The sequence below is a fragment of the Oncorhynchus clarkii genome, chromosome 23 (genome assembly GCF_045791955.1).
Source record: "Oncorhynchus clarkii lewisi isolate Uvic-CL-2024 chromosome 23, UVic_Ocla_1.0, whole genome shotgun sequence".
Lineage (NCBI taxonomy): Eukaryota > Metazoa > Chordata > Actinopteri > Salmoniformes > Salmonidae > Oncorhynchus > Oncorhynchus clarkii.
Window position 1 is genome coordinate 12,246,497 of NC_092169.1, and position 72,089 is coordinate 12,318,585.

The 72,089-nt window shown below is 44.0% G+C and overlaps 1 protein-coding gene and 1 long non-coding RNA gene across 2 annotated transcripts in view; one reads left to right on the forward strand and one right to left on the reverse strand.

Annotated features, from left to right (window-relative positions):
• The first annotated feature begins 28,577 nt into the window (after positions 1–28,577).
• Positions 28,578–38,110, forward strand: LOC139381869 (uncharacterized). The gene is made up of 4 exons (XR_011628588.1): positions 28,578–28,697; positions 33,223–33,334; positions 33,667–33,726; positions 37,061–38,110. It is a non-coding gene; the product is annotated as an uncharacterized lncRNA (long non-coding RNA).
• A 23,006-nt stretch (positions 38,111–61,116) lies between these two features.
• The window catches only part of LOC139381664 (B-cell lymphoma/leukemia 11A-like), a 55,448-nt gene continuing 44,475 nt past the window's right edge, over positions 61,117–72,089 (reverse strand). The window contains exon 3 of the mRNA XM_071125349.1: positions 61,117–66,648. Within this exon, the coding sequence (XP_070981450.1) occupies positions 64,430–66,648 (2,219 nt within the window). The 3' untranslated portion in view covers positions 61,117–64,429. The remainder of the gene's footprint in view (positions 66,649–72,089) is intronic.

Below are 72,089 nucleotides of genomic sequence, written 5' to 3' on the forward strand. Positions count from 1 at the left end.
AATATGAAATTCTCTGGCAACAGCTCTGGTGGAAATTCCTGCAGTCAGCATGCACATTTTAGAGTGGCCTTTATTGTCCCCAGCACAAGGTGAACCTGTGTAATGGTCATGCTGTTTAATCAGCTTCTTGATGTGCCACACCTGTCAGGTGGATGACTTGTCTTGACAAAGGGTGAAATGCTCACCAACAGGGATGTAAACACATTTGTGCAAACCAATTTAGAGACGTTAGCTTTTTGTGTGTACGGAACATTTCTGGGATCTGTTATTTCAGCTCATGAAACAACACTTTACATGTTGTGTTTATATTTTTGTATAAATTGTCCGCAACAGTGAAATGCTCTACTTCTATGTGAATTAATGAGGAGGCGGAACACACCTCAATTCAAACCGTCATTAGAAAGTAAAACAATAATCATTTGAAATTGACAAGTTGAAACATAACCTATAGATAATTAGAGGTCTTGGTTTGAGGGCAGCGCGGGTTAACTGTCCTGTTGCACAGCAAACATGTTTTGGAACAGTGAGTGAATTCTGACATTGTAATGAATACTCAGGGAGAAAAAGGTGTAGATTCAGAGAGCAGAGCGCGGCAGGTGTTATTTTGCCGTCGCAGAAGGCAAGAATCGTGGTCACAGGTAGGCAAACAGGCAGGTGAAACAAAACTAGGACTGAAGGCTATAACTGGTGCTCACAAATAAGCTAGGAAAAGGTTTAGTAGAGTCAAAACAAACAATAGGCACAAACGGAATGAACTGAACAAAAGAAGGAGCTGATGAGACCAGATGAGTAACTAACAGGTGAAATCAATGAACAAAAATGAAAGCCTGGGCTACGTTCAAGAACACAAAGAAACAGGGCTACGTTCCAGAACACAAAGAAACAGGGCTACGTTCAAGAACACAACGAAACAGAACACAAGGTTGACTAAAAAAATAATTACAGAACCTCACAGACATCACAAAAAAATGAAGAAAAATCACACTGGGGTGACCGTTAGAGATATGTGGAACTCGTGGTCAAACATAAATAATTAAAATATGAAGCACTACTACCATCGGGTATCATCAGTATTCTTATTATTCTCGCGGCTTTTAAGAGCATTGTGAACTGCTGGGTAGTCGTTTTTGTTGTTGGGAGCAAGGAGGAAGGAATATATTGACGTTCTCAATACCTTTTGAAACATCTGAAATGGAAGTCTATTTCTAGTGATCAGGCTGACCATAGCAACATACAGTATTAAGTGTTGAGATATTACAGTTGTGTGCTAACGCACGAACTTGGTAACACAGTGACTTGTCAAGCTAACCTATTTGATGCCGAGCACATGCCAATAATATTTTTTACAACAAACACCATGTATCGCTACACTACGTATCGCTACACTATGTATCGCTACACTATGTATCTGTACGACACAACGGTTCTTCACCATTTTATCTTTTACGTTTTCTTTTTTTCAAAACTCATACCAATATTATTGGACCTTAAAATTAACAGTCGAGGAGAAATTCCAATCATGAAGGTGAAATATGCTGACGCTACCAAACATATCTCGCGTAAGGGGAATGTAAGCGTTCCTGAGCACACCCAGGGCCATGCTGGTGCCTGTTTGGGCATTAAACAGAAGACATGAAATGCTTTGAGAGCCTCGTCCCTCCTGTAGCAGGACCCTAAGCGCGGTAACCTTATATCAAAGCCTGAGTGTCGAACAGCGAGGGGAACCACATTAATTATTGAAGCATGTTGGATAACAAGCTGTGAGCCACGGTGGATGCGTATTGTAAGGACGACTACCTCCCGTGGCCGTTTATCTACTTTTAACCTTTTGTCTTTGAGCTCTGTGAGCACATTAGCCATGAGAGAGAGAAGGAGAAAGATATCCCACACACAGTTAGAATGCTTTGAGGGCTATCTATCAGCTCAATAGACTAAATAATGTCTCCACCAAGTGGGAATTTGTTAGACAATGTATCTGTTTGAAATGTTGTTTGCTCGAAATGTTGCCATGGAAAGACACCTTGTATCGAAATATGAGACCAAAATGGTGAGTTTGATCTCACAATTGTAAAGTAGTATTTCGAACATCACAGCCATTCACAGATCACCATACTCACAGTCACAACACCATGGCTGGGTTGAATTTCTCAGTATCAAAAAGACTTGCCCTTCCCTTTGTCATCCATGACTAAGAGCCACAGTCAAAACAGTTGAGCACTGAGATATGAGCTCTATATATTCCAAAACTCGGGATCAAATACCTTAGTCCAACCACAAGGTCAATCTTGTGTTTTGACTACAGGAACAGAGAAATGAAATGCAGCATAAAACATAAATCATACTATTAGCTCTTAGGATACATGTATGTGTGGATTTACTAGCCGATGTATTTTAATTTCCGGAAAACAATGTAATTGTACAAATGTCCAGCCACAAAGCGAATTATTTTAGTTATGTCAACTGACAGGCTGGCAAAATGCAGGCTATTTTGGAATAAATTATATTTCAGACCAAAGGCAGTCTGTGGAGTATCTCATCTTTGACTGTCTTTCTGTAAACCCACACAGCCCTTCAACTGGCCCTGACCTATTGTGTGGGTTGAGGTGTCACAACCTCCAGCACTTTAACACACACACACACACGACACAACAACACTCACTCTACTCAGGGAGACTTGTTAACCTGAATGGACTCCCCTTTCCACTGACCAGCAGTGACCAGCCTTTCATAGACATGCGTTGTGTTTACTCAGGGCCATGACCTTTGAACCCTAGCAGAGTGGGTTGTCGTAGAAAGGCACAGCATGGTCACACTTTAATTGGATTGTCCGTATTTTCCATCTGTAGATGCTCTACAGATGGTCATACTATCAACAAACTATCTGTTGATAAGCAACTGCTTGCTAAGGTTAGTAATTTTTATTTACAATGACGGCCTACCCCGGCCAAACCCTCCCCTAACCAGGATGATGCTGGGACAATTGTACCTCGCCCTATGGGACTCCCGATCGCGGCCGTTTGTGATACAGCCCGGGATCGAACCAGGGTCTGTAGTGAGGCCTCTAAACCGCTGTGCCACTCGGGAGGGTAAGGGTTAAGGTGAGAGTTAGGGCTAGGGCTAGGTTTAAGTTTAGGGTTAGGATAAGGGTTAAGGTGAGAGTTAGGGCTACGGTTAAGTTTAGGGTTAGGATATGGGTTAAGGTGAGAGTTATGGCTAGGGTTAAGTTTAGGGTTAGGATAAGGGTTAAGGTGAGAGTTAGGGCTAGGGTTACGTTTAGGGTTAGGATAAGGGTTAAGGTTAGGGTTAGGATAAAGGTTAAGGTTAGGGTTAGGATAAAGGTTAAGGTTAGGGTTAGGATAAAGGTTAAGGTTAGGGTTAGGATAAGGGTTAAGGTTAGGGTTAGGATAAAGGTTAAGGTTAGGGTTAGGATAAAGGTTAAGGTTAGGGTTAGGATAAAGGTTAAGGTTAGGGTTAGGATAAGGGTTACGGTTAGGGTTAGGATAAAGGTTAAGGTTAGGGTTAGGATAAAGGTTAAGGTTAGGGTTAGGATAAAGGTTAAGGTTAGGGTTAGGATAAGGGTTAAGGTTAGGGTTAGGATAAGGGTTAAGGTTAGGGTTACAGTTAGGTTTAGGTTTAGGGTTAGTAGATAGTTAGCCCAAAGGTTACTAATAGTATGTACTGTAGATAGTCTGTAATTAGTCTGTAGACCATCTACATATGGACTATCCAAATAAAGTGTTACCCAGAGCACTCCCACACCTGTCAATGTTAATTTAGTACCCTCTTGAAGGCCATTTAATGGTAGTGTGTCTGTGTGTGTAAGAGAAAGAGACATTTGTGGTCTTGGTGTATCGATTGCATCACTAACATTAGTTCCATGAGTGTTTCTTTGGGAGAGGAAATGGCACTCTGTGTCTGGCAACCTCTTCCTGCATTTATCTGTTTATTTATATTTACGAACATTTCCCATAACAAAAACACTTTCAAATGTATCTGAATAATGTCAATGCCAATCGATGCACTTGGATTCCCTTCCTGCTTTAGTAGTTTAGTAGTGTGGATTTGTCTAATTTAGAATCAAATATTGCCTCTGACAAAGTAATGTTTGGATGTCGTGATGAGCAACCACAGCAGGCCGACAACCCGTCCTCACACTTCATTTCTAACAAGCCTCATCTCTCTAACTCACTTTCTTTCCATAGCATGAGACACTTTGCATATTTCCTCTGCTGTTTTATTTTTAATAACACTTTAAGAGGGACTTCATTAATTACAGAAGATAAACTGGTTGTGAGAGCAGCATTTGATCTGATTTCTGGTGAAAAAAATCATACCCACACAAATAAATCCCATTGTTGTTTCGCCAAAACAAAAAAGAAAGAGAAGGCAACAACAACATTGAGTAAAAGTGTCCCTGCTCAGTATGCAATGGGGCTGCTATCCTTTCAAGTACAGTCGCAACAATTATCATCAAAGCCGAGTGGAGCAGGAACCTTTGTTTTCTCCCAATCCGCATGGCGTGAACCTGACCCTCTTTCTTCAAGCGGGTGGAGGATTACATGCTCCTTTAGTACAGTTTGATAGCTAGAGCACTTTTTTCCCATTTATTATTAATTTTTCGTTTTAATTTATTATTCATTTGATCTAAAATTTCATTAATTTTCTAAAATGTTCCAATTGGCGTGTGGGTTTCTTTGTCCCCTTGCTTTTGTAGTTGGCTATTATTCTTTTATGTGGCAGTGTTGTAGAGGTTATCGTCTTCTGAGGGCAAACAGCACTCGCTGAACAGTTTTAAAAAGCTTTTAATGAGAAGGGTCAGCAGTGGACTGGCGACAAGGAGGAGAAGAGGAGAAGAGCTTTCGCTTTGCAGTCTGTGCTGATCGTCCCATTCCTCCTCTTCCACTATTAGTATCGGCAACGATCTCTCTCTCTCTCTCACTCTCTCTTCTCTCTCTCTCTCTCTCTCTCTCTCTCTCTCTCTCTCTCTCTCTCTCTCTCTCTCTAATCATTACTGTGAACTCCACCCTAAAGTCCTCCTTAAAGTCCTGTAGGCTTAGCATTGGATGTAGCATTGAACTCAGCAGGAATTTCAAGGTGTCAGGTATCTATCAAAAATATTTGGGAAATGGCATTTCTAGGAAGAATAGCATCACTGAAAATAAAATTCCCTCTGATATTCTTCGACATGGTGAAAAGCTATTCTTGTCTTTTTCTCCAGACGTTTATCATCCCGTACATTTTTTGCGATTTGCTCAAATCATGAGATATCCCTCTTTACCTTTTCCAATCTAACTGGCTCTTTCTTTCTTTTAATCTGACATTGTAGCTCTTTCTCTGACTTTAGCCTTGACTCTAATCTTCTTCTACAGGCCACTCTAATCCATTCCATTTTTAGCATTTTTACAGCCAAGGCAAGCTTCTTCTAATACAGACCGCACTTAAGGCCACTTGGATAAGATAAACTCTCACAACTTGGAGATCTACTCAGAGTTGCCTAGAGTGAATATAGGCCAGTGATAAGGTGATTCATTCTATTTTGAAAGGGTGGATCAAGGAAAAACTGAAATTGCAGTCCGCGAAATTCAAACTACAGAATTATAAATATTTAACTTTCATAAAATTACAAGTGTAATATATCAGAATAAAGCTTAACTTCTTGTTAATCCAGCCACTGTGTCAGATTTCAAAAAGGCTTTATGGCGAAAGCACACCATGCGATTATCTGAGGACAGCGCCCTGCATACAAAAGCATGAAAAACATATTTCAACAAGGCAGGTGCACCACGAAAGTCAGAAATAACAATATAATAAATGCCTTACCTTTGATGATCTTTTTCTGTTGGCACTCCAAAAGGTCCCAGATACATCACAAATGGTCCTTTGTTCGATAATGTCCTTCTTTACATCCATAAAAATTCAGTTTAGCTGGCGCGTTTCAGTCATTAATCCACCCAGTTTCCCTCCATCAAAATGCATACAAAATGAATCTCAAACGTTACTAATAACCTTTTCCAAACAAGTCAAACAACGTTTATAATCAAACCTAAGGTACCCTAATACGTAAATAAACAATCCAATTTAAGACGGATAATCGTTATTGTCTTTACCGGAGAAATATACCAAAGAACGCGCTCTCTTCCAAGCACTTGGAAACACTACAGACATAATGGGAGCCACCTAAAAAAACTACAATTTCTGGCTTATTTTTCCAAAAACCAGCATGAAACTCTTTCTAAAGACTTTTGACATCTAGTTGTAGTCCTAGGAACTGCAATCTGGCAGGATTTTGCCTTATAATAAAAGTGACAGCCATTGAAAATTGTGGTTGGCTGAAAGAAAATATGTTTGGGATGGTTTGTCCTCAGGGTTTTGCCTGCCATATCAGTTCTGTTATACTCACAGACATATTTTAGAAACTTTAGAGTGTGTTCTATAAAAAATCTACCAATTATATGTACATCCTAGCTTCTGGGCCTGAGTAACAGGGGCACGCTTTTCATCTGGACGTGAAAATACTGCCCCCTACCCAAGAGAGGTTAAGTATGGTCCACCCTACTCTGCCTATGGTAGGGAAGGGATTAAGTATGGTCCAACCTTCTCTCCCTATGGTAGAGCAAGGGCTTAAGTTTTGTCCACCCTTCTAAAGCTAGGGTGGGAGAATACTTGGTCAATTTTCTAACAGGAAGCAACAAGCTGAACAATAGCGTTCTAGTCAGCTCTCACCAAGAGGTCCGTTCTCTTTATCTACCTCTGAAGGGGATTACTGCTTCCTCTGCTTTTATTGTACAGAATAAACTCTCTTGTCTTTTACTCCAAAGGTTGTGTGTGTGTGTGTGTGTGTGTGTGTGTGTGTGTGTGTGTGTGTGTGTGTGTGTGTGTGTGTGTGTGTGTGTGTGTGTGTGTGTGTGTGTGTGCGTTTATGTTTGCGTACATGTGCATCATGTGTGGGTACATGGACGTTCATGTCTCTTTCATCTCCATTATCTCCTTCCCCGCATGCTGAAATGTCAGTACATCTCTCTTGCAAATGTCTGTGTGTGTGTGTGTGTGTGTGCGTGTGTGTGCGTGTGTGTGTGTGTGTGTGTGTGTGTGTGTGTGTGTGTGTGTGTGTGTGTGTGTGTGTGTGTGTGTGCGAGTGTGTGTGTGTGTGTGTGTCTATGTGTGTGTGTGTGTGTGTGTGTGTGTGTGCGTGCGTGCGTGCGTGTGTGTGTGTGTGCGCGTGTGTGTGTGTGTGTGTGTGTGTGTGTGTGTGTGTGTGTGTGCGAGTGTGTGTGTGTGCGTGCGTGTGTGTGTGCGTGTGTGCGCGCGCATGTGTGTGTGTGTGTGTGCGTGTGCGTGCGCGAGTTTGTGACCCGTTTGTATGGGGCTAGCCTTGGTCGCCTCCCAACGGTGCAGCGCCTGAGCTCGAAGGCCTAGCGCTTAGCCCGCGCATCGATAAGCAGCCCTTCAAAGCACAGGGTGGAAAAACGGCTCTGCCCTGTCAAAGCCGGACAAATTCCCTTCTACCGCTCTGAGCCTCACTGCACCACAGTACAAAGAAAAAGCAGGATGAAAAAGCAAAATAAACGATTGGCTGGTCTTTTGGGCAAAGCCCAGGTGGACACAGCAGCAGATAGTGCACCAATGGATGGAAGGGGTGCTATTACCCCTGAAAAGCACTCATACCCTGCTCCCTCTGTCGCCCGATCCTAAAATCACCCCTATACCCTGTCCTGTACACCCTGGTGGAGATCTGAGAGGATTTGATGGATGTTAGCATAGTGAAAAAGAGTGCGTGATAGAGGTGTTAAAATTGAAATTGAATCTTCTCAGTTCTCCACAAATGCACAGGTGATAGGGGCTAGGGGTTGATTTGGGTTCAAGAATGTGGGTTCCCTACTACAATACAAGATACTCCAGAAAGGGTGGGGGTAACTCCAGTATATTCAGGACAGCTGGGCTTGCATGTGTGTATATACTGTATATTACAAGAAGAGAACGCAACCCAGCGCAGTCAACCTACTGCACTGTAGCACCACACAGGGCCAGGCTCACTCCCTACGGTACCAGGATGTAAGCATGTATCCAGGGTGCCTTCAGGAGACAATTTCAAATAAAATAGTATTTACTCTAAAACACACTAAAATGACCAACAAACCTCTCCTTTGATACAAAGAAACATGTTAGATGAAAGCAGAGAAAACATGGCCTCAGCAAGTCCTTTTATCACTGGCATTAATTTGTTCTCTAGAACAACAAATGATTATTTGCCGCTCTAGTGAGGATTTTGTGTTCTTTCATCTGCCTCTCAGATATGAATTATATATTTATATATAGAATATGCAACAACAGAAAAAGATTCAGAATGTTGGGGAGGCAAACGGATTAAATGTTAAACTATGTCAAAAATCACTCTGTTACCTAAAGGGATGCTACAGTAAAAAAAAATATAGATATATTTCCTTCCTTCTTTTTTTATTTTCTTTCTGTGGAGAGATTCTCTTTAAAGCTGTGTGCTTTGCAGGCTTCCCCGACACACGGACGCTGGCGGAGTGTGTGTGTGTGTGTGTGCGCGTGTGTGTTTCTCAGTGTGTTTGTGTTGTGGGCTGTTTGTTATGGCGCGGGCTGTTTGCTGGGTCACTCCAGATAAACTAATGTGTCACAGCGGCAAAGCAGCGCTGCTGACCAGAGCGCCTGCAATATGCAACGAGTTTGAATCATTTCTCTTCCCCCCCCCGGCTCTCCCACTGAGAACCATGCAAAAAGTACAGAGGGAAATAGGAGAGAGAAACAGAGAACAGGGGGGGGGGGGGGGGGGGGGGTGGACACTCTGTACCATTGACTGGTACTGCAGAGGTCCTGGGAGAGAACATTAGGGAAGCTTTGAAGGGAGGAAGAAGGCCTGAGCACCAGAACAACCACTTACTGTACATTGCTCCGGTCACAAGGTCACCAGCCATTCTGACCCTCTAGTGTGTTTGTGTGCGTGTGTGTGTGTGTGTGTGCACGTGTGTGTGCATGTGTTTGCGTGTGTGGTAGGCTACACTGCTGTAAGGACAACACAGAGCAATCAGACCTTTGGAGGCACAGGATGTACCTGTGAAACATCCAGGGAATTCAGCTACAATCTCTAAACATCACAAACGACTTAGTGAATGGATGACAAGCCAACTGCATTAATTTCACTTCACTTACACATTTACAGCATTTTTGTAATACTTACTGTTGTTAGCCAATAGATCATAGCCTCTCCACTGTGTCTCACTAGGTTCTATGTGGTATATGTCAGGACAAGGGCTGCTATTACAGTCTGTGCTGGTTCTGCAAACTGAGATTGTAGGTAGGGTGAAAACATTTAAAATAATCACATTTGGGACAATAGGATGATTTTGCGGGACATTCGCAGGACAGTGTAGCATACATGCATTTAAAAAAATGTCAGCGTAGCCTACTCTTTTGCCTCATGCTGTAACTTGGTGATGCAGAAACGAGAGACCAAGTATGGCTGTTGATGAAAATCTGGGAATATTTGGCCAGGGAAACATTTCTGGTTGGTCTCAGGGAATGTGAACTAATGAGCATGGAGAGCTTCACAGGTTTAACGAAATCACCTTGTATCTTTCAGTCTAATATGGATATTTACTTACTTTTGTAGCTCTTCATCAGAAGCACGGTTATAGTAAGTAGTTAGGCCTAACTGTCCGCTCCAAGTTTGGCTGGTATTTAGGCCTGAAAGGATTTGAGAAATATGATTGGTTGACAATGGGCCTCTATGACATTGGTCTACGTCTCGTCTTGCTGCGCATAATATCTCGTCTCAACAACGATTGGAGAAGTGTTTAACATCACCAGTAGGCTTACACTACCACATTCTTATGATATTTATTTTCATAAGCGCAACATGACTGCAAGAGACAGGTTGTAATGTCTGACTGGAATACGAGACAAATCTACCTTTTTTTCAAAATTGGTGGTGTTTGAATTTGTTGATAAAATACGGGACATGACAGTTTGGCTGCGAGATGCGGGACAAAGGGCCAAAATGCTGGACTGTGGTCACCCTAATTGTATGGCAAAATGACAACAAGAAAATGACGTATTAAAATGCATCAGTTCAAATGTGAATAAACAACTCAGAGGGAAAATAAGTGGTGATACTACTAATGCCTCCCCATTCCTCCCCATGCCTCCAAATGCCTCCCCATGCCTCCCCATTCCTCCCCATGCCTCCCCATTCCTCCCCATTCCTCCCCCATGCCTCCCCATTCCTCCCCATGCCTCCCCATTCCACCCCATGCCTCCCCATTCCTCCCCATTCCTCCCCATGCCTCCCCATTCCTCCCCATGCCTCCCCATTCCTCCCCATGCCTCCAAATGCCTCCCCATGCCTCCCCATTCCTCCCCATGCCTCCCCATTCCTCCCCATTCCTCCCCCATGCCTCCCCATTCCTCCCCATGCCTCCCCATTCCTCCCGCATGCCTCCCCATTCCTCCACATTCCTCCCCCATGACCCCCCATTCCTCCCCCATGCCTCCCCATTCCTCCCCATGCCTCCCCATTCCTCCCCCATGCCTCCCTATTCCTCCCCCATGCCTCCCCATTCCTCCCCATGTCTCCCCATTCCTCCCCATGCCACCCCATTCCTCCCCCATTCCTCCCCATTCTCCCCCCATGCCTCCCCATGCCTCCCCATTCCACCCCATTTCTCCCCATTCCTCCCCATTCCTCCCCCATGCCTCCCCATGCCTCCCCATTCCTCCCCCATGCCTCCCCATTCCTCCCCATTCCTCCCCATGCCTCCCCATTCCTCCCCATGCCTCCCCATTCCTCCCCATGCCTCCCCATTCCTCCCCATGCCTCCCCATGCCTCCCCATGCCTCCCCATGTCTCCCCATTCCTCCCCATGTCTCCCCATTCCTCCCCATGCCTCCCCATTCCTCCCCATGCCTCCCCATTCCTCCCCATTCCTCCCCCATGCCTCCCCATTCCTCCCCATGCCTCCACATTCCTCCCCATGCCTCCCCATTCCTCCCCATGCCCCACTATGCCTCCCCATTCATCCCCATGTCACCCAATTCCTCCCCCATGCCTCACCCTTCCCCCCCATGCCTCCCCATTCCGCCCCATGCCTCCCCATTCCTCCCTCATGCCTACCCATTCCTCCCCATTCCTCCCCCATGCCTTCCCATTCCTCCCCCATGCCTCCCCATTCCTCCCCATGCCTCCCCATTCCTCCCCCATGCCTCCCCATTCCTCCCCCATGCCTCCCCATTCCTCCCCATGTCTCCCCATTCCTCCCCATGCCTCCCCATTCCTCCGCATGCCTCCCCATGCCTCCCCATGCCTCTCCATTCCTCCCCATTCCTCCCCATGCCTCCCCATTCCTCCCCATGCCCCACTATGCCTCCCCATTCATCCCCATGCCTCCCAATTTTCTCCCCCATGCCTCCCCATTCCGCCCCCATGCCTCACCCTTCCCCCCCATGCCTCCCCATTCCTCCCCCTTCCCCCCCATGCCTCCCCATTCCTCCCCCATGCCTCCCCATTCCTCCCCATGCCTCCCCATTCCTCCCCCATGCCTCCCCATTCCTCCCCCATGCCTCCCCCATGCCTCCCCATTCCCCCCATGCCTCACCATTCCCCCTCCATGCCTCCCCATTCCTCCCCCATGCCTCCCCATTCCTCCCCCATGCCTCACCATCCCCCCCATGCCTCCCCCATGCCTCCCCATTCATCCCCCATGCCTCACTATTCCTCCCCCATGCCTCCCCATTCCTCCCCCATGCCTCACCATTCCCCCCCATGCCTCAACATTCCCCCCCATGCCTCCCCATTCCTCCCCCATGCCTCCCCATTCCTCCCCCATGCCTCCCCATGCCTCCCCATTCCTCCCCCATGCCTCCCCCATGCTCCCCATTCCACATATACACAGCAGGGCTTTGAGTCTCACTGTTTGGCCCTCTAAGAATAAACAGTGATAAGCATTAAACCGTCCTGCTTCTACGCAGATTCTGTCTCAAACACAAACACACAGGCGCGCACACATTCCCATGCTGCTTGCATCGTACCATTCACACACCTGCACTGCCTGTCTTGTACAACAGTAGGAGCCCAAGTCCTCTCTAAAAGATGCCAAGTGATCTCTGCTGTGTCCGCTGTCTTAACTCTTTGTCTTCTCTCCCACGTTTCACTCTCACCCCTCTATTACTCTTCCCTCCTTCACCCAAGACATCCTTTCCCACTGGTACATTTGTTTTTCATGTGTATCTTCCTTCCCTGCATTGTTCCTTCTTAAGCATCATTTGGTTTCTCGTCTTTGGGTCCATGAGCGTATTTTTTGGGCTGCTGTACTAAAGAGAGTGTGTTTGTTAGCATAACTAGCACACGTGTCAAATATCAACACGGCGGTAACACTGCCACCGTTTGTTGCCTTGTTGTTTTACTTTGTTGTTTTACTTTGCCTGTCTTTTGTAGAAACAGACTGCGACCTGGTGTGTTCCACATAACGTTCACATAAAGTACAGCCGACTACAGCACTGACGACAAGGTAAAGACTTGTTGATCGAGGACTCTGGGTGACTCTAACTGCCTGTCTGTGCTTGGAGCACTGAGGGCCTGGAGCTTGATTACAGCTCACGCAAATGCACACACACACACGCGCGCACACACTCATGCACGCACACAAAGCCATAAGCTTCCTGTGCTGGATCCGGTGCCTGCAAAGTGGTTGCATCAGCACAGCTTTCCATGTCCATACAATATGTGTATGTGCCTTCATGTGTTTGATGTAGATGTACACTGTATGTGTGTGTGTGTCTGTGTGGTGTGTATGTTCTTGTGTCTGTATTTGGGTTGCCCCTGTCTGTGGCTGCACAGGAAGGAAGGACCCCCATGGTGCTGTTTGTGTGTTGTTGACCAGGTGACCGCCGTGACAGAGGACTTATCAGAGCTGATCCACATACCACCCAGGGAGAGAGGGAGCGGTAGCCGGAGAGGGAAGGGTAAGAGAGGAGGGGCTGGGTTGAGGAAGAAAGAGAGAAAATGGGGAAAGCAGAGGGAGAAGGAATGACTGAAAAGGAGAGAAAAAAATAAAGATTGAGAGGTGAAATTAGAAGGTGGAGGATGAAAGGAAGGAAGAGTGAAAGGGAGTGTGTAGAGAAGAAAAGAGAGAAGGAGCGAGTGTAAGAGACTGTGGTGGGTGGGTGCTGTGTGTGTTGGTCGGCTGACAGGTCTGATTGCAGTACTCTACATCAGTATTGACTTTAGCAGCCCAGACAGCTGGCTGCAGTGGTCTGACCACCCTGCACTGAACAGGTCTGAAACACACTTCAACACTGACGGGCACTCTCTTGAGTCAAGTGGGCAACGAGTGTGTTTATTTGTGTGGTAGAGGTGCGTGTGTGTGCGTTTGTGCGTGTGTGTGCATTAAATCCATGACTTATGAGGAAACTTATGAACCTGCATGACCTTGAAATAAAGTATTCAAACATGCAAATTGGTGTGTCCGTGTGTCCGTGTGTGTGAGCGTGTCTCTGTGCCATTGTGTCTTATCAAGGTGTGTGTAATAGAATGAACTAGAACAATGGCGAGCAAGCGTCAGGCGTATGTATGAAAGATGTTTCCTGTCATTGGGGATAAACAACCTCACACCTCACTGCCCTCTGAGAGAAACAAGTTGGGCTCGGTATGATTATGCAAATACAGTCAGAGTTTGTTTGGAGATGTTCGTGACTTTTGTTTTGAGCAATTACAGGCGCAAACAATTCCTTCTCCAACTCTCCTCTGTCTCTATGAATATGGTTAGCAGAGGTACTAATACCGATGTTGGATCTTAATTTGACCTGTTTTGTTGCAGGAGGAAAGAAATCCAATAGAAGAAGGATTTGGATGTCTGAATAAATGTTTAGAATCGCCGCCAGGGGGCAGCTGGAAGGGGTGTTTGTATACAATGCAGTGCCTTACCTACATTTTACCTTAGACTGCAGGTCCACTGGGCGCCAGTTCAAGTAGCCTAGGTAGGTTATGTGCAGGCTACATGTGTGCAGGAGTGTCTCGTGTGAATTCTTATGTGGATTGTAACAAATTGACATGTTTGTAGGGGTTAGATGTACAGTATTTTTTAGTAAGGAAAACCTGTTGTTTTATTATACTGTATGTTCAAGGCAAGCAATACACATAATACATTGTTGGTGGCCTCACACATGACATATGCCAGAATCGGCACGGGTTCAAATCCGTCCCACTGCCCTTTGACGCCAGCTTCCCTGTCTTTCCAACATATCTTCAATGAAAACCCCCCAGAATACGAAAGGAGTGGGACTGAACCACTCCTTAACAAATACCTTTAAGAAAGAATAAATCGTTGGACAAATAATTAGATTGTGAGTGCGCGTCCAACAAAAAACATGATTAAAAAAATACCAGGTATGCTAAACTGATTCATAAATCATGCACAGATCTAGCAAGCGACAACAAATGCTATTCTAACTGATTCCACCATCGAAAGAGAAAGCAAACAAAAAAAATGTAAATAAACTCTAAATGCGTAGATTCAGGTCAGAGATTTTGAGGTAGAAATGTAAAACCTCAAAGGAATTTAAAGCCATTGAATACATTTCAGGTTTGCCCTTTCACTTTTGATTCATGAACTGAATAAGTGGAGGTGTTAATCATTTTTTAAAATTGACAACCTATGGCCTACATTGGGGTCCACAAGTTAACTGCATTTATTTCAATGTTTTCAAGAAGTAAAACGAATAGTCTGATAATTTACACACCAAAGGAAAGTGTCTCAACTCCATCAAATTGTCTTTGGAGAAGCTCAACATAAACATCTTGACAGTTTTGCGGAAATAAATATGAAAGCCACACCATACAGGTTTTCAATTCACAACAAGGATGACTTCAAATACCGGCATCAAACCGAAAGTACAGTAGGCCAATGCTACAGTAGTAGGCGCATAAAAGCTTAGCAATGGAAATCTCACCTACTTGTAAAGGCCATCCACACCAAGATCATAACTATACTGAAAAATGCAAAATGGCCTAACTATAAAACGTGGGTGAGCATCCACACTGGAGGAAAGTTTATCGTTCTACAGTCAACCTACATCTGAAAATCAACTCATGGCCCAAATCAGCTCATCAACTCAGCCAGGGAAGCAAAAACAGTAGCCAATTATTGGTTTTCACACCTTCCTCAATTGCAACCATTATTGGTCATCTCATTACCGCTCCCTAGAAGATGATGTTGGTGTTACCTTTGTCCTGCTTGCAACCAAAGTCTTTCAAGATGTGTTCACCCTCTGGTTGGTGTTATCATCAGAACAAACGTAGTCCTTTTTGATCAGACTAAGGGCAATGTATCTATTTTACAAGCAATCCGTACAATCGAAATAAAGTATTTCCTTGTTCACCACAGTAAAGCTACTGTGGCAATTTAAATATGTGGACATCTATAAGTACCTAGGTGTCTGGCTAGACTCTAAACTCTCCTTCCAGACCCATATCAAACATCTCCAATCGAAAATCAAATCAAGAGTCGGCTTTCTATTCCGCAACAAAGCCTCCTTCACTCACGCCGCCAAACTTACCCTAGTAAAACTGACTATCCTACCGATCCTCGACTTCGGCGACGTCATCTACAAAATTGCTTCCAACACTCTACTCAGCAAACTGGATGCAGTTTATCACAGTGCCATCCGTTTTGTCACTAAAGCACCTTATACCACCCACCACTGCGACTTGTATGCTCTAGTCGGCTGGCCCTCGCTACATATTCGTCGCCAGACCCACTGGCTCCAGGTCATCTACAAGTCCATGCTAGGTAAAGCTCCGCCTTATCTCAGTTCACTTATGGGCAACACCCATCCGTAGCACGCGCTCCAGCAGGTGTATCTCACTGATCATCCCTAAAGCCAACACCTCATTTGGCCGCCTTTCGTTCCAGTTCTCTGCTGCCTGTGACTGGAACGAATTGCAAAAATCGCTGAAGTTGGAGACTTTTATCTCCCTCACCAACTTCAAACATCTGCTATCTGAGCAGCTAACCGATCGCTGCAGCTGTACATAGTCTATTGGTAAATAGCCCACCCATTTTCACCTACCTCATCCCCATACTGTTTTTATTTATTTATTTTTCTGCTCTTTTGCACACCAATATCTTTACCTGTACATAACCATCTGATCATTTATCACTCCAGTGTTAATCTGCATAATTGTAATTATTTGCCTACCTTCTCATGCCTTTTGCACACAATGTATATATAGACTCCCCTTTTTTCTACTGTGTTATTGACTTGTTAATTGTTTACTCCATGTGTAACTCTGTGTTGTCTGTTCACACTGCTATGCCTTATCTTGGCCAGGTCGCAGTTGCAAATGAGAACTTGTTCTCAACTAGCCTACCTGGTTAAATAAAGGTGAAATAAAATAAATAAAAAAAGAACTACACTATTTAGTTATTCATAACAGTAGGGGCAGAATCAAACACCCACGCGGACAAGGTAGGCCTATACGTGCGTGCTGAAGAGCACTCCAGGCCACGGTTGAACTCAATTTTGACAGTTGATTCGTAACCACTGGTTCGCTGGAAACCTTCACATGTCCTCGTTTACTATAATACCGTATGAAGCCTATGTAGGTCAAAACAAATCATGGGCTGCGTTTTTTACATTTTTTTTTTTGCTTTTAAGATCAGAGTCATTCTCTGGCATGCGCCATTGCACTCCATTCCGTAGGCTACCTCACTATTCTCAATGATATCTTGTCTTTACATTTGTCAATATAGGCCTATGTGTGCAATACAGTAGGCTATAGTTTCAGTGCAGCCTACTGTACAACTGCATTTTATTAAAAAATTTTAATTTTACCTTTATTTAACTAGGCAAGTCAGTTAAGAACAAATTCTTATTTTCAATGACGGCCTAGGAACGGTGGGTTAACTGCCAGTTCAGGGGCAGAACGACAGATTTGTACCTTGTCAGTTCGGGGTTGCAGCCTTCCGGTTACTAGTCCAACGCTCTAACCACTAGGCTACCCTGCCGCCCCAATTACGGATACACTTGACACTTGTATGCCGTAGTGGAGACCAATATCTATCTTGTATTATTAATCTGAATAAAATAATGGTTGTTGATGTGTACCGATGCATTTCAGATACATCTTTAGTACATTTTAATGTTGCAGTAAAAAGACCTATAGGCTTATAGTAGCCGTAGGACATTTATTAGTATTCTGTCTGGTGCTTTAGCGTTTGAGCGAGTGGGAGAGGGAGGATGATTTTGATAGCTGCCACTGGTCCGAATGACTCTGCTGCCCCCGCATGGAGAGAAAGAGAACTGCGGGTTTTCAGTAAACATATCGAAATCACGAGGCTAATTTTAATTTCCTAACGCGCAGGACGTTTGTCCGCGACAAAAGAGTGATCATACGAAAAGCTGACATCTGTATAGCTCCCACAACTCCCCAGATGCACCAAAATTAGGAATGGAAATGGGATGCGTTGGTGAATTAAGAGCGAGTAAAACGAAGACACTGTCAGCTTTTCATCAATGCACACGGTCAGCTTTTTCTCTTTTCTATCTAGCTTTAGGCTGTAAATGATTATCAGCATGCAAAGGTTTAGGCCTTTTCTGATTGCATTTTGGCTTCTCTAGCTAGGTTTATGACATAACTGACTAGACACTGTTTTCTATCTGTGTTCGGTCAGGGACATTCAATCACTGACCTGCTCTATTACATTTGATGAGTGGTTTTGTGCTGAGAGGGGGGTCAACCCTTCGCTGGCTACACCAAAAATATAAAAAATGGTAATGAGCAAAGAGATGACCAGGGCTGCCGGGCCTCCACACAGACCTCCCCTGCATCACCATATCAGAATCACACACACACACACACACACGCGCGCGCGTGCGGATAAACAGGCCCGGCCAGACACACATGGTCAATGCAAATTGGACTCCTTTAGGGGAGAGCAGGCTTCTCCCACAGGACACCGTGCCCACTCTCTCCACCTCACACTCATGACCCTTGTCACAGAAAATCAGCCACTCAGCCCAATACTCACACACACACAAACAATGTGCAATCACCCCTGACCCCCCTCCTCATTAGCAATGGGCTGCCTCTGTTTTGTTTGGCTTTTAAGGGTATTTTAAATGCAGAATCTTCACAACAAACCGTCCAGAGGGGAAAGAGTGATGAATTTGCGTTGGGTACATTATCCTGCTCTGTCTCAGCGACGTGTCTTAGCTTTCCCCGTATCATGAAATGTTTTCCTACAATAGTAGAGCATTTATTTTTGTATTACTCTGAAGACGTTATTATCAATATTGAGTCGCAGGCTAGGCCACATTTTGACAATGACTGAAGTTTAGTGTTACATATTGCTGGCAGTCTTGATGAGGCTATTCACCACCATACAATGTTAAAAGCTTTGACATATGGTGAGAAAAAAAAACATAGAAATGCAATCAGTACTATCAATGTACACTGCATGTGTGTATGTCCATCGTAGTCCTTCATAGAGCTACTGTTGTCTCCAGTATCTCTCCAGCCCCATTGAGTTATCTCTCTCCATACTTGGGCGTAATCTTATTGAAATGAAAGCGACTTTGGCAAGAAGGCTGGCCACACTGTCAGCCTATGCTCAGGGCTGGAGATTATTATAATGCCCAGCTCTATATTTGTATGTTTCGTGTGTGTGTGTGTGTGTGCGTGTGTGTGCGTGTGTGTGTGTGTGTGTGCATCCGTGTGCGTACGCGTGAATACGTAACAGACGTGTGGTGTGTATGAGCAGGGCGCTCCAGGGAGCCAGCCAGATCACCCGTGATACAAGTCAGTATTAGACGTCCTCCATGTCTGAGGATGTTGGAGATGACGTCTGTGAGCAGTGTTACCTTGAAGGAGGTTTCAGTTTCATTAGGGTTTTGTGAATTGGGATGGTAGATGGATAGAAGCATCTGTCTCTCATTTCATAGGTTGCAAGTTCAAATCTAGCAATATAATGTATTTTTTAAATGTTGTTTTAAGCTTCTCCCAAACCTTGACCCTTACTTTAACCACTAGGAGTTGCCTAAATGAATGCCTAAATGTTACCCTAACATTAAAAATGTTGACTTAAAGCTTAAACTTAACCTTGTGTCATTATTGTGTTGTTGTCATGTTGTGTTGCTACTATGCTGTGTTATCATGTATTGTTGCCATGTTGTATTGTTGTCTTAGGTCTCTCTTTATGTAGTGCTGTGTTGTGGTGTCTGTCTTGTAGCGATGTGTGTTTTGTCCTACCTTTTTATTTTTAATCGCTGCCCCCTTCCCCGCAGGAGGCCTTTTGCCTTTTGGTAGGCCGTCAATGTAAATATGAATATGTTCTTAGCTGACTTGCCTGACTAAATAAAGGTTAAATAATTCAAATAAATAAATGTTTGAAATGTGATGTTTTAAACAACTTTGATGTTTGAGGAACATGGATGAACGTCTAATTCTGACATGAGACTGTGAGAGCTTGTTGTAGCGAGCAGTGGTGGAAGAGGGGGGCCAGAGAGAGGCAGCTAGCCCAGCGGGAGGCTCCAGATGTGGGGCTACTGAGCTGACAGCACCGGGCCCCACTGGGCATGTGTTTGCCAACCACAGCCTTCCACCACAGCAGCATGTTTGTGTGTGTGTGTGTGTGTCTGTGTGTGTGTGTGTGTGTGTTTCTGTGTGTGTGTGTGTGTGTGTGTGTGTGTGTGTGTTTGTGTGTTTCTGTGTGTGTGTGTGTGTGTGTGTGTGTGTGTGTTAATACGTAACAGGCGTGTGGTGTGTATGAGCTGGGCACTCCAGGGAGCCAGCCAGGTCACCCATGATACAAGTCAGTATTAGACGCCCTCCATGTCTGAGGATGTTAGTAAGAGATGACATCTGTGAGCAGTGTTACCTTGAAGGAGGTTTCAGTTTTGCTAGGGTCTGATGGATTGGGATGATAGATGGGTGGAAGCATCTGCCTCTCATTCCATAAGTTGCAAGATCAAATCCAGTGATAATAAAGTTTTTTAAACATTTTGTTTTAAGCTTCTCCCAAACCTTGACCCTTACTTTAACCACTAGGAGTTAATGACAAACCTTGAGATTTCGTAGTTAATGTCAGAGTCGTGTGTATAGGTGGCAGGGAAGTCAGGCGCAGGAGAGTCAAACGGAGTGTAAAATGAGATGAATGGATGAACGTCTAATTCTGACGTGAGACTGTGAGAGCTTGTTGTAGCGAGCAGTGGTGGAAGAGGGGGGCCAGAGAGAGGCAGCTAGCCCAGCGGGACGCTCCAGATGTGGGGCTACTGAGCTTACAGCACTGGGCCCCACTGAGCATGTGTGTGCCAACCACAGCAGCATGTTTGTGTGTGTGTGTGTGTGTGTGTGTGTGTGTGTGTGTGTGTGTGTCTTAATTGGTCTATGTGTATCCTTTCAAGAGTGGCTGCAAAAGAGAATGAATGCCAGAAAGAGCAATAAGATCTCTCGGTTTTACCAAATTGACTTTAGATTCTGATGTTTATACACGTTTCTCCAAACCTCACTTTTTTAAGTTGCTCAAAATGTCATAATTTGATGCGTTTTTAAACCCTGGGTTGACTCCTGCTCAGAATTAAAACATTTTATTAAGGCATTCTAAGTGGTTCAACTTTTCACAAGTGAGTTTCAAATATCTCTAATGCTCCTCCCCAGCATGAGTTGCTTTTACGCGTGTGATCTAAGAATGCAGACACTGTTCCCAAATGTTATTGTTATGCAACAGGATAGTTAACCCATGATGCCGTCAAACCACGGCACGCTGCGTCCTAATTATCTATGGGCTGTTTCAACTTGTCAATTAAAAAAACTAACATTTTAAGTTGTATTTTATTTTCTAAACATCAATTTTTAATTGACCTGTGTTCCGCCTCACATTAACTGATATAGAAGTAGCCCATTTCACTGTGGCAGAAAATGTACATTTGAGGAATTAGAATGAGACGGACAAACTTCTCCACTTTGATGAGAGCCCAAACACTTCCTCAGTGTTTCCCCAGATCAAGTATGCAGACATTTGTGCATCTCCAGTCAGAACAGAAAATAAACATTTTCCCCCTGGTTTCACGATCGTCGTATGAAGCGGACCAAAATGCAGCGTGGAATGTGTTCATGATGATTTTTTAATTAAAGCAAGCACTGAACACTGAATACAAACTATACAAAACAATAAACGAATAACGACCGCGAAGCAATAATGAGAACTGTGCTGACACAAGCAACTGACATAGACAATCAACCACAACCCACAATGACAGGCTACCTAAATATGGCTCCCAATCAGAGACAATGACTAAAACCTGCCTCTGATTGAGAACCATATCAGGCCAAACACAGAAACAGAAAAACTAGACATCCAACATAGAATGCCCACTCAGACCACTCACACCCTGACCAAACAAAACATAGAAACATACAAAGCAAACTATGGTCAGGGTGTGACAGTACCCCCCCCCTGCCCCCCAAAGGACTCCGGCCGCAAAACCTGAACCTATTGGGGAGGGTCTGGGTGGGCATCTGTCCGCGGTGGCGGCTCTGGCGCTGGACGTGGCCCCCACTTCACAATAGTCTTAGTCCACTTTAGTAGCGTCCTTTGAGCGGCGACCCTCGCCGCCAACCTAGGACTGGCAACCCTGCTAAAGGACCCCACTGGACTGAGGAGCAGCTCGGGACAGAGGGGTAGCTCAGTACTGAGGGGTAGCTCAGTACTGAGGGGTAGCTCAGTACTGACTGACGACTCTGGCAGATCCTGGCTGACTGACGACTCTGGCGGATCCTGGCTGACTGGCGGCTCTGGCGGATCCTGGCTGACTGGCGACTTTGGCGGATCCTGGCTGACTGGCGACTCTGGCGGATCCTGGCTGACTGGCGACTCTGGCGGATCCTGGCTGACTGGCGACTCTGGAGGATCCTGGCTGACTGGCGACTCTGGAGGATCCTGGCTGACTGGCGACTCTGGAGGATCCTGGCTGACTGGCGACTCTGGAGGATCCTGGCTGACTGGCAACTCTGGAGGATCCTGGCTGACTGGCGACTCTGGAGGCTCCATGCTGACTGGAGACTCTGGAGGCTACATGCTGACTGGAGACTCTGGCAGCTCCATGCTGACAGGAGACTCTGGCGGCTCCATGCTGACTAGAGACTCTGGCGGCTCCATGCTGACTGGAGACTCTGGCGGCTCCATGCTGACGGGAGACTCTGGCGGCTCCATGCTGACTGGAGACTCTGGCGGCTCACGACAGACGGGAGACTCTGGCGGCTCACGACAGACGGGAGACTCTGGCGGCTCACGACAGACGGGAGACTCTGGCGGCTCACGACAGACGGGAGACTCTGGCGGCTCACGCCAGACGGGAGACTCTGGCGGCTCACGACAGACGGGAGACTCTGGCGGCTCACGACAGACGGGAGACTCTGGCGGCTCACGACAGACGGGAGAATCTGGCAGCTCTGGACAGACGGGAGACTCTAGCAGCCTTGGACAGACGGGAACACCTGTAGGCGCTTTTGATTTTCTCATGATGTCAAGCAAAGAGGCACTGAGTTTGAAGGTAGGCCTTGAAATACATCCACAGGCACACCTCCAATTGACTCAAATCAAATCAAATATATTTATATAGTTCTTCTTACATCAGCTGATATCTCAAAGTGCTGTACAGAAACCCTGCCTAAAACCCCAAACAGCAAGCAATGCAGGTGTAGAAGCACGGTGGCTAGAAAAAACTCCCTAAAAAAGCCAAAACCTAGGAAGAAACCTAGAGAGGAACCAGGCTATGACGGGTGGCCAGTCCTCTTCTGGCTGTGCCTGGTGGAGACTATAACAGAAAATGGCCAAGATTTTCAAATGTTCATAAATGACCAGCATGGTCAAATAATAATAATCACAGTAGTTGTCGAGGGTGCAGCAAGCCGATCATTAAGAGTATCTCTACCGCTCCTGCTGTCTCTAGAGAGTTGAAAACAGCAGGTCTGGTAGCACGTCCGGTGAATAGGTCAGGATTCCATAGCCACAGGCAGAAGAGTTGAAACTGGAGCAACAGCACTGCCATGTGGACTGGGGACAGCAAGGAGTCATCATGCCAGGTAGTCCTGAGTCATGGTCCTATGGCTCAGGTCCTCCAAGAGAGAGAAAGAAAGAGAGAAAGAGAGAATTAGAGAGAACATATTTAACCTCTCTGGGATCTGTGGGACGCTAGCATCCCACCTGGGCAAAAGCCAGAGAAAATGCAAAGCGCCAAATTCAAATAAATTACTATAAAAATCTAACTTTCATTAAATCACAAAAGCAAGATAGCAAATTAAAGCTACACATGTTGTGAATCCAGCCAACATGTCAGATTTCAAAAGGCTTTTCGGCGAAAGCAAACAATGATATTATCTGAGGATAGCACCTCCGTAAACAAAGAGAGAAACCATATTTCAACCCTGCAGGCGCGACACAAAACGCAGAAATAAAAATATAATTAATGCCTTACCTTTGACCAGCTTCTTTTGTTGGCACTCCAATATGTCCCATAAACATCACAAATGGTCCTTATATTCGATTAATTCCGTCGATATATATCCAAAATGTCAATTTATTTGGCGCGTTTCATCCAGAAAAACACCGGTTCCAACTTGCGCAACGTGACTACAAAATATCTCAAAAGTTTCCTGTAAACTTTACCAAAACATTTCAAACGACTTTTTTAATACAACTTTAGGTATTTTTTTACGTAAATAATCCATAAAATTGAAGACGGGACGATCTGTGTTCAATACTGGAGGAAAACAAACTATAGCTAGCTTTCTGGTCATGCGCCTCTATCTAACAGTACACTTCAAGTGACCCTCGTTCAAGATGGCCGTACTTCTTCATTACACAAAGGAATAACCTCAACCAATTTCTAAAGACTGTTGACATCCAGTGGAGGCGATAGGAACTGCAATAAGGTCCCTTAGAAATCTGGATTCCCAATGAAATATTATTGAAAAGAGAGTGACCCCCGCAAAAATAAATCTGAATGGTTTGTCCTTGGGGTTTCGCATGCTAAATAAGTTCTGTTATACTCACAGACATGATTCAAACAGTTTTAGAAACTTCAGAGTGTTTATCGTATCTTCTGGGGATGAGTAGCAGGCAGTTGAATTTGGGCATGCCGTTCATCCGTACGTGAAAATACTGCTCCCTGTCACCAAGAAGTTAAGAAACTGACTGTTAGAACTGTTAACAAACTATAGTTTTTTGCAAGTCGGTTAGGACATCTACTTTGTGCATGACACAAGTCATTTTTTCAACAATCGTTTACAGACAGATTATTTCACTTATAATTCACTGTGGGTCAGAAGTTTACATACACTAAGTTGACTATGCCTTTAAACAGCTTGGGAAATTCCAGAAAATTATGTCATGGCTTTAGAAGCTTCTGATAGGCTAATTGACATAATTTGAGTCTGAGTGTATTCTGGCCCAGGAGTGTGAAGGTGAACGGAAAGGCTCTGGAGCAACGAACCACCCTTGATGTCTCTGCCTGGCCGGTTCCCCTCTCTCCACTGGGATTCTCTTCCTCTAACCCTATTACAGGTGCTGAGTCACTGGCGTACTGGTGCTCTTCCATGCCGTCCCTAGGACGGGTGCGTCACTTGAGTGGGTTGAGTCAGTGACTTGATCTTCCTGTCTGGGTTGGTGCACCCCCTTGGGTTGTGCGGTGGCGGAGATCTTTGTGGGCTATAATCGGCCTTGTCTCAGGATGGTAAGTTGGTGGCTGAAGATATCCCTCTAGTGGTGTGGGGGCTGTGCATTGGCAAAGTGGGTGGGGTTATATCCTGCCTGTTTGGCCCTGTCCGGGGGTATCATTGGATGGGGCCACAGTGTCTCCTGACCCCTCCTGTCTCAGCCTCCAGTATTTATGCTGCAGTTGTTTATGTGTCGGGGGGCTAGGGTCATTGTGTTATATCTGGAGTACTTCTCCTGTCTTATCCGGTGTCCTGTGTGAATTTAATAGCAAGTGCATGTTTATCAATAATTGGAAGAAGCAATTTCATAAATTCATCAAGTGCAGTGTCTGGATGCTCCTTATTAATCACAGCAGACCAACAAATATTTTTAACATCATCCACATAAGAGTCACAAGTTTTGGAACTTTAGCCTTCCTGGATATAGCCACAATATTATCATCACTGCATCTAATGGGTACAAATACAGCTCAGGAACAATTTTCTCCAATATTAGTAAAATTGTAATCAATACATGTGGGGGGGCTCCCGAGTGGCGCAACTGTGTGAGGCACCGATTCTCAGTGCTAGAGGCATCACTACAGACCCTGGTTCAACTCCAAGCTGCATCACAACCGGCTGTGATTGGGAGTCCCATAGGGCAGTGTACAATTGGCCTAGCATCGTCTGGGTTCGGCCAGGGTAGGCCTTCATTGTAAATAAGAATTTGTTCTTAACTGACTTGCCTGGTTGAATAAATAAAATTATCTTGTTCCTGTAGTGTTTGTGAACACCCTGGTAGGTTGATTAATAACCTGAACCAGATTACAGGCACTGGTTACAGCCTCCTCTTGAGCAGACAGCATGATGGAAACCAGTCAATATTCAGGTCCTATAGCAAAACTCCAAAAGAAAAGGTTTTAGATGTGCCAAGTGAAATTGCAACTACAACACTTCCATAACACTTGACAAAAGATCTTCACTAAGTATTACTGGGATATGGCTCTGAATATATACAGCAACACCTCCCCCATAAGCGTTTCTGTCTCTTCTACACATGTTATATTCTTGTATTGCTACTGCTGTATCATCAAATTAATTACCCAAGTGAGTCTCAGAAAAGGCTAATATTTGAATGTTATGTGATAAGTGTGTGAATTAGACCATTTTCCTGACCTGCTAAGCATTCAAAATGTAACTCAAATGTATTGAGTAAAAAGTACATGATTTACTTAATAATGTAGTGAAGTAAAAGAAAAAGTTTAAATATTGCCTCCCGAGTGGAGCAGCGGTCTAAGGCACTGCATCACAGTGCTAGCAGTGTCACTACAGATCCTGGTTCGATTCCAGGCTGTGTTGCAGCAGGCCGCGACTGGGAGACCCATGAGGCAGCGCACAATTGGCCCAGCGTCCATCGGGTTAGGGGAGGGTTTAGCCAGCCGGGAAGTCCTTGTCCCAACAGTGCTCTAGCGACTCCTGTGGCGGGCCAGGCACATGCACGCTGACACAGTTTCTGGGTTAAGCAAACATTGTGTCAAGAAGCAGTGCGGCTTGGGGGGGTTGTGTTTCGGAGGACGGGCGGCTCTCGACCTTCATCTCTCCCGAGTCCGTACGGAGTTGCAGCGATGGGACAAGACTGTAACTACCAATTGGATACCACGAAATTGGGGAGACAAAGGGGTAAAAAAAATATATAATGATAATAGTAAATTATAAAAAAATATATATATACATAAATATTAAAGTAAAGTACAGCTATCCCAAAAAATTACTTAACTTTAAAGTATTTTTTCTTAAGTACATTACACCAAAGCTTATCAGGGATAGACATAATATGGAAAAGAGCAAACAAAGCAAGATAAAAAAAATATATACATTCAGCACTCCATTAATCAATTGGTGTGTGTGTGTGTGTGTGTGCGTGTGTGTGCTTGGCTCTCTCATCCCTTCCAGGCTTTTGGGAGGGAGGGTGGGCAATGAGCCTGTCATAGCAAATGTAAGCAATGTCCCCACGCACTCTGGCAGCTTTCATGACTGGGATCAGTTCTTTCCTGTTCTGGCTCACAGCTTCAGGATAGTCCTCTTTGAGGAAGATACACATTCCTCTCAAGTTCTTGGCTCTTTCCAGAACAGCTACCTTGTCCTTGTACCTTAGGAACTTGACCACTTTCGTCCTGGGCCTGTCACCTGGGCCGGTGGTGGATATTCCAGTCCTGTGGGCGCGCTCTGATTTGTCTATCATTGTTATCATGGATTCACACATAGAACTGATGTCCTCTCTCAATGACTTACAGATTGCTATCATCTTGCCGTTCTCCTGTTTCACCTCATCTAGCTGACCCTGAGAGAGGGAGGGGTGAAAGGGGTGAAAACTGAGTTAAGATGACTGAGTTATGCTGGTCTGTCCCTCTTGCTGTGTGCTACAGTATATCGCATCAGCTAATCACACACACACACACACACACACACACACACACACACACACACACACACACACACACACACACACACACACACACACACACACACACACACACACACACACGCACACACCCTGTGTGTGGCCGTGTGGTTGCTATGTAGCATGGTCCTGCGTTGGCCGTAAGCACTTTTTCCCCTGAATCTTATCAGCTGTTATCTGTTCCTCATACCATACCTCTGAACACTGGGACGCTCCACTGGGGCTTATCACTGAGCCACCACAACACGCTGCTCAACCAGCCCCTGGTCACACTGTGTGTGTGTGTGTGTGTGTGTGTGTGTGTGTGTGTGTGTGTGTGTGTGTGTGTGTGTGTGTGTGTGTGTGTGTGTGTGTGTGTGTGTGTGTGTGTGTGTGTGTGTGTGTGTTGTCTCAGGCAGGAGGCCTGACTCTTCCAGACAGAAAGTGTGTACGATGAAGAGGCAGTGTGGAAGGGGGTTGTGTATGTGAGTCTGTGTGTGAGTGTGTGTCCGAGTGTGTTTGGTCACCGTCAACGCAAGTCATCCAGTGTGTTCCGTTTGTGTTCATGTCAACGCCCACCTTCCAAGCCCCCATTCTCTCTCTCACCCTCTGACACACACTTTCTCTCTCTCACACACCAATACGCTCCCATAGCTCCAAAACGCTCAGCTGCTCGTGCCCGGGGCCATATGGCAAAGACACAAACATTTACATAATGTCATATTTTATTTAATTAGGCATTCTAAATGCAATCAAAAACTGATGAAGGTTCTCGCCTGGCTAGCTGATTGGCAACATGATACCGCTCTGACCTGGAATAAGCCGCTCTGCATTTCAATGATGAAATATTTGAATTCTCTACTGCTGCCTTCACTCTATTCACCTTCATGTTTACAGCTTTAACCTTAGAATTCATCGAGGCTTCAAACTCTCGTACAGGACAATAGAGTGTTTCTCAACCAGAGTCATATGGGCCACCCTGGTGGCACATTTAAAGGAAAAGATCAAGTCTTTTACAAAAAGTGTAAGATGCATGTGGGTCAGTGTGTGTCATGTGGTTTATTTTGGGTGGTTGGTTGGTTGGCGTGATGATGCAAGTGCTGTGTTTTTCAGAGAATCAGGAAGTAGACCAGTCCTCCTGGACCACCCTGATCAGCCAAGTGGCACACACACATACACACACTCACACATACACACATACCCACACTTACACACACAAACATACTCACACCCACACACACAAAAACTTACACAAGTACCATATTGAAAGGGGGACCAGCTTGAGCGAAACCTGTGCCCCCAGAGAGGTGAGGGGTTGGTGAAGAGGGGAGCAGGCCATGTCTCCCTGAGCAGGAAGGAAGGAAACAGGGCCCAATGCCTACACTAACCCAACAGAGAAAGTCACACACTCTCTCTCTTACACACACAAACGCACCAGTAAGACAAATAAACAGTCGCTCCATGAGCAGGTAATGCATGGTTTAACAGGGGAAAGGCTTTTAAGAGGCTGCTGAAGTCAGCTCAATATGGAATACACCATTTCAGGTAATATATATAATTCTATGTGCCTCTCCACTCAGTTCCTTAGCCTTTAGAAAACCGCCACTGTCATGGTGACTTTACTATACAAATAATATGTGTCACAGGGTTTATTTTAGGTGATTAGTGGGCGTGACGATGCAGGTGCTGTGTGTTTCAGAGAATTTCCCATAAACGGAGACAGTTTATAGGAAATATAATGAAAGGGAAAATGAAGAGTGTAGTTACCTCAGCACCACTTTTCTCTCTCTCTCTCTCTCTCTCTCTCTCTCTCTCTCTCTCTCTCTCTCACTCTCTCTCTCTCTCTCTCTCTCTCTCTCTCTTTCACTCTCCCTCTAACACACACATACATACATGCTCTTGCTCTCCGTCGCTCGCTCTCTCGTTGGCAGGACAGATAAGGGAGAAAGAGAGAGAGTACTTACAATACTTACACACAGACAGGTGCTCAGCGCAGATCAGGAGAAATCCCTTGCTTCAATTAGGCATTCTCTTCCATTCATTCCTTTTTTTCTCTCCTTCTCTTTTTTCTCCCCGACACCTGATTAGAAATGTATTCGTGGAGCGCTCTGGTAAAAGAGAGGGAAGCAAGCAAAGGAAAGCGAGAGAAGGATAAAGATAATCTACAGGCTTAGGAGGTACATCATCGAGTCAGACCAGGCCCGAAGAAATGTATGCAAAGAATGGAGAGGAAAATATGTCCCTTTCAGGCTTAGCTCAGGGGTGTCTGGATATAGCAGAGAGAAATCTGAGGCCTTTGGTTGTCATTTTCCTCCATATTACACCCAATATGTGCAGAGTCCAAGAGTGCTGTGTGATGGTTGTTATCATACCAAAAGATAGAGAATATCTGCACACCAAAAAGAAAGGAGGACCAAGGCACTCTTCAAATCATTAATTAAAATGCCTTTATTTGTATGGCATGTTCAATAGAAACAAAGTTTAAAAAATCCGACGCTCTTCGTCCCTGACGAAGGCCATGCAGCTGAAACGCGTCGGATATTTAAAACTTTGTTTCTATTGAACATGCCACACAAATAAAGGAATTTTAATTAATTATATGAGGACTTCCTTGGTCCTCCTTTATTTTTGATGACCAATTCACCCCTTTTACCAAAGAGCACCTTCTGTCTACCAAAATGTACTATCGTGTACCTTAGTAGAACTTCCCTTCCTCTTCTTTCTACTAATATCTGCACACCGTTTAATCTGAGAATGTGTGTGTGTGTGTGTGTGTGTGTGTGTGTGTGTGTGTGTGTGTGTGTGTGTGTGTGTGTGTGTGTGTGTGTGTGTGTGTGGTGTGTGTGTGTGTGTGTGTGTGTTTTCCTACATTTTCAGGACCCCATAGAGGTTTAGGACTTTTTGTAGGTACTGAATTTGTTGAAATGCTATTTTACGCTTAAGGGTTAGATTTGGGTTTTGGGGTTAGGGTTAGGGCTAGGGCTAGGGTTAAGGTTAGGTTTAGGGTTAGGTTTAAGTTAAGGCTTAAAGTTAGTCTTAGTATTAGGGCTAGGTTTAGGGTTAGGGAAAATTTGATTTTTAATGGTCAAACATTTTACTCTCCAAAAAGTCCTGAAATTTCACGGAAAGAAAGTGTGTGTGTGTATCTCTCAGGACGAGGAACAGGAAGAGATCAGCCAGAAAGGGTCACACTGTGGGAAAGGAATCAATCAGGGATATCTCCCACATACAGTATATGCAGGTTGTTTTCGGAGCATGTGACCAATACATTTTGATACATTTGATTTTGATAATTACATGCACACTCAGACACATATACTGCATAACAAACACATAGCCTAACACAAAAGTATTCATTAATACACAATACACATGCATTATAACACAAAACAGACAGACATACACAGTCACATACAGTCACACAAAAAGGCTCACAAAGACACACACAGTAAGATACATGCAAACACACACACACACACAGATACACACACACACACACACACACACACACACACACACACACACACACACACACACACACACACACACACACACACACACACACACACACACACACACACAGAAATCTAAATTAGGGGAAGACAAGAGGCACGGGAGGGGGTCCGAGTTGGAATGGAAGAGTTGAGGTGATCAATACTCCGCAAGATTTTCTCCCTTTTCTCTCCACTCAATTGTCATGCTCCCTCAAGCAATTAAATGAGTTCCCCTCCGCTCCTCTCCTCCCTCCACCAATACATAGGGCTGAAACATTTTCTCATTGCCTTCACAGCCACACTGTGACAGCCCGAGCCACACTGTGCATGCTAAAACCCTTAGAAGTCAGCCCAGGAATAGCTGGCAGCTGAAGTGCTTCCATTTTCTGTGAAGAGACTCATTTTCCAACGTGGCTGACACACCTACTTATAGGTGGCCTTTGATCAATTGTATGAGCAGTTACACACGTTTCAATTTGCCACTGCTAAACAGCTTGATGAATGAAAAATGAGAAACACATTGGCTTTGTGGGATAAAAGCATTGGCTTAGACACATAGATTTGTTGGTGTGTGTGTGTGTGTGTGTGCCCTTGCTACAGCTTGCACCTGCATGTGTGTCTCTGTTGATGTCTAGAACGAACTTCACACTGTGGCCAAGCTGTGTGTGTAGTCTTAGAGTGACCTCGTTGTGTCTGACCGGAGATTGTGCGTGAGTGTGAGTGTGCATATGCATGTGTGTCTGTTTGTGTACATGAACACACAGCAGGTGGTTATAAGCAGAAGCACACAGATGCCAGGGCAAGCTATACACAGGAGGTCAGAGACAGCAAGGTGCTACCCAGGGTGATAGTGACAGATAATGGTACCAAATGTAATTCAACAAGGTGTTATTAAAGAGGACATACAGGGCATTTTAATTACTCATTGACCTATAAGGGTAACACAGCAGGCCACACAGATAACACTGAAACACATGCAAGACCATTTTCCACCAGCAACACAGGTCTGTTCTTTATGTTTCAACGACACAATGTAATCTACCTCTACTCTCACCTTCTACAGTCAGGTCCATACTTCTGGGCAACATTGATAAAGATGAGCAAAAAGGACTATCAAATAAATAACACAAATACTGAGCTATGCTATATACAAAATATATATACACTACCAGTCAAAAGGGTAGAGTTTTTCTCTGTTTTTAATATTTTCAACATTGTACAATAATAGTGAAGACATCAAAACTATGAAATATCACCAATGTAATCATGTAGTAACCAAGAAACTTTTAAACAAATCAAAATATATTTCATATTTGAGATTCTACAAATAGCCACCCTTTGCCTTGATGACAACTTTGCACGCAAATGTTAAGGGTACATTTTAAGTGTGTGTGTGTGTGTGTGTGTGTGTGTGTGTGTGTGTGTGTGTGTGTGTGTGTGTGTGTGTGTGTGTGTGTGTGTGTGCGTGTGTGTGTATCCTACATCTGTTGCTATGAGGTAATGATGTTAGGGACAATATAGGATAAATCACAATAATTGCTTGCCAAAAATGTTATTTTTGTAATGGCAATCCTGGTTATGGGTAACAATCCTGGTTATAGCTAACAATCCTGGTTATGGGTAACAATCCTGGTTATGGGTAACAATCCTGGTTATGGGTAACAATCCTGGTTGTGGGTAACAATCCTGGTTATGGGTAACAATCCTGGTTGTGGGTAACAATCCTGGTTATGGGTAACAATCCTGGTTATGGGTAACACTCCTGGTTATGGGTAACAATCCTGGTTGTGGGTAACAATCCTTTGCATGAACTGTCTACAGTATTATGCATATTATTTGTTAATTGCAAGCTTTTTTATGTACGTCTTTCTTAAATAACTGTATAAGGTTGTTGTCCTGTTGGAACGTGAACCTTCACCCCAGTCTGAGCTCTGGAGCAGATTTTCAACAAGGATCTCTCTGTACTTTGCTCGGTTCATCTTTCCCTCAATCCTGACTAGTCTCCCAATCCCTGCCGCTGAAAAACATCTCCACAGCATGATGCTACCACTACCATGCTTAACGATTTTGATCCATCCTAAAATATATATATACATATATTAAAAAATACATTTAAAAAAAATATATATATAAATAAATAAAAACATGTGCCTTTTACAGAGGTGTGGCTTCTGTCTGGCCACTCCACCATAAACGCCTGATTGGTGGAGTGCTGCAGAGATGGTTGACCTTCTGGAAGGTTCTCCCATCTCCACAGAGGAACTCTGGAGATCTGTCAGATTGACCATCGGGTTCTTGGTCACCTCCTTGATGAAGGCCCTTTTGCCCCGATGGCTCATTTTGGTCGAGCAGCCAGCTCTAGGAAGAGTATCGGTGGTTCCAAACTTCTTTCATTTAAGAATAATGGAGGCCTCTGTGTTTTTGGGAACTTTCAATGCTGCAAACATTTTTTGGTACCCTTCCGCAGATCTGTGCCATGACACAATCCTGTCTCGTAGCTCTTTCTAGGGACCATATCATTTATATACTGGTTTGTGCCGTTCCAAATCATGACCAATCAATTGAATTTACCACAGGCGGACTCCAATCAAGTTGCAGAAACATCTCAAGGACGATCAATGGAAACAGGATGCACCTGAGCTCAATTTCGAGTCTCATAGCAAAGGGCCTGAAAGGGCCTGAACACAGGTATTTCACTTATTTCTATTTTATACGTTTGCAAAAATGTATTAATTTGAGATTTTGTGTCACTGGCCTACACACAATACCCCATAATGTCAAGTGGAATCATGTTTTTAGAATATTTACAAATTAATAAAAAATTACAGCTGAAATGTCTTGAGTCAATAAGTATTCAACCCCTTTGTTATGGCAAGCCTAAATAAATTCAGGAGTAGAAATGTGCTTAAGAAGTCACATAATAAGTTTCAAGGACTCGATCTGTGTGCAATATTAGGGTTTAACATGAATTTGTAATGACTAACTCACCTCTGTACCCAACACATACAATTATCTGTAAGGTCCCACAGTCGATTCAGCCACAAAGATCAGGGAGGTTTCCCAATGTCTCACAAAGAAGGGTATGTATCAGTAGAGCGCAGTAGCAGTAGCAACACATTTGTAGCAACATATTTGTAGTTCTCCATGGCTAACGTTATCTTAAAAAAAAAATGCAGTAGAAAAGATTTTATAGTCAGAAGATGCTACACTGTGGACTAAACGACAACTCATCTTTCGGCATGTCCAGCCCATTCATTATCTCAGCCAATCATGGCTAGCGGGAAGGTTCCTGTCTTTTTCTAAAACTAACTGGGCTCATAATTTAACAACCTTATTCGTATTTACAGATGGCATACACGTTTGTTATTAAGGCATATGGAAGTTCAAATATTCAAGAAGGAATTTCGACCCCCAAAAAATTTTCAAACACCTCTCCTGTAACTTCTTCAGGCTAAGGTCTATTTTTCTCAATTTCCGCCTGGCTGACGTGCCCAAAGTAAACTTCCTGTTGCTCAGGCCCTGAAGTCAGGATATGCATATAATTGGTACCATTGGAAATAAAACACTCTGAAGTTTGTAGAAATGTTAAAATAATGTAGGAGGCTATAACAAAATAGATATGGTAGGAGAAAATCTAAAGAAAACCCAACCAGAATTTTCTTTTTTTTTTGAGAGCCAATGCTCTTCCAATGGAAGGTATAGGAAAATAATTAAATCTAGCTCCCACTATGCAATTCCTATGGCTTCCACTCGGGGTCAGTAGTCTTTGTTCAAGGTTTCAGGCTTCTTTCTTACAAAATGAGGAAGAATAATTAACTTTAGTACAAGGACACAGACAAATTTGTGTATGCGCATGAGACGTAGAGGACACGAGTGGATTACTCAAATCGATGGCGCCAACTAAACTTACTTTTTTGGGATATAAAGAAGCATTTTATCTAACAAAACGACACTACATGTTGTAGCTGGGACTCTTGGGTATGACAAATCAGAGGTAGATTTTCAAAAACCTAAGTGAATATTTAATCGCTATTTGTGAATTTATGAAACCTGTGCCGGTGGAAAAATATTTTGATGTGGGGCCCCATCCTCAAACAATCTCATGGCATGCTTTCGCAGTAAAGCCTACTGTAAATCTGACAGTGCAGTTAGATGAACACGAATTTAAGATTTTAACAGATATAAGACACTTCTATGTACCTAAATGTTTAATATCCATAATTTGTATGATTATTTATTTGAATTTCACACCCTCCAGTTTCACCGAAGTTTCACCGTAGTTTCCTGAAACAAGTCACATATGTGTTACCGACAGTCTCTCCCTCTGACACACAAACACAGAGAGAAAGACAGAGGACATTAAGGCCTAGATTCAATCAGATCAAGTGTTAACAGGCTATAGCCGACAGCTGCATCGCTGATGTGTTGATGGTGTCAGAGGTGTAACTGCGTTGGAGCTGTCAAATCGGTGAGCACCCGCTCTTGATCATTGTCACGATTCCACACCCGTCCCACTCACGTTAGAAGTTCAGAACGAGAAAGTATAGGCTATATATAAATAATGATGCTCAAATTGAAAATCATTTAACTAAATAATGAGGATTTCTATCAGCCTAATCGAGGTGTAGATTCCCAGCTAACAAACTTGCCCGCAACTTTAGAGAACGTTCCCTTAAGAGTCTAATTAGGTAATTAACTAATGTTCTCATAGGTATGTTCCCGTGATGTGCCAGGAATGTTTCCAAGAGACCATTCCCTTGAATGCGAGAATAGGGTGGCTCCCCTAGCACATCTCAAACCCAGACCACCAGCACCTTTGAGGAACACCCTAACCACTAAGGGATATATCTAGGGCATTTTCTCATCAGCCCAGTATAGTTATGCCCTGTCCAGAATAAATCAAATCAAATCACATTTTATTAGTCACATGTGCCAAATACAACAGATGAGTGAATATATAGTTACCTGTAGTCCATAGTTACTCACTTATAGTGAAATGGGAGGGGGGAGGGGGGAGGGGGGGGGGGAATGCAAATAGTCTGGGTAGCCCTTTGACTAGATGTTCAGGAGTCTTATGGCTTGGGGGTAGAAGCTGTTTAGGAGCCTCTTGCACCTAGACTTGGAGCTCCGCTACCGCTCGCCGTGCGGTAGCAGAGAGAACAGTCTATGACTAGGGTGGCTGGAGTCTTTGACAATGTTTAGGGCCTTCCTCTGACACCGCTTGGTATAGAGGTCCTGGATGGCAGGAAGCTTGGCCCCAGTGATGTACTGGGCCGTTCGCACTACCCTCTGTAGTACCTGCTCCACTGCAGCACCATCGATGAGAATGGGGGCGTGCTCGGTCCTATTTTTCCTGTAGTCCACAATCGTCTCCTTTGTCTTCACCATTTTGAGGGAGAGGTTGTTATCCTGGCACCATACTAACCCTCAGAAAACGTGGGGCATTAATGTTCTTGCAAAGTCCCATGAAACATGTCTAGAACTTTACAATTGTATATTCTGAAAACATGGCAACCACGTTTTGTGTATGTTGGGTGGAACATTAACAGAATATTCTCTTAACGCTCAGAAAACAAGACACATTAATTTTCTTATAACATCCCATAAAACACAACTAGAACATTAAAATGGTATATTCTGAGGACAGTAACTAAGTTCTGCTTGACATTAAGGGAATGCTCTCCTAACTTTACACCAAAACATGATAAAAAGGTTCTAAGAAAATTTTGCTAACATAGATAGAATGGAAAACTGGACATTCAAACATTAGGGGAACATCAGGTGTAACAATACAAAACACCCTTTCTCCCTAGAATTGTTAGCTGGGTTACATCTCACATTCCAGTGTTCAAACTTGTAAACAAGGCTGCATGGGATTTCTCTTAATGCAACTCCGTGCAGCCAAATCCAATGTCCGCTTTAGGTATAATGCCAGGAGGGCTTGTGAATTTGACAGTTTCAACGCAGTAAACCTCCAAAACAGCCAAAACAACCGCTATGTGGATTTCGGCTAAAGTGGATCTGATTGAATAGAGTCCCCAATGACCACAATCAATTATGGAGTCGTCAGTAAACTTTGTTATGAATGATGATCTAAGTAGTTTGTGTTTGTGTCTGTTAAAAGATCTCTTTGTGTTTGTTGGTCAGCGAGAGAGTGACCCAGTCAAAATCACTAACATCAATATGAATGAGATCCTTCCTGCTCACTGCCATCTGGGCCTCTAACGACACCAGGTCACAGTCTACCCGGAACACAGTGAATTTATTTTCTCCATTGCACACTAATACTGTAGTATTTTACTTGCCTCTACGTAAGCTAGCTGTGTTGTGTGATTGTCTTGTATTTTTTGTGAGTATTTGTATAGTTTTTATTACTCACGTATGTCAAACTAATTTCATCTCATCTCTCAGCAGACGACTTCGTTCCACCTGGCCATGGAGATGTCAACAACTACTGTAGTTCCAGTACCTGTTCCTGCAAGCTGAATTGAAATTATTATAATTATTTGGGGCCTTATTTCTGCCATATTCTGTGTCATATATTGTCAGTTTCTTTATGAAGATTGTTTGTTTACTCTTCATAATCACACTGAAATGTAAACTATTTTGGCTCCAATTTAAATATATTTATACATCGTTGTTCAGTATAATAATTTGTTCTAGTAATGATGACTTAATGCAAACAGCACCAGCAGTTGCTGTTAAAAGTATTTTTTAAGATAGTGACAATCTCGTTTGAAACAATTAAGCTTCATTGTTGGAGCTCAATGGAATTAGAATAAAACAGAATGGAGTGGAAGTGTTGATGTCAGTTAGTTTACTCCAATCAGGGGAGGGGTAGTAAGGTAGTAGTAATAATACATAAAGAACTAATAATAATAAATAAATAAATAAATAAAGGGGGATTAGAAATTATGGAAGCATATCATTTAATAGAACCTCAAATGTATCTGCAATATGAAAACTGAGCTAACCCCTAAGTAGTTTGACATTGTGTGCTTTGAAGTTGGAACATTTCTTCAACCAATAAGATCATAGCTAGCTTGGTAAGCTATCTAACATTGCTAATGTAAAGTTAGCTAGTTAGCTTTCTTAACATTGACAATATGGTCAAACTAGCTACATTATCCACAAGTGTGTAATTGCCAACAACGGATTTGTTGTCATCTTTTGGTTGAAAAGGTGAAAGGCCAATGGTGAAACGTCACAACTCGGCAACATCTTCTCAGAGTTTCCCACTTATAAATACGACTTGGATGGTCATTCAAGGGACATTTCCCAGTCGGAACTCAGAAGTTCTGCTAAGTCAATTGCATGATGTGAACGCCCCATAACACTAAAACTGAAACAAAATAATTTAAAAACGAAATATAAATATTTTTCAAACAAAAACTAAATACAAACTAGAAAATCAGATCGGAAAACTAGCTGAAACTGAATTTCGAATAAAAATCGTAAAACAAACAGAAATAATAACTAATATAAAAACACAAAACTGTAATAGCCTTGGTGCAAAAATTCCTTTGACAGAGTGTAAGGGGTTAAAGTTCCATCCTGTTATTTTCTTCAGTGTTGCCTTGACTGACAGAGGTGACCGGCAGAGGGCCTGTGATTTCACAAAGCAAGAGGTGCATTGTGGGTCTCAGTGTGACCACCTTGGCTTCACAGACAAATCGATTAGTGCAGGTTCAGGGCTGAGGCTCAGAGTGCATTGCATATGGAACACTTCTTCTTACACAATATGGGAAGAGGGCTCTGCCAAGTAAACACACACACACATACACACACACACACACGCACACACACACACCTAAAAATGCACACACAAATGCACACACTCACATAAATGCATATACTGATCAAAAGTATAAATTCAACATGCAAATATGTCAAAGACTTTACTGAGTTACAGTTCATATAAGTAAATCAGTCAACAGAAATACATTAATTAGGCCCCAATCTATGGATTTCACGTGACTGGGCAGGGGTGCAGCCATGGGTGGACCTTGGAGGGCATAGGCCCACCCACTTAGTAACCAGGCCGACCCACATGGGAGACAGGCCCAGCCAATCAAAATTACATTTTCCCCACAAAAGGGCTTAATTACAGACATAAATACTCCTCAGCACCACCCCACCACCCCTAAGACGATCTCACAGGTAAAGAAGCCTGATGTGGAGGTCCTGGGCTGGCGTGTTTACAAGTGGTCTGCGATTGTGAGGCTGATTGAACATACTGCTAATTTCTCTAAAACGACATTGGAGGCTTCTTATGGTAGAGAAATTAACATTAAATTGTCTTGCAAAAGCTCTGGTGGACATTCCTGCAGTCAGCATGCCAATTGCACATTTCCTCAAATACATCTGTGACAAAGCTGCACATTTTAAAGTCCCCAGCACAAGGTGCACCTTTGTAATGACCATGCTGTTTAATGAACTTCTTGATATGCCACACCTGTCAGGTGGATGGATTATCTTGGCAAAAGAGAAATGCTCACTAACAGGGATGCAAACAAATTCATGCACATTTGAGAGTAATAAGCTTTTTGCATGTATGGAAAATTTCAGGATTTTTTTTTTCAGCTCATGAAACATGGGACCAACACTTTACATGTTGCATTTATATTTTTGTTCAGTGTACAATGGTAACTTACCAGTTCACAGTCCACAGTATACCAGCCCTCCCCTCCCACGGTCTACAACACCCTCCGCCCCTCCCTCCCTGTGCCCCATCTGGCTGAAAAGTAAGTGCTTGTCTGGGAAGGCCGCCTCGGATACCCTTCCTTCTTACAGTTTTTTTTCAATCCTTTTGGTGCTATTTTCACAAGTATGTGGTGAATTTTCTTAACACCGAATGCAAAACTCAAAACTGGTCTTACATTCAAAATAATTGATTATGCATTTATTTCATTTGGAGATATCTTTCATCACAAAATCATAGATCCAAATACCATGAGAACATTGATATAATCACCAAATCATAACATAACATCTTCTCAATATGCCATACATGTTTTAATCAGGCTAGGGTCTATTTTTCTCCACTTCCTGTCTGACTGACATGCCCAAAGTAAACTGCCTGTTACTCAGGCCCAGAAGCCAGGACATGCATATAATTGGTACCGGTGGAAAACACTTTGAAGGTTGTAGAATGTTAAAATAATGTAAGAGACTATAACACAATTGATATTCTAGGAGAAAATCTAAAGAAAAACCAACCAGAATCTTTTTTTTGAGAGCCCATGCTCTTACAACGGAAAGCTATGGGTTATATGCAATTCCAGCTCCCAGATTGCAATTCCTATGGCTTCTACTAGATGTCAAAAGTCTTTATTCAAGGTTTCAGGCTTGTTTCTTCCCAAACAAGGAATAATTTTGCATTTTGATACTGGGAGTCAGAGTTGGAAATCAGTCTTTGTGCGTGCGATGAAGATGATGCACACTTTTTTTTATTTTCTATTGAACATACTTATTTCCATATGAAATATTATAGTGTAATTACATTTTAGGGTTCCTGAGGAAATGTATTTTGACTTGTTTTAACAAAGTTTAACGGTAGCTTTTTGGATTCCTTTCTCTGCATGTTGAAGGAGGGGATTACTCAAATTGATGGTGACTTTTTGGGATATAAAGAAGGATTTTATCTAACAACATGCCCATGCATGTTGTAGCTGGGACCCTTTGGATTGTAAATCAGAGGAAGATTTCACAAAAGTTTAAGAATATTTAATAGCTATTTAATTGCTATTTGTGATTTATGAAGCCTTAGCTGGTTGAATTTTTTTTGATGTGGGGCGCCATCCTCAAACAATCGTATGGCATGCTTTCTCTGTGAAGCCTATTATCCAGCGGACAATGCAGTTAGATTAACAATAATATACACTTTTAGCCGATATAAGACACTTGTATGTACCTAGATGTTTAATATCCATAATTTTATGATTATTTATTTGAATTGCGTGACCCCAATTTCACAGGAAGCTGTTGACAGGTGTCCCGCTGGCACCTATCTTAATCCAATAGCAAAAAAATGCAAGATACACATTTTAAATTGCCCTTTTGAATGTAATTCTACAGTACCAAGTGTCAATTGCATTGAATTTCACTGTTTTTACATTAGGCAATACACTTGGACTACCCATTAAAATGGACTGAAAATCTAATTTCCATCATTTCTATCTCATTTGTGATCAAAGTGGTGATACTTGATACGAAAATAAATGTATTGTTTAGATATAATTACAACATTGGTGTACTGTAGTCAAATGAAACAAATAAAATGAATGAAAGAAACATTTAGCAGTCACTAGTTGTTAATCAAGCCGGTCTTGAGCATTTGGCCATAGGTTCTCATCGACATCTCAGTAAATGCCCTCATTGTTCATGAAAAACCTTTTGGCCTCCCAGCCTGACATATGTCTGAATTGATGACATTGCATACCTCACCCATGGTGAGGAGGGGGGTGGCGCGCTCATGGGGATGGCGATCATAAGGCCTTCCACATGTATTGTAATCATGTATTGTTTACAGTACTGTATTGGCCAATGTAATTTTAGTAAAGCAGTGTTAACATTACAAACCTAATTTCCATTATGTAGTTCTCAGCCTGTCAATGGCAATACATTCCCCATTCCCCAACACTGTCAACCAAGAGTCAAGTCTAAATGATGGTTTATTTGGTAGTATTTCGTAGTGTGATTGATTTGACTAATTGCATTAGTACTGTACAAAGTTAGAGGTGTGCTATTTGATAGGTTCCCCCGCTACCAGTGGGGAGACCTGAGGTCAACCTACCCCCACCCCCCTCCCCATCTGGTACTTCTGAGTGTGACACCTTCCCAGTAGCCTGCCTAGCTCACAAACTAGAATCAGGGCGCCCAATCCGACAATGTTAATTGACCCACAGTCCCACACGGTGACATGATATCATTGACGTGATGTGCAAATGAGCGATAGAAAACCACGCAAATGTCACCATTCTGATTTTTCTGACTGTAGGTGCCAAGGTCTGGAGGTCTCTGGATGACAGAACAAGATAGATCTATTTCATAGAGGATGTTTGTTTCTTTATAAGAGGGAGGTCATTTGCATGTTTTGGACAGTTTTTTGTCTGGGTTTGGTGCTGGCTTGGCGGGAGGTTGTGATTATAGGGTTTGCCATGAGGGACTTATATTTTTGGCATGCAACGGTTGGTATGCAGTGGGGATGGCTTCCTGGCAGCTACCACATTGCACTTCACGTTCCCCCATCGCATCCCCTCACTGAGATTGATGTATGTTCGTCAGTTGAGGGTCCCACCCCTTCAGACTCAGACAGAGAGAAAAGCCTGCACTTCTTTCACATGCAAAACAGGGGTCGGAGTTACTTTGGACAACCCCGTTCCCCACCCGCCACTCAGTCTAGATCCCACGGCTGATACAAACATGCTACCTCATTAGTCAAGTGTGTTATTATAATAATCACTGACACTACCACTGCCCCGCCATCTGTAATCAACTAAATCAAGAACCCTTTATGAGTGCCCAGGAAAAGAGAGAGAGAGAGAGAAGGTCATATACTTTCAACAGGGAATGCTGATTGGAAATCTTTGTGGACTTCAATTATCTTGATAAATATTGAATTTTTTTACAGGCCAAGATCACAAGGACAGCAGTTACACTTTCATTTTGCTACATCTCCCAGCAACATATACAGACATTTCCTAACACTTAGTTACTCTAAATTATTTGGGGCATGGACTACAAGTTGTCCAAAGCGTTCCACAGGGATGCTGGCCCATGGTGATGCCAATGCTTCCCACATGTGTGTCAAGTTGTCTGGATGTCCTTTGGGTGGTTAATTATATTTGATACACATGGGAAATTGTTGAGTGAAGTTCTTGACACACTTAAACCGGTGCGCCTCTGAATGGCCCACATACCCAATCCATGTCTCAATTGCCTCAAGGCTTAAAGATGCTTCTCTAACATGTATCCTCCCCTTCATTTCCACTGATTGAAGTGGATTTAACGTGTGTCATCAATAAGAGATGATAGCTTTCACCTGGATTTACCTAGTCAGTCTATGTCAAGGAAAGAGCGGGTGTTCCTAATGTTTTGTACACTCTGTGTATTCCCTATGTCTAGTAAATACACTATATATACAAAAGTATGTGGACAACGCTTCAAATTAGTGGATTTGGCCATCTCAGACACACCCGTTGCTGACAGGTGTAGAAAATGGAGCACACAGCTATGCAATCTGCATAGACAAACAATGGAAATAGAATGGCCGTAGTGAAGAGCTCAGTGATTTTCAACGTGGTGCCGTCATAGGATGACACCTTTCCAACAAGTCAGTTCGTCAAATTTCTGCCCTGCTAGAGCTGCCCCGGCCAACTGTAAGTGCTGTTATTGGCACACAAGCTCACAGAACAGGACCGCTAAAGCTTGTAGCGTGTGAAAATCATCTGTCCTCGGTTGCAACACTCACTACAAAGTTCCAAACTGCCTCTGGAAGCAAAGTCAGCTAAATAACTGCTCGTTGGGAGCTTCATGAAATGGTTTTCCATTGCCGAACAGCCGTACACAAGCCTAAGATCACCATGCGCAATGCCAAGCGTCGGCTGGAGTGGTGTAAAGCTTGTCTCCATCAGACTCTGGAGCAGTGGAAACACATTCCCTGGAGTGATGAATCACGCTTCACCATCTGGCAGTCCGACGGACAAATCTGGGTTTGGCGGATGCCAGGAGAACAATACCTGCCCGAATACATAGTGTCAACTGTAAAGTTTGTTGGAGGAGTAATACTGGTCTGTTTTTTCATGCTTTGGGTTAGGCCCCTTAGTTCCAGTGAAGAAAAGTCTTAAGGCTACAGCATACAATGACATTCTAGACTCTTCTGTGCTTCCAAGTTTGTGGAAACAGTTTGGAGCAGGTCCTTTCCTGTTTCAGCATGACAATGCCCCCGTGCACGAAACGAGGTCAAATGGTTTGTCGAGATCGGTGCAGAAGAACTTGACTGACCTGCACCGAGCTCTGACTTCAACTCCATCGAACACCTTTGCAATAAATTGGAGCGCCGACTGAGAGCCAGGCCTAATCGCCCAACATCAGTGCACAACCTGAGTAACACTCTCGTGGCTGAATGAAAGGAAGTCCCCACAGCAACGTTCTAACATCTGCTGGAAAGCCTTCCCAGAAGAGTGGAGGCTGTTATAGCAGCAAAGGAGGGACCAACTCCATATCATTAATATCCATGATTTTGGAATGATATGTTTGACTACCTACTTTTGGTAATGTAGTGTAATTCTTCATTTCAGTGAAGTTATGACGCTAGCAATTGCCTAAACACATTCCAACTCACGTCATGTCACACGCTCTCTCTCGCTCTCTTGCTCTTTCCCCTCAACAATGAAATCTTCTGACAAATCAAACTTGTAAACAACTATCAACTTATCCATAGCAAGCTGCTCTATCCTTGCTAATTGGGGTAGTAAATACATGCTCTAAATGTAAAAGCTACGTCGATTTCACAGGTTAAAATAATGATGAACACAACCTATATACACTGTCTCTCTTTTTGGTTTGAACCGGTTCAGAACTTTATTTTTCTGCTCAGAACACTAGAATGAAAAAAAAAAAAATTTGGTTCTGTTTGGAACAGAATGATTTCCGTTACAACCCTTGCTTACAATGCAGTACTATGCCTATATTTGAACGCACTTACTGTAAATCGCACTGGATACGAGTGTCTGCTATATGACTAGGATATAAACGTATATAAACATTGAATGCAGAATTATAACTCGCTGATCAGAAAGGATCACTAAATCCTGTTGTGTACATTAGTGCACACAAGCGCGGGTGTACCACTCCCAAGATTAGATACTGGAACATTCTTGGATTACACATCACTTAAAGAAGGCTTTATGATAAACCCAGCTTAATGTGGTCTACTGATAACAGAAAGAAGTCATAACCAGCCATATGAACTTGCAGCATGTCAGTAAAAACCGAAAGATGAAGCCCTGTCACTGTATAGAGTGGACTACACACTTTGGAAAAAAACGGTCATTTGGGGTTCTATATAGAACCTCTTGATTCTTTGGACGAGATTAAAGAAGGTTCTATGTATAAACCCATTGAAGGCAGAGAACCTTGAGGATTCCATCCCTACCGCAGATTGCAGGCGAACGTGGAGTTTAGCCAACAGCAGCGAACAAAAACAAACAGTCATGTCAATCGCTGAAATAACAGCTAACGATACAGTAGCTGCTTTTATGTTTGTTTTAGCTGCTTGGCATTGCAATGTATGTCCGTATTAATGATGCTGCATGAATTCTCCTGGTCAGAAAAATGGCCAGCTGTCTCCTCCGACACGTTCACGCTCTCGTTTGTATTTTGCAACATTGTTGTCGAGGTTGGAGTTGCAAACAACAAGGTTCACACAAACCTGTGCTGTTGTGAACTAAATGCTGGAAAAAAGCAAGAGACAATAATGTGTTTAATGGAAGCATGCACTCTAAGAATTGGTTAATTGGGGTTCTCTATAGAACCTTTTGGTCAAATCAAATGAATGGCCCACCAACTGCCATTCCAACATGAAAACTCAAGAGGACGATGGTTTCAAATACCCTACCAATTAGCACGTTATTTTTCAATTTATTAAGGTAAGCATTATGTAATTCAAGTACATTAAGCCATATTCATGTGACAAACTATAGGCTAGATCCCTCAAACTCAACTCTGGACCCCAAAGCTAGTTCCACTGCATTTGTTCATTGTTCCCTTCAAATCAGGGACTGATTGAGACCTGGAACACCAGGTGTGTGCAATTATCAGGTAGAATAGAAAACCAGCAGGCTCAGGACCTCGTAGGGTAAGAGTTGAGTTCCACTGGGCTAGATAGCTATGAGTTTGTTTCAGAGTTTGACCACTGTTTGTAAGCTACCTAGCTAGCGTTAGCTTGCTAGAAAGGGAAAAGCTTTTTTTATTTAACTAGGCAAGTCAGTTAAGAACAAATTCTTATTTACAATGACGGTCTATCACAGCCAAACCCGGACAACACTGGACCAATTGTGCGCCGCCCTATGGGACTCCCAATCACGGCCGGTTGTGATACAGCCTGGAATTTAACCAGGGTCTGTAGTGACGCCTCTAGCATGAAGATGCAGTGCCTTAGACCGCTGCACCACTCGGAAGCGCAAGGTTAGGTAGGCTAAGGTTACTTTTAATAAGCATCTTGGCAAGCTAGCTAAGTCTTACAAATAAACCTACAAGCCAAATAGAGATAAATACCCAACCTGACATTGGCAATAAGCTAATTGTTACTTTTATTTCAGTATTTTAGTTTGGAGTCACAATCAAATGTATTTATAAAGCCCTTTTTACATCAGCCGATGTCACAAAGTGCTATACAGAAACCCAGCCTAAAACCCCAAACAGCAAGCAATGCAGATGTAGAAGCACGGTGGCTCTGAAAAACTCCCTAGAATGGTAGGATCCAAGGAAGAAACCTAGAGAGGAACCAGGCTCTGAGGGGTGGCCATCGAACTTGACACAATTGTGGGAAGAATCTGGAGTCATCATGGGCCTGCATCCCTGTGGAACATTTGACCACTTGTAGAGCCCATTCACCCAAACACTGTGGCTGTTCTGAGGGCAAAAGGGGAGGGGGGGAGTGCAACTCAATATTAGTAAGGTATTCCTACTGTTTGCTTTAGCATATGTTTTACTCATTGTAAGTAAGAATTTGTTCTTAACTAACTTGTCTAGTGAAATAAAGGTTAAATAAATAAAACATAACATACTCCAGCAGCAACCCGCTGAGGAGCTGCAGGAGAAATCCATCTCAAAATCGTCTCTGTATGCTGTGCACGTGTGATAGTTGTGTTGGATACCTAAGATACATGATGACTTATGAAAATACACACAGGACAATTTAATTCCACTAAATGATGTACATTAACCCGTGAGAGGACTATGTTTCATGGAGGCAGACTGGACTGAATGTTGCTGACCTCGGTTGAATGCGCGTGATGGGCAGTGGACTAAGAGGAGGTATGTACTGCATCTACATGATTTATAAGTCTCGGTGATTCAATAGTTAATCATTACATGACTTTTAAAAAACGAACTATGTGTTTTGCTCAGAGTCTGGCAGGAACCCAACTATCAGAGGTAGAGGGTGTGCTCTTTCGGGCTGCTGCTGCTGCTGATGACAACAAGTTGTTCTTCTACATCATCATAATTACACGTCTGCATTTTGTCTTCCTTTTGGCAGATGAACTCCTTTTTTTGTTTGCCTTTTCTTTTTCTTCTCAGCAAGCAGCCAGGCAACAACCCATACTGTACTGTTCCATAGAGAAGTCAGCCAGAGTTGGTATCAAGATTGACGTGGGCCATCATTCAAAGAAAGAGTTGCCTGCCTGGCCATCAGTGCATATTTCCAAACTATGTATGTTTGCATTAACTGATTTATTTGTGTTTGGGTATGAATGTAATGATAATAAAATCTCAAAATGACGCTTATATTCTTTTGTCCATTATTTAATTGTTCATTCTATTATATTCTTAGCTGAAAATATGATGATTTATTGGCAGTAGCCCTTGCCACAATTCCCATACAGGGTTCTATATGGAACCAATTTTGGTTCATTGAAGAAGTACACTTGGTTCTGTTCGCACTCATTCGTTTTGATTTCAACTGCACCCTTAGTCACTTTGTCCTGCCACCGAGTCTGGCAGGAGCCATTTGCTTTCCAAACCTTGTTTTCCTTGCAATTGTATTTTACATATTGCGAAGGGCCTGTTTTGTCTGCATGCTGGCACACCACCTCTTAAGGATCGGACGCTTTTCTTAATTTCTCGCAAAAAAATGACATACCCAAATCTAACTGCCTGTAGCTCAGGATCTGAAGCAAGGATATGCATATTCTTGATACCATTTGAAAGGAAACACTTTGAAGTTTGTGTAAATGTGAAATTAATGGAGGAGAATTTAACACATTAGATCTGTTAAAAGATGATACAAAGAAAAACCTGCGTATTTAATTTTTTTACCATCAGCTTTGAAATGCAAGAGAAAGGCCATAATGTATTTTTCCAGCCCAGGCACGATTTAGATTTTGGCCACTAGATGGCAGCAGTGTATGAGCAAAGTTTTTACACTGATCCAATGAACCATTGCATATATGTTCAAAATGTTGTATCAAGACTGCCCAAATGTGCCTATCTGGTTTATTAATACATTTTCAAGTTCATAATTGTGCACTCTCCTCAAACAATAGCATGGTATTATTTCACTGTAATAGTATATATATATTATTATTTTTCCCATCTTTACTTATTTAACCAGGTAGGCCAGTTGAGAACAAGTTCTCATTTATATCTGTGACCTGGCCAAGTTAAGCAAAGCAGCGCGACAAAAATCAAATCAAAATCAAATCAAATCAAATGTATTTGTCACATACACATGGTTAGCAGATGTTAATGAGAGTGTAGCGAAATGCTTGTGCTTCTAGTTCTGACAATGCAGTAATAACCAACGACTAATCTAACCTAACAATTCCAAAACTACTACCTTATACACACAAGTGTAAAGGGATAAAGAATATGTACATAAAGATATATGAATGAGTGATGGTACAGAACGGCATAGGCAAGATGCAGTAGATGGTATTACATAAAGATGCAGTAGATGACATAGAGTACAGTATATACATATACATATGAGATGAGTAATGTAGGGTATGTAAACATTATATTAAGTTGCATTGTTTAAAACAACAACACAGAGTTACACATAAACAAACCTACAGTCAATAACACAAAATAAAAAATCTATGTACAGTGTGTGCACATGTAGAAGAGTAGGGAGGTAAGCAATAAATAGGCTCTAGAGGTGAAAATAAGTACAATTTAGCAATAATACTGGAGTGATAGACGTGCAGATGATGATTTGCAAGTAGAGATACTGAGGTGCAAAAGAGCAAGAGGGTAAATAATAATATGGGGATGAGGTAGTCGGGTGTGCTATTTACAGATTGGCTGTGTACAGGTACAGTGATCGGTAAGTTGCTCAGACAGCTGATGCCTAAAGTTAGAGAAGGAGATATAAGTCTCCAGGTTCAAAGATTTTTGCAATTCGTTGCAGTCATTGGCAGCAGAGAACTGGAATGAAAGGCGGCCAAAGGAAGTGTTGGCTTTCGGGATGACCAGTGCAATATACCTACTGGAGCGTGTGGAATGGGTGGGTGTTGCTATGGTGACCAGTGAGCTGAGATAAGGCGGGGCTTTACCTAGCAAAGACTTATAGATGACCTGGAGCCAGTGGGTTTGGTGACGGATATGTAGTGAGGGCCAGCCAACGAGAGCATATAGGTCGCAGTGGTGGGTAGTATATGGGGCTTTGGTGATAAAATGGATGGCACTGTGATAGACTGCATCCAGTTTGTTGAGTAGAGTGTTGGGGGCTATTTTGTAAATGACATCACCAAAGTCAAGGATCAGTAGGATAGTCAGTTTTACAAGGGTATGTTTGGTGGCATGAGTGAAGGAGGCTTTGTTGCGAAATAGGAAGCCGATTCTAGATTTAATTTTGGATTGGAGATGCTTAATGTGAGTCTGGAAGGAGAGTTTACAGTCTAACCAGACAGCTAGGTAATTGTAGTTGTCCACATATTCTAGGTCAGAACCGTCCAGAGTAGTGATGCTAGATATGTCTATGTCCTGGGAAATGTTCTTGTTACTTCAAACCTCATGCTAATAACATTAGCCTACGTAGCTCAACCATCCCGCAGGGGACACACCAATCCCATAGAGGTTCAACTGTATCATGATCCAAAATGCAGATGCAGATTGGACATTGGTCTAATGCTAGAGCTTGCAGTTTTCCCTGGTCAGGTCACAGGGTCAGGAGAACGTCTGGGCCTTATCTATGTCCAATGAACTCCAAACCAATAACCATCTTCATTGTACCTCTTTCTTTCCCTTTCTTTCGCTCACTCCCTTCACAGCATGACAGTGCCTGCAGTGTGCCCTCTGTCTCCAAAAGCTTACAGACACTGATGCACAAATAAAATACAAATTGCCTAAGAACAGAACTGTCAATCTCAATAGAAGGAATGCCAGACACTGAGTACTAAATATTATTACATATTCTAACAATTTACTACATATAATCCTGACAATATGCCCCCCCCCCCCCCCCCACCCAACCATCTCAGGGTTATTTTGGTAAATTATGAATAATGCATGAATATCTACCTCCCTCTGGCTTCTAATGCAGCCTCTTATTGGCTTTGGCAGAGCGCCATACACGCTGGGCTCCAACCCTCACAGACTCAAGCCCCCACCCCCCAATCAAAGCCGATTTCCCTAACAAAAGCGAATCAGCCAGAACCATCACCAAAACAATCACATAACTGAAGCAGCTTTTATGTTAAAAATACATATTTTGGGGTTGAGAAAAAAGCACATTTTGCTTATTGACTATTTTCGTATGTTGTTAGTTGTGTACTGTCAACCTTTTGATTATTTTGGTGTTTGCTTCTCACTCTTTCAGTTTTTCTGTTACTTGGTCCACAAGCACAAGAGAAGAGAAAACAGAGATAGAGAGAGGGAGGGAGAGAGAGAGAGGACAGCAGCCCTGGTGACAAGAAAGTTGCCGGGTCATTAACAAGGGGCAGGGGGCCTGGACGTACAGATGAGAGAGGGAGAGAGAGGAGGACAGTGTGACAATCCCCCCCCCCCCCCCCCCACATCTCACCCCTGAGGGAAAGCGGTGGGACATGGATGAGGGGGAGGGGGGCAGGTGGGGTGCAGAGGAGAACAGAGGGGGGCTGCAGTTATAAAGAGTAAAGACAGTGTGTGTTATCTGAAACAGCAAATCCCCCCCTGGCTGCAGGGATCTGTGGTGGAGGAAATCAATATATACTCACTGAACACACTGCCATAACCTTGTCAGACCTGAGCAAGGGTACACCAGCTACAGACAGCCAGGGAGAGGGAGAGGGGGAGGGAGGGGAAGGGAGAGATAGAGTGGGACAGAGGGAAGATATGGAGAGAAAAGAAGGGAGAAAGTGGGGGCAAGGAGGAAGAGGATTTGAGGGGTAACGAGGGAGAGGCCAAAAGTGAGAAATAGAGAGAGAGAGAGAGAGAGAGAGAGAGAGAAAGAGAGATCAGAGTCGTGGTGTCATGTGGCTGCACTCAGCAGCTTAGAGTGAGTGACCAGTAATAGCAATGTGTGTGTGTGTGTGTGTGTGTGTGTGTGCGCGCGCGCATGTGTGTGGTAATGCCATGGCCTTGTGGTGCTTCTAAAAGCTGTCCACTCAACCGGCTCATGGCGGTGAACCCTCAGATTAGAGAACAGATCATCACCGGGCCCTCAGTGACCAAACTCTGGACACACACACTGGGTCAGCCAGGAATACGGAAAAACAGTCCTATAACACCACTAATTAACCATCTTGGTTTTTAGTGTGTAGAGATACTAAACATGGCAATGGCCTAGTGGATGAGATGGTGCCAGGCCAGTGATTTGAGTCGTCAGTATGGAGGTGGAACAAGGTCAGGGAATGAAGGGGGTCTACAGTAAAAGGGACAGCTGCCCTTTGTCACTCACACACACATAAACACTGTCCTGCATGGGTACATTTTTTGGTGCCTCCCCCGCCCCGTGCCGGCCACATCAATTCCGAGCCCCATCCGATATCCGACATAAGGACAGATTTTTCTCTGCAACCCGACCCACCCACATACTGTATAATTGTTCCGAGAGCCAATCCGTGACCCGACAAATAGTTTATTTAATTGTTTTTATGGCTCCAGAGTAGTAGGCAAAAAGTCTATTCCCATTCCCTGCTTGAATTGATTTATCCGCGTGTTTATTCAGAATTTGGATAAAAGGAAACCCTTCCATGAATTAAGAATGAAAGATGTTTCTTCTTTCTTTTCATTTCTCCTGTTTTCACCTCAGCTAGGAGTCAGGGACAATAAACTAGGCATGTTTCAGCACCACACAAATAGGCTACTGATGGCTAGTTCCCTGCTCCACTCTCTCACTGGTAACCTAGGCCTAAGTTATGTCCTCCTCAACGCTCATATTGCCTAATGGAATTCGCAACAAGCTCCTGGGTTTATAAAAAATATACAATCTTAAAATGTTTTCCGACTCGCAATATAATTGTTCTGAACGTAGACTACGGAGTCAGTTATAGTTTCATTCCACATGTCAGCTGATTTTTTTTGTCAGCCATCGGGAACCGTGGGTATCCAACACGAAACATAAACACACACGCATTCATGCACACACCACACACTCAGGACCTCACAGCTTTCCAGGCAAGTTCAGGTAAGGGGTGTGACCGGAGTATCGCTAGTAGTCCTTTAACCTTACCGTGTGTTGCCTGACCCCTTCTCGCACACACACACACACACACACACACACACACACACACACACACACACACACACACACACACACACATACTATCCCGCCCCTACCCAATGGACGGGAGAGAAGAGGACATCATTATGCCCATATCAATCTCAGGCAGAGAGGAACATGTAAAATACATGTGACCTGTCTTGGCTAATGTATTGATATGGGAGCTAAGGAAAGGACTTAATGACCAGGCTGGCTGGCTCACACAGTTAACTCTGCTCTTTCTTCTAGCTACTCCTTTCATCTGAATTATTGAACGGTGTAATATCTGACGACATTTCACAGCTTCTTCTTTTTCTCCCCGTACCGCTCTCTTTTCACTTGATTTAGTCACATTCACCGCTCTCTAGCTCTTTTTCCCTCCCCCTTTCCATTGCTTTGTGTGTATACTGTATATTTCCCTCTTTACCTCTTTCTTCCCTCTCCTATGTATTGTCAGGGGAGACGAGCAGAGGTGCGGGTGTAGATGATAGATTGTGTATCATTGGCCTGCTGGTCCTGTGTTGGCTCTGGTCGGTAGAAGGTGAGGCGCACGCTAGATTAAGTGTGTCCCCCCCCCCCCCCCCCCCCCCCCCCCCAACCACTTTTGTCCCCCTATCTACCCCTCCGCCTTCCTGGCTCAGGGTGTTCCATTGGTATTGACCTTGTACAGACCACTTGACCAACTCCAGCCTCCCAGCTCTGCTGTAATCTGACCCACAGGGCTGCAGGACAAGGAGAGATAGACAGAAGGGGAGTATTTACAGAGGGAGTGGGAGAGGATGGGGTGAGGAAGGAAAGAGAGAATGGAAGTGAGCGGAGAGCGACAGAGATTGTGTTTGATGATGACCAGCAACCAGTACAAGCCCCTAAGTAACAATAACAGAGAGTTAGCAGATGAGTAAAGCGTAAATCAGTCCACAGACGCTAAGATGCGATAGTCCAGCATCCCATTGTAACACAGCTACACGTCGCTGAGACCACTTGGGGAAATTGCTTTGCTTAGAAATACAAAAATACGATAGCCAACGGTCCAATATTCTAGAATACTGCGGTGAGAACACGTTTTGGACTTTGACAAACCCTTCATACACATTTGACCTGGCTTGGCTTTGGATCTATTGCATTATTTACTCAATTATGAAAATAACTGAAGGCGGTTTGAAAATGATACTTAAAATTCTTGAATTTAATATATACTGTATATGCTGTATTTCCTGATTATGTGTGTGTGTGTGTGTGTGTGTGTGTGTGTGTGTATGTGTGTGTGTGTGTGTGTGGGGGGGGGGGGGGGGCAGTGTCCTTGCTCTTACACAGGTATGCTGGAAGGCAGAAGGACAAAGCGAGAGAGAGGAGAGTAATAAAGGATCAACCATAATTTAAAAAGCAGCATATCTGAATTTGGCTCCGACACACTCCTCCTCCCTCTCTTTGTCCTGCTCTCCACGCTCACCAGATCTCCATTTTTCTTTTTGCTCCTCATTTCCTCTCCTTCCGCTAGACAATCAATTCCCGCACTTGGTGTGGCAGACCCCCCCCAGCCCTTCCCTACCCCACCCTCACACACACACACACACACACACACACGCGCACACACACACACACACACACACCCCTGGTGCTGGTCAGGCAACTGAGTCTGACCTTTTCACCGATTCCCGTTATTAGAGAAACTGACATTCAAGCCCCAAGCCCCCCAGGACACTGCAAGACCGCCACGACCAAACACACACACGCACGCCGCCCACATAACCCCACTGCCTCCACCATATACTCACTGCACACACATATCCATATCCCCTTAATGTCAGTCATTCACTGACAACAAACGGGATGAATCCTTTGACATAAGACAGTCGTTGGTAACACTGGTCCTCACGCACCAGTAGTGTCTGCTGGTTTTATCTTCTCCCTCTGGTTCGGATCAATTGAAGGCTGTGATTGCTCAGATAGTGGCACATACCTGTTTTCCCTGGTCTGAATCAGTCACAGGCTATCAAGGGTCGGTGGGGCTAATTGAACAGAGCTCCAATTTATATTTTTTTTCAGAGTGGCAATCAATCCAAAACAACCAGATCTGGCTCAGGTGTTTCAGAACATTCTATGGAGTATTTGAGTGTACAGACTTGTTCTCGGAATTACTCAAGGAAATTGTGACTGGGTCACATGTCATGCCATACAAACTTCCTTACGTAACTTGAATATCACATCAGCAGAGGGAGTGTGTACATGTGTGCGTTCGCATGTGTGGAAGCAGGTGTATGTAAAGTGTCAGGGACAATACACACATGTTGAGTGACAATGTTCCTTTCAGCTTGTTAAAAAGGAAAACATACAGACGGAGGCTCTTGAATGAAGGTTTCCCACCAAAAATAGACATTGATTATTTCCAGGACATACTGTAAAACAGCTTCTGTCTTAATAGACTTGCACACATCCCACTGGAAATATAGAGCAGAGCGGTAAATACAAAATAAATAGAATCAACTTTGGTTTGAGTTGTTAAGTGCTCTCATTACACGATCATTAGTGCTCTGGTTTAATGAGCGTTTGAAAAGAGAACGAAAGGAAGAAGAGAAATAGATTGGGTGAAAGAAAAGAGGAGTGAGACGAAAATTTGAATAATTTACGTGGCGAAAGTTCACTGCTTTTTAATCCAAAACAGGCTGTTTATGCTGTGGCCAGATCAGAATTTGGCCTGTGTGTGTGCGTGCATGTGTGTGTGTGCGTGTGTGTGGTTCATGCCATGAACACACACAAACTCTTACCTTAATTATGTGGCGTTTGCCTCAGTGAACGATGTTTCTGTGTGATAATTCTGTATTTCGGTAATTGTTACCGTGTTAGCATAGCCACGTAAACGGCATGGCCTATTGTAAATTGTTAGGAGGTTAATTAGTAGCAGCAATGTGCTGTAATGATAGACACTCTCCAATCAGCAATGTCTTTAAACAGCAGGAACAAATAAATACTACAGCAACCCAATGGAACGTACACAGACATGAGGAGTGTGTTTGTGTGTATGTTTGTGTGTGTGTGTCTGTGCGTGCGTGCGTGCGTGCGTGTGTGTGTTAGAGACGTCTTTCATGCGGTCGTATTTACTTACCTAGAGAGCCTCCCAGCATCACTCAGCACTCAGATCACTTGCGGGTGAGGTCAAAAACAGGTGTGTATGTGTGTCTATGATTGTGTATGAGCGTGTGTGTGTGTGTGTGTGTGTGTGTGTGTGTGTGTGTGTGTGTGTGTGTGTGTGTGTGTGTGTGTGTGTGTGTGTGTGTGTGTGCGTGTGTGTTTGCGTGCATCCGCGTGTATTTGCCAAGGTGTGGCTGGGCCAGTAGAACAGGTCAAGCATGTGACCAGCCAGCGCTCAGGGGCAAAGGGTGTGTTCCATAGAAATGGTCTTCTGGGAAACGTTGAGAAAAGTGTACAAGCATGTTTGTGTTCATGTGGTGTGTGAGTGAGTGTTCATTTGGAATACAATGTGCCCAAGGGGTGTAAGGCAGGAGGGAACATACCAATCCTTCCCCTTTTCTTCTCTTTCCTCTCTTCCATTACTCAGAAAGCAGAAACCTGGTGACCTGATTTAGTTCATTTTCACCTGTGAAATAACAGCAGTGGGTTAAATGCTGGAGACACATTTCGCTTGAATGCGTTCAGTTACGCAACTGACTAGGCATCCCCTTTCCCTTACCATACCGAGAAACAGACTACTGTAAAGTTGAATAATCAACTATTTTATATGTATGCACTTATGTCCGATATTTTGTTTAAAGTCTAGGATCGGAAAAAAATGAGGTTGTCTTCGGAAAGAGCTGGCTTTACAAAAAAGCTATTTTATATGTGTAGTTTTGGACACTTTCGACAATGGGTTTTGACAAGCCTTTTGAGATCGAGACACATTGTGTCACATAAACGGTCTGAGATCCAGGGATCGAGGGAGTTATGTGTGTGTGTAGGTGGGGGGGGGGGGGTGTTATGAAAAAATGTTTTTAAAATAAATGTGTGCCTAGCATTGCAGTTGAACTCTTGACCCTCGGAGCCAGAGCTCGCGGATTACACCCATACGCCATTATAGTTCACAATGGCCTAACAAATCCCAAGCCTACTTAATGGTAGTAGTGCTCACGGTTGCTCCAAGAAGGTTTTGATGTCATCTCCCGACATCCTGTTTACCTGGACCAACGTCAAATTTCGCAGTGGATCTTGAGCAACCTGGCTGCTATCACACAAACACAAACACACAAATACAGATGCACACACGCCAGGCCTTTGTTCAAATACTACTTCAAATTACTTTCACATACATTTCGAAGTATGTGAAAAGACTAGTTGAATGTTGGAATGTATTTGGAAATACACTTGGGTAGTATTGGTATGTATATGAAAATACTCAAATACACTGACTCAAATACATTCCCATGCATTTTACCCAGGCATTTGAAAATAGTATTTGAAATAAGTATTTTAAAATGTTTTCCAATAGCTGACTATTTATAGGAAATTATTTGAAAAGCGATGGGACAAGACAATTGGATATCACAAATAAAAAATGTACAAAAAATTAAATAGTTGATTCAGGCCACATTATGTGAAAATACTAAAATACTCAGAGAAATATAAATGTACAGTGCCTTCAGGAAGTATGACTTTCTACACATTTTGTTGTGTTACAGCCTGAGTTTAAAATGGATTAAATGACCTTTTACTTTCACTGGCCGACAGACAATACCTCATAATATCAAAGTTCAATTATATTTGTTGATTTGTTTTTGAAAAGTAATTCAAACTGAAAAGCCGAAATGTCTTGAGGCAATAAGTATTCAACCTCATTTGTTATGGCAAGCCTAAATAAGTTCAGGAGTAAAAAATGTGCTTAACAAGTCACATAATAAGTTACATGGATTTACTCTGTGTGCAATAATAGTGTTTAACATGATTTTGAAACGACTACCTCATCTTCTGCACCCCACACATACAATTATCTGCAAGGTGACACTGTCGAGCAGTGCATTTCAAACACAGATTCAACCACAAAGACAAGGGAGCTTTTCCAATGCCTCGCAAATAAGGGCACCTATTGGTAGATGGGTAAAAAAAAAGCAGACATTGAATATCCCTTTGAACATGGTGAAGTTATTAATTACTCTTTGGATGGTGTAGCAATACACCCAGTCACTACAAAGATACAGGCGTCCTTCCTAACTTAGTTACCGGAAAGGAAGGAAACAGCTCAGGGATTTCACCATGAGGCCAATGGTGACTAAAACAGTTACACAGTTACACAGGCTGTGATAGGAGAAAACTGAGGATTTTAGTAACTTCCACTTTGCAGTTACTCCAGCATATTAACCTAATTGACAGAGTGAACATTTCCAAATGAACACATTACTGAGTACCACTTTCCATATTTTCAAACATATTTCATTTAACGAGGCAAGTCCGTTTAGAACAAATTCTTAATTTACAATGACAGCCTAGCCCGGGCCAAACCCTCCCCAAACCCGGACGACGCTGGGACAATTGTGCACCGCCCTATGGGACTCCTGATCACAGCTGGTCGGGATCGAACCAGGGCCTGTAGTGACACCAATAGCACTCTAGCACTCTTAGAGACTTACCCAGAAAGACTCACAGCTAATCACTGCCAAAGGTTCTTCTAAAAAAGTATTGACTAGGGGGTGTGAAATCTTATGTAAATGAGACATTTCAGGATTTAATTTTCATTGTTTTTGTTCATTTGTCTCAAGAAATTATGAATATGGCATAAGTCATGGAAAAATGTGTATAACTGCAGGCAATCAGCTGTAAAACTGCAACATTTTCTCTCCATCCACGGCGAAATGTGTACCACTGCAGGAAATAAACTTTAAAACTGCAATTTTGTCTCTCAACCCCAAAATGTGTGGAATTGCTGGAAATTTGTGATAAAACTGCCAAGTTTTCTCTCCCCTCATGGCAAAATGAGTGGAACAGCATGAAATTGGCTTTAAAACTGAAACATTTTCTCTGTGCACCATGGCAGAATGTGTAGAACTTTAAAGCCACTGTACACAGTTTTCTCTCCTCCACCAAGAGGGGGTTCACTAAAAATGTTTGCCTGCGAGGTGGGTGAGGGGGCCCAACTAAATATTGCTTAGGGCCCTGAAAATGCTAGAAACGGCCCTGTGTGTGTGCGTGTGTGTGTACATGTGAGTATGCACAGAGAATGTACAGTACGTTCGTGTAATGTAGTGTGTGTGTGTGTGTGTGTGTGTGTGTGTGTGTGTGTGTGTGTGTGTGTGTGTGTGTGTGTGTGTGTGTGTGTGTGTGTGTGTGTGTGTGTGTGTGTGTGTAGAGTAGGTGAGGTCTCTCTATGGGGTCACAGACGAGAGAAAAGCCCTGGTGAGACCCAACTATTGAGACATAGTACAGAAGGGTGTACTTTACGGAATTAGTGAGCATATTGACATAGGGGACAGATAGTGTCTGTTTTGTCTACTTCTTGACTTGGACACAAGGGCTGTCCAAGACGTCTCTTCTCTGTCTGCATTCCTGTCCCCATTCACTCCTTGAGACACAGGCAGGGAGTGGGGGAGGGGTGAAATAAGAATGGAGGATAGAGCAGTTTTCCCCCCCTTAACCCCCCTGTCTACACTCTGACCTTTTAACTATAAACTGGGGGCAGACATCAGACATCACCCCCCCCCCAACATTCTCTGCCTAGTCTCAACTTTTATCTGCGGTGTCTACACCTTGCTTTCCTGGGCTCCTTGTCTATCTATAGACTTTAAACCACTGTGGCCTCAGCAAACAACCCTGGCCAGGACAGGGCCAATAATTACACCAGTCACACCATACACAGAGAGAGAGAAGGGGGAAGAGAGGGAGGGGTAAAGGTTAAGAAAGAGGTAAAGAGAGAAAGAGGTTGAGAGTAAAAGAAAGGAATAGGAAATGAGAGGTGGATTGCCAAAAGAGCCGATGATAGGGGGAGAGAGGGTACGAGAGAGCGAAGCTATAGGGAGAGAGCTAAAGAGTTGGATTTATGATGTCACATAAGGATGGCCAGTCAAGGCCAGGGACACTGATAAAAAGGTGAACTTTGAACTTTCACTCCATGGCCTGGCAAATCACGGTCCCAGCAAAGAACATAACCAAAAGTGTTGACAAAAGCTGAACATGCGTGCTTCACGTGTGTGTGTGTGTGTGTGTGTGTGTGTGTGTGTGTGTGTGTGTGTGTGTGTGTGTGTGTGTGTGTGTGTGTGTGTGTGTGTGTGTGTGTGTGTGTGTGTGTGTGTGTGTGTGTGTGTGTGTGTGTGTGTGTGTGTGTGCGTGCGTGTGTGTGTGTGTGTGTGTGTGTGCGTGCGTCACATTGTCCATGAATTCTACGTCTCCCTCTCAGTTGGGTCTGTGTGAGATAGTGGAGGCTATGACTCGCCCCTGATGGCCTTTTTATGAGATAGCCGTTATTAAATGTTCAGTAAGGATGAAGCACAGTAGCAAATGAATATCCACAATAGCTATCTTGGGATCAATCTGTCTGATTAAGAAAGAATGCCAAAATGACCATGTTGTGGATGTTCCAATTAAAGACTAATCTAGGATCTGCTTACCCTTTCCCAATCCTAGCCTTCACCATAGCAAGGAAAACCCATACACATTGACCATGATTGACCTTAGAACAGCAGTTAGAGTCCACCTCGTACTAAGCTTGATGTATCTGCCGTGTGTCCATTATTCAGTGTTTGTGTAGAGTAATTGTCAGTGAGTGGCTTTTAAGTAGCATTTACTTTGTGTCCATCCCCACTATACCACAGTGGTCAGACTCGTGTAGGCTGCTGTACAGGGTAGATACATTTACAGACGCCAAGCACGGTAATGTGCAATATAGCCACAGGCATGCACACACTCATGCACACGAGCACGCACGCGCACACACACGTGCACTTTGGCCAAGATCCATTCAGCAACGCTCCCAGGCCAAATAACAAAACCACCTGTGAAAACACGCTTTCTCAAGTCTTTGGAGAATCTTCAACTGTAAAACACTGGTGGGAGAAAAATCCATGCGGGTCATGCTTGTATAGATTTTATAACAGTGAGTCAGTGACAAATGCATTATGATTTTCACATAAACCAGTTTCGGGAGCCCCAGTAAAGCTGAAAAGGCCTAAATGCTTCCTGAGTTTATAACACAATTAATTTATCATAGAGAGAGAGAGAGAGAGAGAGAGAGAGAGAGAGAGAGAGACAGAGAGAGAGAGAGAGAGAGAGAGAGAAAAAAAAAATAATATGCAGCTGATTTGTTTTATTTGCCTGGCTGGCTCTGCCGGAGGCCAGTCGCATTGTTCAACAAGGAGAAAATAGGCGCCTGCTGCTGCTACGGCTCCAGAGGTGGGGAATAAAAAAATTTGCCCTGAGAAAGGTGATGTGATGCTCCGTGGCTCAGGTGTCACCGCCTGGCTCACACAAAACAGGGCCTCAAAACAAGTGGCTGTGGTTTGTGAAGAACAAAACACACACTTGTCATTCTTATGAAGAACGAAACACACTCGTCATTCTTATGAAGATGGCATTTTCTAATACACTGAGTGAGCGTTATTGGATGAACACAGCTGCCAGGTGTCTCTCCTACAAGGGGGATCTAATGTTTGAGTTCAAATGGGTGACATTTGGTGGAGGTTATTATGATAGATGGGTTTGGACAGATTAATGCTTTTGAATAGATCTGAGTAAACAGAGAGAGGTAATGATATTTAAGTAAACGTGGGTGAGCTCAAACAAAGAAAGCGTGAGTGGTGGCAATGGTGTTGGGGGTGGCGGTGGCAAGTAGTTAAGAAAAAGGGAATGATGAGAGGGAGGGAGGGAGGGAGGGAGGGGACACTGTCAGCAAGACGCTTGCGCCCCACTGAGGAGTGACACGTATGTAACATGTATGTGCTCAGAGTTAGCATGCAAACTGTCAACAGCCACGCCACTAAAGCTGCTCTAGCTATGAACACACACGCGCATGGACGCACACACACAAACAACATATTTATACTTTCGTTTTTTATTTTTTTTTAATTGTTTTTCAATAAAGGGACAAAATGGGTGTGTGAACAGGATAATGCAGACAACTGCCAGAAAACAAAGACAGTGGTTTCCCCAATACAACTGAACAGAGATCAGAAACAAATACAAAATCAAATGAAAGCAAGTTTGTCCAATGACCTTCGGCCAATCTTTAAAAAGTAAAGAAATAATATTATAACAAAAAAAGATCCCTTCCATGTCTCTATTTTAAACAGAGCATATAGGTAATAATAAATAGCAACTCCCATAGTAAAAGATAAAGTTCAAGTTCAAGTTACAACAAACAGCTCTCAGAACAAGAATAGAAAAGGCTGATAACAAAATATTCCGCATTGCCATTTACAAAAAAGGCTCAACTCAAGCAGGCTTCTCCGCGTCTCCAATTCATTTTCATTTTTAAATATGCTTTGCATATGAAAGTATACCCAATCTAAATATAAAGCACCATTTAGTATTTGGCAATGAAAAATAAAACTGCAAAACATAGATTTTTTTTTTATTATTCATTTATTCTGACGCTTTTTTAAAATCGATGTACTGCATATGAAGTCATAATTGTTTTCTTAAGATGTTGGAATGTAGTCAGGTGGGATAGGTGGGAAAGACAGAAGCACAAGAACAGGACAGCCCGACGTCAGCTTGCATCACTGCATACAGAATGGCAGCAGGGGGAGGAGGTCCAAACCAAACTAAAAAAGATATGTACAACCTGTGAGCAGGAGCCAGCGTAGCGCGGCAGCCATTTTATGGCCCACTGCGCTCAATGTCGCATACTTCTTTTTTTTTATTGGGTTTTATTAAATGTTTTAAACATACAAATAATTTGCACTATATTATCCTGCCAAATTAAAAAAATAAACCGTGGCAGCTTGTTTTGTTTTTTTACTACCAAAAAAGGTACGCAAATACCTGTAGAGAGAACAAGCAACAGTTGAAAATACGAGCCTCAATATAAATACTATAGTGCCTACTCTAAGTGAACATTGAATTCAAATACCATTCTAGAAATACAGAAAAAGAAGACCATAAGTGTGTTTAAGCATTGGAATTGACATGAGTGTGCGTCTTTCTATATTTAAGTTCTCTATTATATATTCATATATCATCTTAAACCTTTCCCCAATGCAAATTTTATTCAACCTGAAGAGCCGCGAAGAGCCAAGGCAAAATAAAAAGTCACAGTTTTTATTCTCCATTTTATATATACTGTGATCGAGTCTTGAAAACCACCAAGACAGAGAGGAAAAGAGAAACAACAACAAACTTAAATACAGTTTCCCCTAAAGATAATGAAGTGTTATTTAAAAAAAAAAAAAACATTTTAATATTTATACAAAAAAAAAGATTTGTACAAAAAAAAAAATCTTGCAGTGTGAGCAGCAAGTTTGTGATCTAGCTGAGTGAGCTTTTACCCAGTCACAGCACTGAGTGCTTTGCTGGCGTTTCCTGGGGTTAAACAACAAAGGTCAGAGGTGGTCAAAGGTGAAGGATGAGGGTCAAGGATGGAGTGGCTGGCAACAGATTCTGCATTCGTCACTATGTAAAACAATGGAACCCCCTAGCCATCAGTCAGCATTTTAGCAAGTTTTCCCTTAAGCGTATACCTGTAAACTGGGAAAATTGAACAGTGCACTTCTTTTTTGTCCTATAAATGACAGTCTAACTTTAGACTTGACCGCTATACAGACGTTGTACCAACGTTAGACAATGTTAGAGTATCTGTACAGTGTCTGAGGCAGCGTGACAAGTGCTATTTCACCATCAACCGGGGTGGATGTCTGCAACTCAACAAGGAAAAAACTCTCCTTTCACGTCAACACAAACAGCAAACAGTACAAAACAGAAAGAAAACAAAAGTACCTCTGCCTTCTATTACAAACCTATGTATGATTATTTTGTCTAATCTCCACTCTTTCTTTTCAAGAGCCCTGGCATGAGTACAATGGCCTTTCTTAAATAACATTTTTCTTCCTTTCAAGTTTAGGCAATTCATAGTTAATCATCACTGATGGATAGAAGGTTCAAATGTATCGTAAAAAAAGAAATCCCCCGCCCCTCCCCAAAACACTCCATTCTGTTAGCTTCTAATTCTGTGTAACTTTTTTGACTAGCTTGTATTCACTCGAATGCCCTCATATTGCAGGGTGTGCTGGGAGATTACACTCTGAAATATCCAAGCAGCATCACAAGTTTGTGCTACTGTAGATACATGTCAACGCTCGGGTCTTCACAAAATGTTAAAAGCCCCACGAATTTAGGATTGTACATTACAGAGTACCTTTGTGTTCAGTACCTCCGCACCAGAAATAAAATATACAAACAATTCAGTTATACACAATACTGCCTGTACCGTGCCTGCTGAAAATGTAAAGACACTATAATACATGTAATAGGTAGCTAAATGATGATTAACCAGAATTCTCCAAAGTATCTGTATTGGTATTATCAGTTGATCTTGTAAGTCACAGTCGACTTTTAGCAGTCAGGTACTTGATGCAAGAACCTTTACTCGATTCGACCCCTGTAGTATAGATATATACTACATAGTATATATATACAGCCGTGACCCCAAGCTTATAGCAGATAGGAAGATTATTAACCATTGCAGTTTCAAGATATTTAAAGGCACACTTTTTTTGTTTGTCTGTTTTACCAAATGATAGTACAAATTCAAATCTTAACACATCCTCCTCTTTTTTTTGTTTTGTTTGTTGAAGAAATCTAAAGGCTGTCACTGCTTCTTGTGTTAAGTAATCAAGCCAATTCATAGATCATGTTTTAAACCCCCCTAGGGACAGAACGTCTTTTAGAAAGACGAAGGTTAAGTGCCCAGGTCGTCCAGAGAGGGTTAAGCTGAAGACTGTTCATCCTCCATGTTACAACACAGGACTGTACATGATATGTGTTACAGAATGGATGCAGCATGGTCACTTCTTTCTTGTCTTTTCTTTTCTTTTCTTTTGGAAAGTAAAAACCCGAACAAGAAAACAGCAACACATTTTACTCAACAACTAACCAACCAGGGACATTTTCTATTTTTTTTTAATTAGCCAAAACATACCATGCATGCTGTCTAATTATAAAAAATAAAATAAAAATGCAGAAAAAAAACAGTACACAACATGTAAATTATTGCACAAGAGAAAGGCTTGAAGTTTTGCGTCAATGCAATAGTATTGCCCCGATACAGATCATGCATTCAACGAGTAATGGAAACGGGGTGTGCTGGTGCAGAGCACGTTGTCCATCGGACTGGCAAAGGAAGAGGGGAGAATCTACAGGGGACTGGGGAGGGAGGGGGGGACTGATGACAGGGGAAACTCCCACTACTCCGACTTAATTTCGGCACTCAAGGGGCGGTCACTGTGCCATTTTTTCATGTGTTTCTCCAAGGTACTGTACACGCTGAAGGGCATCTGGCAAATCTCACACTTGTACACGTCCTTGCCGATCTGCCCGTGTGTCTTCATGTGGCGTGTGAGCTTGCTGCTCTGGGCGCAGGCGTAGTTGCACAGCTCACACTTGTAGGGCCTCTCGCCCGTGTGGCTGCGCCGGTGCACCGTCAGGTTGCTACAGTTCTTGAAAATCTTGCCACAGTACTCACAGGTGTCGGTGCGCCTGCTACCGTCCTTGGAGCCAGGACGAGTCAGCGGAGCCCCCAGATGGGGAGTGCTCCCCCCGCTCCCCGTCCCGCTGCGGCCCGAGACCCCCCCATCCAGCTCCCCAGGAGGGGTGGAGAAGCGCAGGCTGCCGTTCTCAGACGAGTGCTCCGATGGAGAAGAGGCGAAGGGCGATTGTCTGGAGTCCCCTCCGAAGTTCAGAAAGGGGTCCTTGAGTTGTCGGGAGGCGGCATAGCCAGCCAGCCACTGGGAGTAGACGTTCTCTGTGTTGGGGATGGTGGGGGTAGGCAGGTCAAACTCCTTCTCCAGCTTAATGCGTTTGGAGAAGGGGCTGAGGGGGCTAGGGCTACCCAGTAGCAGCTTCTTGGAGAGGCCCACCGAGGCTGCTTCGCTGGGGGACGTGCCGCGCCCGTTTATGGCCACGGCCGAGATGCAGCCCCCTTCTCCACGGTCCGACTCCAGCGCTGAGTCCTCGTCACACAGCTGGCGTTGTGTGTGCTCACGGTTGTGGTGGTGTATGTGGTTTTCTTGGTTCAGCGCGCTGCGCTTGTGTGCGTGAAAGGCTTCGCTGAAATGCTGCATGCTGGCCGCCAACCCCATGCCCTGCATCACCTCAGGCAGTGAGCGAGGGATGGAACCCTCCTCTCCTCCTACCAGGCGAACCCCAACTCCCCCGACCCCAATGCTGCCGTTGTTCTCATGGTGCCGCGCTGCCTCCAGACTCAAGCTGAAGTGGTAACTGTTGTTGTTCCTCCTAGCTCCATCCACCTTCTCCTCTTCTTCCTCCTCCCCCTCCTCTTCCTCCTCTTCACCCTCCTCTTCCTCCTCCTCTTCCTCTTCCTCTTCCTCTTCTTCCTCCTCCTCCTCCCCATTCTCCCGGCGCAGGCGGTTGTTCTCACTCTTAAGCTTGGCCACCACTGACTTGAGGGCGCTGCTGGCACTGCCCATTCGCTCGCTGGTGCCCGGCTCGGGTGAGGAGGCTGCAGAGAGCCCATCTTCCGACTTTTCGGCATTGGGCGAGCCCGACTTGTGCATGTGCGTCTTCATGTGGCGCTTGAGCTTGCTGGCCTGGGTGCAGGCGTGGTCACAAAGATGACATTTGTAGGGCTTCTCGCCCGTGTGGCTGCGTCGGTGCACAATGAGATTACTCTGGAACTTGAAGCTCTTGCCGCAGAACTCGCACGACTTGGTCTTCAGAGGAGTGGAGGGCTGGGGGCCTGAGGATGGCAGTGGGGTGGTAGGGGTGGTATGGGAACCCGAGGGGGACTGCATGGAGGGAGGCAGGGGAGGGGGGGTGGACAGGTAGGGAGGCTTTCCCCCACTGCCACCCCCTCCACCTCCTCCTCCACCGGGCTGGAATGGTTGGAGCAGCCGTTGCATATGGCTGGGCTGGTTGGGAGAGTGGGGGGGAGTGGACCCTGAGGTGTTGCCCGCCAGCTCCCTCAGCCGGCGAGAGAAGTCCATGGCCGATGGGGGGTCCAGGGGCATGGGAGGGTTGAGGCGCAGCACCCTGTCGAAGGCACTCGGATGGTGGGCTGCCAGGACCAGCTCCTCTGGATTCCGGTGGTGGGGGTCCAGGTGGTGGCGTGGAGGGGGACTGAAGAGCGGCGGCGTCGGGGGAAAACGCTGGTGCCCACCCCCTCCGTCCCGGCCCCCCGAGCCTGATCCAGGGATGCGGAGGAGGCTGAAGGGGCTGGCCTCGGGCAGGTGGAGACCATGGAGAGGGGGCTGCGAGGGGCAGTCTGCGCCACCACCCAGGGAGGATGGTCTGCCCATGCGGGGGGTGAGGGGGCTGCCATGCCCGTGCTCGCTCTCCAGGTAGATGCAGAAGCCATGGGTAATCTGGGCGTGCTGGAGCAGGAACCAAGCGCTGCCGTAGGCCTGTTTACAGGTGGTGCAGGTGTAGGTACTCGGCTCTTCCTTACCTGCAGGGGGACAAAGAGGAAGAGGGGACAAAGAGTCAGACTCATGTTCACAACAACAATCAATTAATTATTAATGAATACACATCATTGATCCCAAAGGAAATGTGTTAAAGAGTTTAGCTCAATTCAGCTGTGCTGCATTTGAATGCATTTAATCCTTCACTGTCTTATGGGTTTAACATATTATCATATTTTTAGAAAGGCATCATATGATGTCAGGGTAAATCTATCTTAATTATCTGCCTGATAATCTTAACAAAGACAAGACTGAAGAGAGGAAGAAAAAAACACAGCAACTCTTATCGAGGTCATGCCCCACATGACCAGCTTTCGCTAAAGGACTCCGGACACGTAGTGTGCTTGTGCGTGTGTGTGTGTGTGTGTGTGTGTGCGGAGGATCACAGCTTCCTCTAGCCTGCTTTGGGACACTTTTATCCCAGGTGACTGTGAGCAGTCTCAGCTTGCTACAGAGCAAACAATGACTGCTGTCCCTGCAGAGAACACACTCCCATTGATGTACAGAAAGAACCCCTAACAGAGAAAAACAACACCACAGAGCAAATAATACAACAGTACTTAGGGACCATCCCAAAAAATGTATGCCTCTACTTTTTTATTTTATTTTAGACTGAAGTCATATCGACACAGACAGTATAAAAGTGTAATAATTTTTTGCTCTGAATGGTGACACACACACACATAAGCAAGCGCGCGCACACACACACACACACACACACACACACACACACACGCTTCGTAAAGCTATCTAATCTGGCATAGCGAATTTAGTCTGTACTGCCTCATAGTCCACAGAAAGACACACACACGCACACACACACACACACACACACACACACACACACACACACACACACACACACACACACACACACACACACACACACACACACACACACACACACACACACACACAGAGAGAAGAAAAGCCTCTTGCTGTGCATTACTAGAACCGCCCTCTCAATTGCGGCCCAGTGAAGTATTCCGCCGCTTGTGACAACAAAGGAACATTTAAAACAATGAATGGCTCTCTGACAATGACCTGTGGTCCGCTTCACAATGCGTGTCATCTCATTAAGCCCAGCCTGCTCCTCCATCAGCTCATTTACAAGATTAGATCATAAACGGGCCTCCGCTGAAAAGCCTTTCAATATGAAACCAGTTATATGGATGCAGACTCATGCACAGTCACACACACAGACACGTACATGTGCACGCACGCATGGACGCACGCACACACATACACAGACACACACACACACACACACACTCACACACACACACACACACACACACACACACACACACACACACACACACACACACACATACACACACAAAACACAGTACTGATTATTTAATAAAGATTGCAGCTCAAATGCTCTGCCTAAATGCACAGATTCTCCCACAGGTGCACACACTCACATGAACATGCGCGCGCGCACACACGCACGCACGTGTACAAACACACACACACACAGATATACAAACATTTAGACAATAATCAGATGAATGCTGAAATGTATAGCTATACAGACAGATAGTCATGGTAAAACACAGCAATAAAGAGTGAGCAGTATTGTGGTATCCTGGTCCACCTGTGAATGGGTCATTCAGCCCATATACCCAGGGGCCATCCACAGGTTGGTTCCCCTTCAGACTATTTGCTCTACCAGACCCAGGCCTGAGACGAGACGAGCCTGGGAATCAAGTCCTAACAGATGAGCATGATAAGACCGACTGTTTACAAATATCATTGCACTAAAAAGGGGAAATATATATAGGAAAGTCATTGGCAATGTGAATCAGCAACAACAACAAAAAAAATTGACTTTATTCTCAGAATGACGAGCCAACATAGTTAGCTCTGCAATCCTGCCAGACAAATAGATGCGTAAATACAATGTCAAAGGCCTTAGACACATTGGCGATAATGACTGAGGAGACATTTCCAGATAAAAAGCCATTTTGTGATAAAGTGGGGTATATCACATCAAATGAAAAGGTAAACAGACAGGGGTCAGTCACTGAAGCCTCCCTACTCCTGCTAATGACTGGCAGTATGCAACCAGAGAATTAGTGACAACACTAAAAGGGATTCATGGTTTACCTTACAGCTTTTCCCCAACTGCAGTTTACCCTGCGCATCCCCAAAAAAACTAAAGGTCAACACTGTCGCCAAAAACAGCCATCAGTTAAAGTGAGCCATGTGAGTGGTCTGTGTCTGTGTGTCTGTGTGAGTGGTCTGTGTCTGTGTGTCTGTGTGAGTGGTCTGTGTCTGTGTGTCTGTGTGGGTGGGGTGTCACCGAGCGACATATTTCTTACACAACCTTTGTCTCACCTCTTGGGTATATAATGTGCGAGGGGAAAAAGATGTGCAGCTCTGCGTGTGTGAGAGGCCAGCAGTCGCTACTGGGCTGTGTGGTGAGGGGGGTGAGTGAGTGAAATGCGTGAGAGTCGGCGGTTGGGTTGGATAATCCTGTTAAGACATAGACGGGGGGTGTGTGTCTGTGGATCTCTCCACTCAGTGGTGGACTCTCCCCCGGACACTCAAACCCCTTTGTGTTCTGTGTGGCTCTAACCCACTGGGAGAACTCACACACGCACACACACACACACACACACACACACACACACACACACACACACACACACACTTATATGTCACCACCTACAGTTGAGGAAGTCCAGCATTAGCTAGTAAATTATGGACAATTACAATCGACAGAAATGTCTGCTAATTGTTGCCACCTGCAGAGGGTCTAACCCCTACGCATGATTTGCATTTCCATTTAGAGTTGTTTCTCCTCACATAGACATTTATTGATGTGCAAGAGCCTTGGGAAAAGTTGAAATGTTTGGAAATGTAGAGGCTTGTGAGAGTCGTCAAAGCCTGCTTCCAATTCAGCCATCTCTCAGATCAACTCGAACGAGACATAATGTGTGAGGGAGAGAGACAGACGGACAGACAGAGGTCGTCCTAGGACAGAGCGGTGGCTGGGGTTTAGGCTTGAGCCCACGTCACTCATGACAGTAGTTGGCCGCAACTGCAGAGCTTGGCAGCATCGTGTTCCGATCGCAGACGGCGAGAGAGGAATGAGGGAAAGAAAGAGAGGAGAGAGTGAGAGAGCGAGATGAGAGGGCAGTAACATGCTGCCAGCTTTTAACACTGGGAAATGTCAGAGCCATGTAACCAGCAATGAGCTATCAGAGAACAAGAAAGGAAGAAAGAGAGAGAGAGAAACTGAGCTCCCCCACACACTACGTCAGACATACACACACACATATAGACCATAATGCACCACACTATACACACATACTCTAACATATTACAAACTCCCTACTTTCATATTGACACAAACACACACACACACACACACACAGACGCACGCACGCCCGCACACGCACACACGCACACGCACACACACACACACACACACACACACACACACACACACACACACAAAGTACTAAACCCCCTTAAGCTGAGGACACTAGAGAGGCATGTAGGTGATGTTAGATGTGAGAAGGTGGCACACACACACACAGAGGTGGAGAGTCATGAAACACGAGACTGGATGGAAGGAAATGTGTGTGTGTTGAAAGTTCCCCAGCTTACTGCATCTCTCTGGGGAGATGCACCACTCTGAGCAGATCGCTTTACAGGGCCTAAAATAACTCCACTGTTCCAAGCTGTGAAGATACACCCACACACACCAACTAAAACACACACACAAACACACCCAGCCTGTCAGGGACATGGCAGCATTTGCCAGGCAGTAAGATGTACACCATGGCACTGCCTGAAAAAGTATAATACATACATTTATAATTTGTAGGATTATGTCTTCTATTTAAAACAGAGAGAGGAATTCAGAGAGGGAGAGATGCGAGAGAGTGAGAGTGTGTGTAATGCCCTATCTATCATGGTAGAGAGCAGACATCTCTGTGCTACGTCTGGGAGGGTGGCAGTAGCAAACAAAGATGGATGCCAGCTTTAAACAGCTTGGGCAGCTTGAGCCCCAGACACACAGTCTCCTATTTCTCCTCTGCCATCTTACCAAGTATACATCCTCTACCTGCACCAATGTCACACATGTGCACACACACACACCCAAGACAATGTAAACTCCCAACCGTTCCACGTGGAATATGCCCCCACCAATTCACCAAATATGCAAAACCGCTACCCCCACTCTACATGTTACACACGCTACACACTACCCAAACACGCATCACAAACACTGACAAGCAGAACAAACGGCCAGGCTGACACATCCCTCAACTCTAGGCCATTTGGACAGTTCCCTTTGTCCCCTGTTCCCCATCTCTCCTTGTCCTTACGCTCTCTTATTAACTATCTCTCCATCCCCATTCTCTCTCTCTCTCTCAGTTTCTCTCAGTCACTCTCTCGCTCCCTCCCTCCAATTTGTGGCTCCCTCGTTGTCTCACTCTCTCTCCCTCCCGCTCACTCCCTGTGTTGTTGTGTCCTTGGCTATGCAGTGCAGATTCCACCTCTGGGTGAGATAATGGTAATTGAGGTAATGGAACATTGCAGAAACAGGATTAGGGAATACGGCAGAGAGAAAGGACAATGTCCCCTAATAGAATTTGCGAATTCTATCAGCGGCTTAAGCTTTCAAGATCTCCTGAAATATTTACGTGTGCATGTCCCTTCACCCCTGACCAACTCCGCAAATATATTACATTACCTTAAAAGTGTATCATGCATTAGGTATAGAATTACACAGGGATGTGATACCTGCAACATACATTATTAAGGTGCAAATATTCTATAATACTAAATTCTGTGAAACCCCAAGAATATTGTTATTGTTTATAATTATGATTACTATGATCCATATCACTATCATTAACACATTGTTGGTCGCTACGTAAAGCCATCTACTCTGGCATAGCGAGTTCAGTCTGCATTGCCTCATAGTCCACAGAAAGACACACACACACACACGCACACACACACGCACACACACACGTCTTTGTCCTGGCCCAGACTCTCAGTGGTGCGCCAAATGACTAACCACAAACAAAGGCCTGTTTGACCAACACTTGCTCCCAGACAAAGCCGGAGCAGGGAAGTCCAGGGAACAGAGAGCAGGGAGGAATCGCCTCCACTGAAAACTGGGAAAACCACCCAGTGTGGCGCGCTCTGCAAGACACCAGCAGAAACGAACATCTCTAGTCAACAGCGCGTAGCACCTTTCCTGCAGTCAAATGACCAAATCGCCCTCTAGTGGCCTCCTGGGTGGAATGTTATTTATATGATTTTTTTTACTTATTGTTTTGAAGCTGAACATCCGTCTTCTGTGATGCATTTAAGGTGTAGTTTTGGGATGCAAACTCAAAATGGAATACATTTCAGCTCCACATCTGAAAGGGTACAGGACCCAGAACCATAGTCC